Source organism: Eumetopias jubatus, unplaced genomic scaffold (assembly GCF_037043125.1).
Source record: "Eumetopias jubatus isolate StellerSeaLion01/CBP00866 unplaced genomic scaffold, mEumJub1_p1.0 scaffold_9, whole genome shotgun sequence".
NCBI lineage: Eukaryota > Metazoa > Chordata > Mammalia > Carnivora > Otariidae > Eumetopias > Eumetopias jubatus.
This window is the reverse complement of record NW_028274815.1, coordinates 45,408,602-45,480,690: the sequence shown is the minus strand read 5'-3', so window position 1 is coordinate 45,480,690 and position 72,089 is coordinate 45,408,602. Positions and strand designations below refer to the sequence as shown.

General features: G+C 39.0%; 2 protein-coding genes and 1 pseudogene across 3 annotated transcripts; 2 read left to right on the top strand and 1 right to left on the bottom strand.

Annotated features, from left to right (window-relative positions):
- The first annotated feature begins 6,902 nt into the window (after nt 1-6,902).
- LOC114218960 (lithostathine-like) lies at nt 6,903-9,091 on the top strand. 2 transcript variants are annotated; one of them, XM_028116328.2, is made up of 5 exons: nt 6,903-6,978; nt 7,537-7,655; nt 7,861-7,998; nt 8,613-8,739; nt 9,024-9,091. In XM_028116328.2, exons 1-5 carry the CDS (start codon nt 6,903-6,905, stop codon nt 9,089-9,091), a joined length of 528 nt encoding a protein of 175 aa, XP_027972129.2. The 2 variants fall into 2 exon arrangements, with proteins under 2 accessions (XP_027972129.2, XP_027972130.2); XM_028116329.2 differs by lacking the exon at nt 7,861-7,998.
- Nucleotides 9,092-35,625: 26,534 nt separating this feature from the next.
- Nucleotides 35,626-53,028, bottom strand: LOC114218968 (lithostathine-like). Its single transcript, XM_088026194.1, has 6 exons — nt 52,942-53,028; nt 38,429-38,516; nt 37,285-37,403; nt 36,941-37,078; nt 36,199-36,325; nt 35,626-35,914 (listed from the first exon to the last, which is right to left on the bottom strand). The coding sequence occupies exons 2-6, from the start codon at nt 38,502-38,504 to the stop codon at nt 35,847-35,849; spliced, it is 528 nt and encodes a 175-aa protein (XP_087882320.1). The 5' UTR covers nt 38,505-38,516; nt 52,942-53,028; the 3' UTR covers nt 35,626-35,846.
- Nucleotides 47,223-61,095, top strand: LOC114218871 (eukaryotic translation initiation factor 3 subunit L pseudogene; annotated as a pseudogene).
- Nucleotides 61,096-72,089: the final 10,994 nt, after the last annotated feature.

The following is a 72,089-nucleotide window of genomic DNA, read 5'->3' as shown; positions in this document are numbered from 1 at the left end:
AAAATTCTCTGTGATGGCTCCATTTCCAGACTGTTTTTGTGCTAGTGTATTTCTCATGAAGCTTGCTCAAAAATGATCCCTCTGATAGAATAAGAATGAAGATGGCCTTCCCAAGGACTATCTGAGATTTTAATATGGGAACAATAACTTTATTTTCCAGAGTTATCTCTTGACTCACACTCTTGATATTCCAGCCAACAATAGGAGAATTGTAGAATGTCCTTCAGAGACCTCTTTGTCCAACATCCTCATTGGAAAATTGAGAAACACAGATCCAAGGAGGGGAAGTTAAAGACATTTACTCAAAATAACATGTTAATGGAAGAAATAAAGTCTTCTAAACCTGTGAAGCATTATGAAATTAAATGCAGTTGCTGTAATTATCAAAATCATTATGAATTAATATATTGACTTATTTATTAAACATTACTGAATGCTTGATGTTCTAGGTGCTGGGGAATACAAATTCATGCTTGACCAATAGAGTATGAAAGAAATGGCATAACACCATTGCTCAACCTAGTCTAAGAGGTCTGGCACCTTCTGCTTTGCCTGCTGGAAGTGCTTACCAACAATGAAAGAAGTACTACTATCCTGATACCTCCATGCTGTAAGAAGTCCAGACCACACAGAAAGACCCTGTGTTGATATTCTAGTTAACATCCCCATCTGAGCTCTCAGCCAACAGTCAGCATCTACCACCCGTGTATGTGATCATATTTGAAGTCCAGTCCATATGATCCTCATAAGACTCCAGCTCCAGTGATTATCTGCATGAGAAAGTCCAAGGGAGAGCTTCATAAGTAAATTCACTCACAGAATCATAGGAAAAAATATAAGTTGTTGTTTAAACCCCTAACTTTGGGATGGTTGCTGTATAGTAAGTGAGGAAGAAATAATTTAAAGATTTTAAACAAGAGAATGATGATAAATTCAGTTTATACCTGAACATTTTGACTAGGTAGGGCCCTAAGGATCAGAATCTTTTGATGGTAGGAGATAAACACTCTATCCCCTGGTCTCACCACACATTCAAGTTTAGTTGGAATTTGAGGGCTGCTGGATGGAACTGAATGAAATCCCTCCTCTCATGTACAAATTTTATGTGTTACTTAGATTCAAAAGACTCTCCTAGGGAAAAAAAAGTACCAGGCCCCTTACACATGACTTTCAACCTGTGACTGATAAAATAACAGATTCCGATTCTGGTAACAGGCTATTAATGTAGCATCCAGTGGTCCCTGCTTCCTAGTATTCACACCCTTGTGTAATTCCATACCTTATTGGAGAGGGGTGACCCATTGAGCCAATACAATATTGCAGAAAGGACCATGTGCAATGTCTGAAGCTGTTTTGAATGACATTGAAACTTTTGACTTTGCCCTTCCTTGGGTCACTCATGCTGCAGGAAGCCAATGACCATGTTGTAAGGATCCTCCAAAAACTCCATGGAAGAACCTATGTGGTGAGGAACTGAACCCTCCTGCCAATGGCCAGCACAAATATAGCATGTTAGTGAGGCATCTTGGAAGTGGATATTTCAACCCTAGTGTAACCTCAGATGACTGTAGCTTGGCCAATGTCTTAATGAACCTTTATCTGAAGTTGAACAGTTATTTTAGGTTGGTTTCTGTTAGCTAACTCCAATTATTTAAAGACCATTTGAAATTATTTCTAGTCTTCCTATATTACTTAATTCAATGGAGATTAAGTAATTTTTCTTTAATTTCTAGTATATATTTTATGTGTAGAAGACAATATATATAACATGTATATGATTAAAGGAATATTTTTAAAAGTTCAAGTACATTTAAAATACATATAAGTATATATAACTACTAATTTAAAATATATATAATGACTGTTTAAAATATATGACTACTAATATATTTGAATTTTCCTTTGTCCATATTCCAATAATTTTCTTCTCCCTTCATTCAGATGCAACTATTTGGAATTCTGAATTTATCATTCCCCTCCTTTAATATAGTTTTATTATGTATATACATATACCTAAATGATATATTGTTCACTTTGTTTTTGATCTTTTAAATAATGAAATTGCACACTATATAATCTTCTTTATTTTGATCTTTTTTCCAGACATTATATCTTTGAGATTAGCCATACTGATGCTTTTAACTGTGATTCCCTCATTTTCACTGCTGTAATGTATCACCTTTCTTATGCAAGAAAGGTATGTAAATGTCTGTTAATGGACATTTGGCTTGTTTTTAGTTTTTTGCCATTGTAAATAAGGATGCTGTGAACATTCCTGTATATGCTACTTGCCATACATATGCAAGCTGTATATTCCTAGGAGTGGGATGATTCATTGAATCAGAGTATAAGATAAGGCCAGTTTTCCCAAGAAGTTATATCAATTTACACTACTACCAGCAAAAATACAGAGCACTCACTGCTTCAAATCCTCACCAAAATTTTGGGAAATCAAACTTTCTTTTTTTCTTAATTTGGAAAGTGATTATATTTTTTTCTATTTTAATTTTTTATTTAAATTCAAATTAGTTCACATATAGTGTATTATTAGTTTCAAGGGAAGAAGTTAATGATTCATCAGTTGCATATTATGTAGTGCTCATTACATCAAGTGTCCTCCTTAATACCCATAACCCAGTTACCTCATCCCCCCACCCGCTTCCCCTCCAGCAACCTTCAGTTTGTTTCATAGAGTTAAGTGTCTCTTATGGTTTGCCTCCCTCTCTGTTTTTATCTTATTTTTTCCCTCCCTTCCCCAATGTTCATCTGTTTTGTTTCTTAAATTCCACATGAAATATGGTATTTGTCTGTCTCTGACTGACTTATTTCACTTAGCATAATACCCTCTAATTCCATCCACGTCATTGCAAATGGCAAGATTTCATTCTTTTTTGATGACTGGGTAATATTTCATGGTGTGTGTGTGTGTGTGTGTGGTGTGTATACACACCACACCACATTTTATCTATTCATCTGTCAATGGACATCTGGGCTCTTCCCGTATTTTGGCTATTGTTGATAATGCTGCTCTAAACATCACGGTGTATGTGCCCCTTCAAATTACTATTTTTGTATCTTTTGGGTAAATATCTATGTTATTAATTGATTTATATATTTGTGTGCCCAAGTTGGAGGCATAAATAATTACAATCGTTTGATCTTCTTGTTGGAAAGACAACTTTATTATGATATAGTGCCCTTCTTCATCTCTCATTACAGTCTTTGATTTACTCTGGCTTTCTTTTAGCATGATGGATGGTTCTCCATCCCCTCACTTCCCATCTGCGGTTATCTTTAGGTCTAAAATCAGTCTCTTATAGGCAGCATATAGATAGTTGTTTTTTTTTTTTTTTATCCATTCTGCTACCCTATGTCTTTTGATTGGAGCATTTAGTCCATTTATATTCAGAGTGATTACTGATACATATGAATTTAGTGCCCAAGTGTGTTACCTATACAGCTGGTGTTTCTGGAGATGTTCTCTGTTCTGTTCTAGTCTTTGTTGCTTTTGGTCTTTCTTTTCCACTCAAAGAGTCCCCCTTAATATTTCTTGCACGGCTGGTTTAGTGGTCATGAACTCCTTTAGTTTTTGTGTCTGGGAAACTCTTTATCTCTTCTTCTATTCTGAATGATAACCTTGCTGGATAATGTATTCTTGGCTGCATATTTTTTCCCATTCAGCATGTTGACTATATCCTGCCACCGTCTTCTGGCCTGCCAAGTTTCTGTGGACAGATCTGTTGCAAACCTGATTTGTCTTCCCTTGTAGGTTAAGGACATTTTTCCCTTGCTGCTTTCAGGATTCTTTCCTTGTCTGTGTATTTTGTGAATTTGACCTTAATGCCTTGGCCATGGCCAGTTTTTGTTGAATTTGATGTGAGTTTTCTGTGTCTCTTGGATTTCAATGTCTTTCTCTCTCTCTCTCTCTCTTCTTCTGGGACAATATGAAGTTTGTTATGCTTTTCTGAGATGATATGAATGTTATTATGCTTCTATGACACGAATGTTATTATACTTCACAGAGCTGCTGAGTTCTCTAAGTGTGCATTTGTGATCCAATACTTTTCTTTCCCTCTTCTCTTCGGCTTCATTATTTTCCATATTTTTATCTTCTATATCACTCATTCATCCCTCTGCTTTGTTTGTCCTCATTGTCATTGCATTCAGTCAGTTTTGCATCATTCAGGTTATAGCATTTTTCGTTTCGGCCTTACTAGTTTTTGGGTCTTTTATCTCTGGTAAGGGACTCCTTGGTGTCCTCTATGCTTTTCTCAAGTCCAGCTAGTATCTTTATGATTATTGTTTTAAATTCTGGTTCACACATATCACTTGGCTGTCTTGATTAGATCTCTGGCCGTGACTTCCTCGTGTTCTTTTTTGGGTGGTGAATTCCTCCATCTTGGCATTTTGTCTAGGTCTCTGTCTTCTGTGTGTTAGGAAAGCCTATTGTGTTTCCTTCTCCTGAGAATAATGGCTATATTAAGAAGAGGTCGTACACTGTCCAGGGCCTGATGCTTCAGGAAATGTTTCTGATATATGCTGTGTGCACTCTGCTGTTGTGTTTTGGATACTCTTTCCCTTAGGTCAGTCCACTGCAGATTTTCTCCTTGCTGCAATGGGGAATGTTTGGATCTTGTCCACTGTGTGGCAAGTTTTAATTAGGTGTGTTTCGGTCTACTTGTTAGAAAAGGCTAGATCCTATTTCCTCTAGAGCTGAAGCTTTGCAGCACTCTATAATCAGTAGACTTGGTGCATGCAGGGGGTTTGTGCTGGTCTTCTGAGGGAAGGGCCTGCAGCTGCTCTGACACTCAGGCACACTCGCCCTAATTCTGAAGCACCTGCAGAGTGCAGGGTAACGGGGCTTAGTGTAAGCGGCTGAAGTCTCCACTATGGTTGCTGTGCTGCTCACTGAATCTGTCAGTGCTGATGGGTGGGGGTAAAAATGGTATCAGCCAGATCTCTCCTTCCCAGAGAGGGGCGTTCATGCCTATTGCTGTCAAGGAAGCCCTCACAGAAGAGAGAATAATCTCCCCTCATTTGTCCCAGGCATCCTTCAGATCCCTGCCTTCACCCTGTGTCTGAGCCATCTGCCCACCCAGAGGCAAAATGCTTCTGTGTTTTATCTCTGGCACACTGGCTGGGTTTCAAAACTTCAAATTTTAGGGACCTGACAGGGCATGGACCTGCACTGATCCTCTGGGGGAGAGTCTCCACATGCTGTGGTTGGTGCCGGCTTGTCCCAAAAGGGCAGTTGCACAAATGCACAGGGGCTTGGAGTTTATGGTAAAAGATGGCAAAAAGCCAGTGTTCAGGTTAGGTGCCCTCAGTAGTTGTCTCTGCTCATATGCTAATGAATGGGGCAGCCCAGTGATGCCTGCAGGCTGTTTTGTCCCAGGAGAGGCAGTGCTGCCTCTCCCAAATGCACTCCACGAGGGGAACTGTCTCTCCTCTTGTAACCCAGGGGATCCTCAGACCATGCGGTCCGCTCCTGGGCCTCTGTCCTCCTTCTCCACAGAAGCACCTCTACGCCTACCAGGTTCCACCCAGCAATGGTGAAGACTTCTAAAACTTCGGACTTTGAGCTCCACTGCTTGTAAAACCTTGGAATTATTAGCCCCTCTCATTTTCCCTGTCAGTGGTTTTGGGGAAGTGCTTTTCTGGTGCAGTGCCTTGCACCCTGCTACCCTTCTTTTTTTCTTTCTCTTTCTTTCTCCTCTCCCTCAGGGATCCCTCCCCTCCACAGCACCGGTGATTCTTTTCTCCCCCAAATCATGGCTCCACACCTCCTACCTTCCATGATGTGGCCTCTTTTCTCCCTCTAGTTGTGCAGTTTGTTCTCTCAGTCCTCAGATTGATTTCCTGGGTGTTCAGAATGATTTGATATTTATCTAGCTGTGTTCCAGGGACAAGGCAATCATAGGGTCCCCCTACTACTCCACCATCTTACCTCTGGTTCCCTGGCTTGCCTTTTAACTTACACTATCACTCCATGCTTCCTTCACACCTTGCCACAATATTGAAGCAGCAGCCCTGAACCATTGTTCCACTCTTTGTTTCAATTCTTTCTTTTACCTCAACTAGTACTTTGTACTCACCAGTACTTCAAATTTCTATGCCCACTGATTTTTACTTATTAATTTGTCTTTATTTACTCATACAACACAAAGTTTAAAGAAATTCATATATATGCTTATAGGGGTTAGTTCTTGACAGATTACTCAAAAATGTACTTTTGACATTTTCCTTGACAATCAATGCCACTATATTTTTTAAAATTATGTACATCAGCATTTCTGCCATAGGGCTGGCTTCCATGCCTTAAGTGTTTAGAACACAGTATCTGGCAAAAGGTGGGGAAAGTTGAAACTTCACCTGTTTCTCAGGAAAATGCTGGCCTCTTAACGGGAAAGAGGCAACATCTGTGGCAATTCCCAGCCTTGGATGAGAAATTGTCCTCCCGTGGCAAGAATCTCCTCAAATCCGTGCCAATTCCCATGACCCCTGTTCAGGCTCCACATTCCTGTTATTCATTTCAGTGCCCCTCCTTCAAATTTTCTTATAAAAGCCCAGTCTTCTCTGACCTGACAAACCATTGCAAATCCCTGCAAGACAGGTGAGTAGAAACTGAAAGATGAGACCCACGATAGAAATTATACTGTACATGCTTGGGGGAAGGTACAGGAGGATCCCTGTCAGAGACACAGGAGCTCTGGTCTCAGCACAGGCAAGCTTGTCCGTTCCCAGGGAGTAGGAGGGCCACAGATTTCCAGTTCTTTCCAGAGCTATACAAGGGGATAGATGTCAATGGAAAGACAAGGAAGAGGAGTGGCATCTCTGCATGCCCTCTCTCCAATCATGCTTTCCTTAGTGATCTCTGATTGCTTCCTCAGATCCTAGACACGATGCTGCCTCCCATGGCCCTCCCCAGCATGTCCTGGATGCTGCTTTCCTGCCTGATGTTCCTGGCTCGGGTCCAAGGTGAGCTTTCACTGTTCCTAGCACTGGGTCCTTGTGAATGCTCGGGGCCAAGAAGAAGAGGAAGGCCCCCGTGGTAATGTGGTGACACATATACTCACACAAAGAAACTGCCTATAACTTGTCCATCATCACTCCTTCCTTCAGGGTAACTAGGGGTGGCCAGCATCACAGTGGTCCACTAACACTGCAAGGAGGTCATTTCCATTTTGTCCCAGCACTCTAATTTAGGTTGGTAGGTGAAAGAGGAAAAGCGTGAAGGGTCAGTAATGAGATACTGGGAAGGAAAATGAGGACCCAGTGCAAGAGTGGTCAGCCTAGAGTGGGGAAGGGTTGGACTTTGAAGGGGAAGGATGAAAAGAAAAGAGAAGATTCCTCATTTAGTGAGGCTGGTCCAAGATCAAGAAATCATGAAAGTGTTGGCAATGGGGAGAGGCAGTCAGGACTTTGGCATCACTTCCCAAGCACTGGCCTCATACATATTCCCCTAGGTCACCTCCCTACCCTGATCCCCACTCTCCTATTTACTTCTTCCTTCTCTTTTATTTCCTCCTACCCTAGGTGAAGACTTCCAGAAGGATGTGCCCGCTCCACGGATCAGCTGTCCCAAAGGCTCCAAGGCTTATGCCGCCCACTGCTATGCCTTGTTTATGACACCAAAATCCTGGATGGATGCAGATGTGAGTACTTGGATTTCAGTTAGGGTTTTAAGGGAAAGTACATAAGAGACCTGAGGCGGGGGGTCAGTTCCATTCTCCAGAATTTCTTGGGAGCAAGACTGAGCATCCACATCTTTTGCATATATACCCCTTCTCCCCTACCTCTGCCTACCCTCCCCCCAATGATGTCTCAGGCTCCTCCTGAGTCTCTCCCTTCCCCACACAGATGGCCTGCCAGAAGAGGCCCTCGGGACACCTTGTGTCTGTGCTCAGTGGGTCTGAAGCATCCTTTGTGGCCTCCCTAGTCAAGAACAGTGTGAACACCTACTCAAATATCTGGATTGGGCTCCATGACCCCACAGAGGTATGAACTCATCTTCTCTTCATAACCTCTCAAGATGCTATTGCCCCCGCCAAGCCCACTCCCTGTCCCCTGTGCCTGCCCAGTAAATGCCTTAAAGAGCCCTGGAGCTCAGAGATCCAGGAGGACATGAGGGGGAAAGGGAGGGCTCTGTAGTGGCTCACGAGCTGAGTTGTGTGGAAGTCCCTTGTCTCCAGCTGAAGTTAATCTGCCTCCTGTCATGCTTGTACACAATTTGCACATGAGGCCTTGTAATTCAGTTCTCTGAGCTTCACAGAGTCTGCAAAAATTGTGCTGAGGGAATCCTAAGTGAAGATAGGATCCATTTTTGCTCTATAGAACAGACACTGTCTTTGAGGTTCAGGGGGTAATTACAAATGCACCACTAATTGCTGTTCAGTCAGTAACATGTTACTCTGGGTGGTTCTGTAGGTCTTTGTGTTTACTGGTTTGGGAATCTGCCAATAAGAGGAAGGAGCTGGGCATTTTCCCAGAGGAGAGCTCTGGCTCCAGGGAAGCATCGAGATGAGCAGAGCAAATTTGGTGATGCTGGGGAGGGGTTCATGCAAGGATAACTCTCATGGCTATTCAGCCTTACCACACTCCATCTTCTATAGGGCTATGAGCCCAGTGCAGGTGGATGGGAGTGGAGTAGCAATGATCTGCTGAATTACTTGGCCTGGGAAAGAGACCCCTCCACTGTCACAAACCCTGGCCATTGTGGGACTCTGTCAAGTAGCACAGGTAAGTAACAGAGGAGCTACTTTCTGCCCAGACTTTTCCATCCTCTTTTTCTCCATTTCTCGGCATGACCTTCAGAGAATCCTCCCGAGCTAGGAAGTATAGTGCTGGTTTGCCTTCCCCCATCCCCTCCCATCTCTCCTTTCTTTGAGTCTCCTTCCTCTGGAGCGGGACACTGGTGAGGATGAGGGAGAGGCTTTGGATCCTAAGCCAGAATCTGGGATACCTCTCCCTTGGGTTCAAGAGCTCCATCAGCCACATCTACCTGAGCTCCTTTGTCTCTCTAGGATATCTGAAATGGACAGATTACAACTGTGGTACGAAGCTACCCTATGTCTGCAAGTTCAAGGACTAGGTCTGGGGAGACATGAGGAACCTGAATTTTGCATGCAACTCATCATGGACATGGGACCAAGTGTGAAGACCCACCCTGGAAGGGAATAATTTCAAACCTCACCACTTCATTCTGACCTTTCTTCCTGCTTGCTCATTTATCTTCATGTTCTTTCGTATTACATGGCCTGAGATCTTAGAGTGCAATAATAAACATTTCACTCCATTTCATGTGCTTTTGTGCTCCTGTCTCATAGCTAGACTCTGAATAAGAACCAGGCGTGGGAGGAATTCTGGGTCTTGCCCCTGTCCTATGTTATCCATTCCCCCAGCGAAAACATTTAAATGTCCATCCGTCCATCCCTACCAGTGTGTCTGTGATTAGTATGTAGTCCAGGTTCATTTACATATGTGTTGTATACAGAAAGAGACAATACTCTCCCACACACTCTATTGCACATTCCCCCTGTTTGTGGCACAAAAAGCCTTAGTGGTGTCTGCTGTTTTTAGAACAGCACTTCTGAAATCATTTGCTATGAATGATCATTTTTTTTCTTTAATTTGTAATCTACTTTGGACCATGACTTTTATAAAATACAGTAAAAAATGAATTATCTGGATTCTGACTACCGTGCTTACATGTAGAGCATTGGAAGTTATCACTCTCTTCCTTAAAACAGTTCTGTTCTTAAGCAACCACCAGAAAAGTGTTTGAAGTTGCCATAACTGCCTTTGACCATTTGGGATTCATCTCCTGGGACTGTGCTTAATTGCTTTCCATACAAAATCAGGGTTTGTTGTTTTTTTTTTTTAGCAGAATTTAAAAATAATAACATCTATCAAGGCAGTCAGTATTGTCTACTACACTTAGGGCCATGCTTAAGTTCATATTGATCACAGAGGATAGTTTGCTAAATTCTCAGTCTTTATTCATAACCAGTTTGTGCACTGAACCATTATAAATTTATTTCCTCTGGTGAACTCTTAACAAACTTCCATCTAAAAGTCTAAAACAGAGGTAGGCAGGCAATTTTTATCTCTCCCTTTGTGTCTATTCTGTCCCACTAAACCCTCCATAATTTAATGCCTTCTGGGCAGTTGTGACACAGTTGATAAAAATGCTCCTCTCTCCTAAAAATAAATAATAATAATAAATAGTAATAAATCTCTTATTTTCCTCTCACTGAAAACTAGTCCCCCTAATTTTTTAATTTAAAATCAATTTATTGGGACGCCTGAGTGGCTCAGTCGTTAAGCGTCTGCCTTCGGCTCAGGTCACGATCCCAGGGTCCTGGGATCGAGCCCCGCATTGGGCTCCCTGCTCAGCGGGAAGCCTGCTTCTCCCTCTCCCACTCCCCCTGCTTGTGTTCCCTCTCTCGCCGTGTCTCTCTCTGTCAAATAAATAAATAAAATCTTTAAAACTAAATAAATAAAAATAAAATCAATTTATTAACATAGTATGTTATTAGTTTCAGAGGTAGATTTTAGTGATTCATCAGTTGCATATAACACCCAGTGCTCATTCTGTCAAGTGCCTCCTGAGTGTGTATCACCAGTTACCCCAACCTCCCACCCACCTCCCCTCCAGCAACCCTCCGTTTGTTTCCTATAGTTAAGAGTCTCTTATGGTTTGTCTCCCTCTGATTTCATCTTCTTTTATTTTTCCCTCCCTTCCCCTATATTCATCCGTTTTGTTTCTTAAATTCCACATGAGTGCAATCATATACTTGTCTTTCTCTGACTGACTTATTTTGCTTAGCATAATACCCTCTAGTTCCAACTGCGTCATTGCAAATGGCAAGATTTCTTTCTCTTTTGATGGCTGAGTAGTATTTCATTTTGTGTGTGTGTGTGTGTGTGTGTGTGTGTGTGTGTGTGTGTGTGTACACACACCACATCTTCTTTATCGATTCATCTGCCAATGGACATCTGGGCTCCTTCCACATCTTGGCTATTGTTGATCATGCTGCTATAAACTCAGGGTGCATGTGCCCCTTCAAATTAACTTTTTTTGTTTTTTGAATAAATGCCTAGTAGCGCAGTTGCTGGGTTATAGGGTAGTTCCATTTTTAACTTTTTGAAAAACTCCATACTGTTTTCCAGAGTGGGTGCACCAGTTTGCATTCCCACCAAAAGTGTAAGGGGGTTTGCCTTTCTCCACATCCTCGCCAACATCTGTTATTTCCTGACTTGTTAATTTTAGCCATTTCCTTAATGCCTAGTGATGTTGAAGATTTTTACATGTTTTTGTTATCCATTTGTATGTCTTCTTTGGAGAAATGTTTGTTCATGTCTTCGGCCCATTTCTTGACTGGATTTTTTGCTTTTTGGTTGTTGAGTTTGATAAGTTCTTCATAGATTTTGGATACTAGCCTTTTATCTGATATGTCGTTTGTGAATATTTTCTCCCATTCAGTAGGTTGCCTTTTAGTTTTGTTGATTGTTTCCTTTGCTGTGCAAAAGCTTTTTGTCCTGAGACGCCTGGGTGGCTCAGTCGTTAAGCGTCTGCCTTCAGCTCACGTCATGATCCCAGGGTCCTGGGATCGAGCCCCGCACTGGGCTCCCTGCTCGGTGGGAAGACTGTGTCTCTCTCTCCCGCCCACCCTCCTTGTGTTCCCTCTCTCACTGTCTCTTTCTCTGTCAAAATAAATAAATAAAATCTTAAAAAAAAAGTTTTTATTCTGATGAAGTTCCAATAGTTCATTTTTGCTTTTGTTTCCCTTACCTCTGGAGACGTGTCTAGCAAGAAGTTGCTATGGCCGAGCTCAGAGAGGTTGCTGCCTGTGTTCTCCTCTAGGATTTTGATGGATTCCTATCTCACATTTGGATCTTTCATCCATTTTGAATTTATTTTTGTGTATGCTGTAAGGAAGTGGTCCAGTTTCATTCTTCTGCATGTGACTGCCCAATTTTCCCAACGCCATTTGTTGAAGAGATTTTTTTTCCACTGGATATTCTTTCCTGCTTTGTCAAAGATTAGTTGACCATAGAATTGAGGGTCCATTTCTGGGTTTTCTATTCTGTTTCATTGATCTGTGTGTCCCTTTTTGTGCATGTACCATTCTGTCTTGATGATTACAGCTTTGTAATACAGGTTGAAATCTGGGATTGTGTTGCCTCCAGCTTTGGTTTTCTTTTTCAACATTCCTTTGGCTATTCGGGGTCTTTTGTGGTTCAATACAAATTTTAGGATTGTTTGTTCCAGCTCTGTGAAAAATGCTGGTGGTATTTTGATAGGGATTACATTGAATAGACATTTTAACAATATTTGTTCTTCCAATCCATGAGCATGGAATGTTTTTGGATTTCTTTGTGTCTTCTTCAATTTCTTTCATAAGTGTTGTGTAGTTTTTCAGAGTATAGATTTTACCTCTTTGGTTAGGTTTACTTCTATGTATCTTAATGATTTTTGGTGTAATTATAAATGGCATCAATTCCTTGATTTCTCTTTCTGCTGTTTCATTGTTAGTGTATAGAAATGCGCCAGATTTCTGTGCATTGGTTTTATATCCTGTGACTTTGCTAAATTCCTGTATCAGTTGTAGCAATTTTTTGGTGGAGTCTTTTGGGTTTTCTACATAGAGTATTATGTCTTCTGTGGAGAGTGAAAGTTTAACTTCTTTGCCAATTTGGATGCCTTTTATTTCTTTTTGTTGTCTGATTGCTGAGGCTAGAATTTCCAGTACAGTGTTGAGCAACAGTGTTAGTGTGGACATCCCTGTGGTATTCCTGATCTTAGAGGAAAAGCTCTTATATTTTCCCTGTTGAAAATGATATTCCCTGTGGATTTTCATATATGGCTTTTATGATATTAAGGTATGTTCCCTCTACCCCTACACTGTGGAGAGTTTTTATCAAGAAAGGATGCTGAAGGGTTGCCTGGGTGGCTCAGTTGGTTAAGCATCTGCCTTCAGCTCAGGTCATGATCCCAGGTTCCTGGGATCGAGTCCCACATCTGTCTCCTTGCTTGGTAGGGAGCCTTCTTCTCCCTCTCCCTCTGCCTGCAGCTCCCCCTGCTTATGCTCTCTTTCTCTTTCTTTGTCTCTCACAAATAAATAAATGAAATCTTAAGAAAAAAAGGATGCTGAATTTTGTCAAATGCTTTTTCTGCATCTATTGAGAGGATCATATGTTTCTTTTCTTTTATTAATGTTGTATATCACATTGATTGATTTGTGGATGTTGCACCACCTTTGCAACCCAGGAATAAATCCCACTTTGTCATGGTGAATAATCCTTTTAATGTACTGTTGGATCCTATTGGCTAGTATCTTTGTGAGAATTTTTGTGTCCATGTTCATCAGAGATATTGGTCTGTAATTCTCCTTTTTGTTGGGGTCATTGTCTGGATCAAGGTAATGCTGGCCTCATAGAAAGAGTTTGGAAGTTTTCCTTCCATTTCTATTTTTTGGAACAGCTTCAGAAGAATAGGTATGAATTCTTCTTTAAATGTTTGATAGAATTCTGATGGAAGGCCATCTGGACCTGTAGTCCCCCTCAATCTTAAAGGAAGCAGGTAGAGGTGCTCCAATTTGTGTGTGAGCCCCTGATGCCTAACATTTATATGAAAATTGTTGTGTTATATCCAATATCTGAATTACCCATAATTTCTTCTACCAGAGTCCAACTGGGTTGCTGACAGCTTGTAAGTACCTTGCCTGAGATAGATACAAGCTTCTTTTAGGCAGCCTCAGTTTGGGCTATTTGGATATAAGCTGCTGACTTGCATTCTAACTCGCTCAAGCAAAAAGGGGTGATTTTGGAAGGATGTGGTTTTATCTCCATGCACCAAGATTGAGGCATAGCTGAAAGCCTAGGGAAAAAAAAGAACAAAGGAAATGAGGTTAATCTCTTCTTCTTTTTTCTTCCTTCCCCCGCCCCCACTAGGTTTGATGTCTATTAGCCAATCAGTTTCCTTGCCCTTGGAATAACTCAAGGGAACATGGCTAACTCAGTAGAATTCTAGCAAACTTTTTACTCCAGGGATTCAAAACTTTAACCAAATTTTCAATAAACAAATTTGTTTTCAGGAGAATATCTGATTATTCTAGTTAAGACTGGGTGTTCACCTCAGTCCAGTCAGCTGAGGCAAAGAATTTGAGTCACATGGTATTATTATGGGAGCCACACTCACCTCTTAAGTAGGACGTGTGGATGAGACCCAGTTCTTAGAGAAGGGGAGCAGGAAGGCACCCCTACAGAAGTTTGCAGCAGCAAATGAGACTTAATTGTCTCATCCTTTTGTTCTGACCTTGACTTGTTTTCTGACCTAATCTCCTTCCTTGGGTACTGACATTATACCCCAGGTGCCATACCTGCTTCTGCTCTTGGACTATCCTCCAGACTTTCAGGAGTTGTCAGTTGCCTATTGTGCTCATACTCTCATTGTCTTTATCAAATTCTCGTTTGTTTTGAGAGCTGTGTATTTAACCTGTCATGATGTGGATTTCTGCCAATCACTGTAAGCCAATGAACTGGACAAAATCTTCTCCCCACTTGGATCAGCACATCACCACAGGCTCCTGGCCTCTGGTGGTGTGTCTGTCATTGACTTTACCCTCCATCTAGAGTTCAGGAGACAAAACAATTTGATAGCAATAGCAGCTGGGAAGAACATCTGGAAAAGAGTTAGGCGAACTGAGGCACCCTATTTCCTATTATCTCTGAATGTAACTTGGTGATTCATCCCTTTAGTTTTAACAGAGCTTGTCCCTTCCCACCTCCAAACCTCCTACAACTAACCACATTTGTCCATTCTTAAGTAGTTTTTCAAGTGCACCTCTGGGGGAACATAGCACATCAACTATGTAGATCTCTGCAATTTATGTGTATATTTAACACTTGGATTTATTTATAGATTTCTTCCTCATGTCTAAAACAGAATTGTCCAAAATCTCATTCCTTGGAATATTCATTTCATGAGCTACTCATAGATTTATCTAATTTTGTTGTATATATATATTTTGGAAATACTCCTTAGGAGTATATAAGTTAGGTAGGGTTCTTTACTACAGGGCTTTTCCAAATCTTTGTATGCAAATGAATGAAAATAAAAGAATATAATAGGATTTGCAGCTCATTAGGCATTTGGTCACAGGTTTCTGTATGCCTGTTTGTATATCTCTATTTGGGAGAAATACCTATTGACAGATCATAAGTTTAAATCAGTTTTAATAGTAGTCTAAAGCATTGTTTTTTCAAAGCATGGGTTGTGTCATACTGCCATTTGAACTCATTAAATCGATTTAGTGGGTAATAACTAGTACCTTTTCTTAAATGAGAGAATAATACAGAAAATTCCACAATATATTGCACGAAGACAGCTAATACTTTTTTGTGAAATTTTGATTTTAGTTTTATGTGTTTGTGTGTATGTACGTGTGTGTGCGTGTGTGTGTGTGTATGTGTGTGTGAATGTATGTGTGTGAAAAGTGTTGGAACATAAAATATACTTCGTATTGTAAATAGCGGTCACAATTTTGAATGTCACTAGTCTGAAGCATAGGCTTTTAGGTAACTGTGGGAGGATTAAATGAACTACCACTAGGGGGAGAGGTGGCCTAGCAGAGAGTAAAGTCCTGGGAATTTAGAAGCATGAGCTGACAGCTTCTAAAAACAGAGAGGGTTAGAAAAAAGGCATTAGGGAAAGGAAAAAATAAAAAAGTTTATTCCTACATCCTCTACGATGAAATGTCTGCTATACATCCCAGGTAACAGAAGGAGCAAATCTTGCAAAATCTTGCACATGAAAATGCACATTATGTAAATAGCAGAAGAATCAGAATTGGGTAGTTCAGCTGTGTTCCTAACTAGAGAGCTAGGGCTGTGTGTGCAGAATGCTGGACACCAGAATAAGTCAGAGAGGCCTAGGACCTGAGAGCTCCTTATGCCATCAGAAACTGTAAGTCGTGTGAATGCCTAGAGAGAGTCACTTGTGGGTTTTTTTGTTTTTGTTTTTTGTTTTTTGTTTTTTGTTTTTTGTCTTTTCCTGGCTACTAAGAATGAGAAAGCTTCCTATGTGTTGAAGGATGCCCCTTTGGTGTGGTTCATGGTGAGAGGCAACATCACAGCTCCCATTACAGAAGCAAAGGTGGCAGATATCTGAAGGCAGTAGATAGTTTTCTGAAGGCTCTGGGTATGGTCAAGGCAAGACAGTGGGATACCTCAGCCAGGTGGTGGTACAAAAAGAAACAATTAGAGGCCATTCACATTGGCTCTGGAGCTTGGGGTTCTGCAGCAGCGACAGTGAGAGTTCAATAGTTGTGGCTCACATAGAGTTTCATAATGAAATTGCTTTAACTATGTGGTCTGGCCTATAGTTTTAGCTAGCTGTCAGAGTTTCCTGGTTCCTTCTTGTCCGGATCTGGGGCTCCAGCTTCCCAAAGAATCTTTGATCTAATGAAAAACCTTTATATTTTGTTTGTTTTGATATTACAGCTTCACTGAGGCATATTTGAGGTACAATAAACTGTACATATTTAAAGTGTAATGGTGTTTTGACTTACATATACACCCACTAGATCATCAAAACAACCCAATAATAAACGTACCCATCACCACTAAAGATGTCCTCCCTCAACCCCACCTCTTACCCTGAACTTCTCCAGTCTCTCCAATCCAAGGCAACCACTGATGTTTTCGAATACTGTAGATAAGTTTAATTTGCATTTCCTAGAATTTTATATTCATAGAATGATACATTATATACTTTTCTCTCTGGTTTCTTATCTTTAGCATAATCATTTTGAGATTCATTCATATTATTGCATGTATCCATACTTCATTTAATTTCATTGCTAAGTGATATTCTATTGTGTGAATATGACACAACTTGTCTATTTTCCTGTTGATGAACATTTGAGTGGTTTTCAGTTCTTCCCATTATGAATAAAACTGCTGTGAACGTTAGTATACAAGTTTATGTAGAGACAAATCCTTTTCACTTATCTTGGGTAAATATCTAGGAATGGGTCCCTGCATTGCACACTAGGTATGCATTTAACTTTTTAAAAACTGCCACACATTCTCTAAAGTGATTATATCATTTACATCAATACCAACAGTGCATAAGATTTCTAGTTGTTTTGCATTCTCAGTATGGTCAGTCTTTCTAGTTTTAGTCATTTGGATAGGTGTATAATGGCATCTCATTGTGCTTTTAATCTGTCTTTCTTTAGGAGCGAAGTTGAGGAATTTTTCATGTGCTAATTTACCAGTCTTACAGTACAACTAAGTATCTTGATTGTGGTGATGGTTACAAAAAAAAACCACATGTGATAAAATTGTATACAGCCACACACACGCGCGTGCACTTAAGTGCATGTATGTAAATGGTAAAATTTGAATAAATTCTCTGGATTGTCTATCAGTTTCCTGGTATCAATTCTACAGTTATGCAAGATTTAACATTGGGGGAGACTGGTGAAGGGTTCTGGGACCATTGTACAATTCTTTGCACATTCTTATTAATCTGTAATTATTTCAAACTGAAAAAAAAAATGTTTTTAAATTAACTCTTTCTTAAATCTTTCATCTCCCCAAGCTCCTTTGCATTTAACTCCTTACCTTCTCATCTAATTTTTTAAAAGTGTTGCCTATACTAACCAGGTGCTACTTCATATCTCCATTTTACTCTTTATGTGTTACAAATTCACTGCTGCTGAACTGTACTGTGTTCTGATCTCCTGATACCACTAAGGTAATCAATGAGCCAGCAGGTGTCTAATTATTTTTGTCCCTCTCATGTAACCAGACTTAACCTCTGTGGTACTGTTAATCACTTTTTCCTTCCAGAAGATCTCTAACTTCCTTGACTTTCTTAACACCATACTTTTCTGGATCTCTTCACATCAGTGAGTCTCCAGTTCCTACATACACACTTACCTTCTACCTAATCCTTAAATTGTGTGTTAATTGAGATGCCAAATTAATTATTGTATGTGTTAATTGAGATGCCAAAATACAGATACAAAATATTAAACACAACATAAGTTTATTTGCCTTTCATATCGGATTTTGGATCCAAGCTTTTCATCTTGTTGCTGAGGCACCTCTAATTGAATTGTACTTGTCTACTTGACTGAAGTAGAGACAGAGCCCTATCTAAATTTCAGCCAGTGGAAGGGAAAAGAGTGGCATCCTGAGCCAATCACCTTATCTGTAAGTTAGAAATGACCCAGCAGTTGTACACATCACCTCTTCTCCTATCCCAGGGACTAAACTCAGTCAAAGGGCCATGTAGCTGAGATGCTGGAAAATGTGGTTTCTGGTATGATGAGCTTGAGAAAGCTAAAAGCTCATTACTGTGGAACAGTGGAAGAATGGATTAAGAAGAACCTCTAGCAATCTTTTATTGGCAGTATTCCTCAGGTTTTCATCCATAGTTACCTTATTCTTTTATTTTGTACATTTTCAAAAGGTAATTTCATCTGTTTTCTTGATTTGCACTTACTTTTAGTCCCAATCATGGATCTCCTTCTACTCACCTTCCCTATTCTTTGAAATCAACTATCTACTTGCCTGCTTGACTTCTGCAGGTACCTTACCCCATTTTTCTATCCCATCTAGATTGGTGGTTTTCGAAGGTAGCCATCTAGTGGGTCAAAGCTCAAGATGTTTCTAAACGTCCTCTTCTTTCTTTTCTGCTGGTGGCCACCCCAGGCAAGGATAAGCTCCTGCCTGAGAATTTATATTCCTCCGCTTGGTAAAACTGTAATATCATTTTAGCCTAAAATTTTCAGAAGAGGTAAAACTAAGAAAACCCTTACCTATAGCTCTGACCTTAAAAACATTTTGAGCTGGCTAGAAAACTCCTGAAGACCCAGGTCACCCCACCCCAGCTCAGTCTCATTAGGAAATCTTAACTGCTTGCTCTGCTTGCCTCTGGGATTCTCCATTCCTTAGGCCCGTGAAAGGAAACATCTCTAAAGTACTTTTTTGGTATGTAAAGACTTGTCATCTATCTTTTCCTTACTCAAGTTCGTACTCTGTTCCTCAGGAACTATTAAAAAAGTTTTTCCATTTGAAGAAGGATGGGAAGATATTTTCTATGAGAGATTGTTAAGGAATAATATGGCATAAATAGACAAAAAGTAATAATCTGTCCTGGGATATGCACAGCCTCAGAGAAGGGAAAGAAACAGAAATGCCTTTCTGAAGTTCTCTTCTTCTGCCTTCTGAACACCATCATTTATTCACTCAAGAGGCTGATTGGAAGAAAAGGAGATATTCTGTGCGAAGACATGCTGAGGTAACAGAAGAGAATTCAGAGACAGTATAAACAAAGGGATTTTATTCATTAGCAATTTTAGCTGTGTAAAGTGAATTACCAGAAAAGGGCAGTAAAGATTTTAGGGGGAAATCCCATTACATTAAAATTGATGTATATGAAATCATCCTACATTTTTTTTCTTTTAAAATGAGTGAATTTTATTTTTTAATTTATTTTTAGGTGTACAACATAATGATTTGTTATTTATATATATACATATATTACAAAATGATCAAGCTAATCCTGTTTTTACTTTTATCTTGTCACTGTGTTGTCTTTAAAGTTCTCAACTAACAAAGGCAAGTCAACAACTGCCGAGCCCCTATAATATTTAATATACTGGAAATTATACCCAAAAAATACCCTAGAATACTAGTGTTGGAAGGGACCTGTGATACTGACCATTTTAATACTTACACTTTATTTGTCCCTCAGAGTTCTGCCCTGAAGGGAAAAAGAATGTTAAGGGAGCAGTTACAGATAAAGATAGCTCATGTTAAGTGTTGTTTAGGTAATGATGAGATGAAGAGATCAGTTGAAATTCCTGAATTCTGATTCCTATTTTTTGAATTTGATCAATAGAACCAGAAAACATATTTTCAAAGCTTTGGTTAATATGGTTAGTGTCCACTGAGATGTCCTCCAATGATCCCTGCTTCCTGGTATTGACAGCCTTTGTGCTACCCTTTCTCCTGCATGTGGGGTGGCCCTAGTGACATGCTTTTTACCAATAGAATATGACAAAGATGATGGGATAAAGTGCCAATCAGGTAACAAGTAACTGTGACTTTTGTGTTACTTGCATTCTTTCTCTCTTGCCCTCTCAGTTAACCACTCTGAGGAAGAAACCTGCCATGTTGTGAGCTGCCTACATGGAGAGAAACTTGGAAACTACATGGTGAAAAACTGAGGGAAGCGTACAGCTTGAAACTAGCAAGGAACTGTGTCCTCAGTCCAGAAGCCCATGAGGAAAGAATCCTTCCAATAAGCATGTGAGTTTGAAATCTAATCTTTCTCCTGTCAAGTCTTCCATTGAGTCTGCAACCCTGAATGACATCTTGATGTTGGCTTGTGAGAAATTCAAACACTTATTATTTCATAGCTTCTATAGGTCAGAAATCTGGGCCTGACTTACAGAATGTATGAAATAATAAGTGTTTACTTTTAGGTTACTGTGTTTGGGGTACTTTATTATGTCGCAAAGGATAACTAACACAGTCAGTTTCTTAATATGATAAAAGGGCAAAGATGACAACTTTAAGGCATGTGGTTATTTTTCTAGAAGTACCAAATTGGGTATATACTTTATGCAAATTAAAGCAGCTAGCCATTGTTGAACTTGAATTCAAATATTTTAAACTGGAACCGAGTTTTCTGTTTGGCCATGTAAACTGAGTGTATGTCGTAGTGGCTATGTTTCTGGACCTTTTTTTTCCCGGTGGAGATTTGTATCCGTTATGGATTGTTGGTTTGATTATCCTATGCCCATTTGCTAATCTTGTCCATATGTAAAGGGATGGGGGTGGGAGGGTATATTGTTCAACAAGGTTGTCCAAGAATGTCATGAGCTGATCTTTATTCTAAGTTAGAAGTGAACAAAGACTAGCTTGATATTGCCTAAGCAGTCTGAATCAAGGAACGGATGTCTCATGTCTGCATAAGTTAATGAATAGTGCTGGAATATGTCATGATTTTGTATGCTATTCTACTGTGAATCTCCTTAAGGTAAGGATGAGGCAGCTGTTGTCAACTGTCCCAGGTTAAGGCTGGACCTAATAAAGGAAATAAGTGGTCAGGAACAGACCTTAGCCATAAGGGAGAAGAACTTCCTTCCCCTTCCTAGGTCTCTTACTATTTGACCTTAAATTTGAGCAAGAAGGGCATGCTCTAGGCCTTGCTATTCCAAATATGGTCTTCAGCATGACCTTGGAGCTTGGTAGAAATGTAGAACCTTAAGCCCCATCTCCCAATCAACTGAATCATAATGTGCATTTAAACAAGGTTCCCAGGTAACTTAAATGCACATTAAAATTTTAGAAGCATTGTTCTAAAATATATTTGAGTGAAATAAACTGGCCGCTAGCACAGGGCATCAGACTCCAGACCAGACAAGGAAGCATCCTTTGAGGATGGGCTATGATCTGGGCTTGTAGGATACAACCTTCAGTTGTTGACTTCCCTCATCTGCTAATAAAGAGTTTTAAACATAGCCTGCTCCCAGCTATTATTGAAGGCATTTAAGAAAAATTCTCTGCCTATAATTGCCATAAAGCCACACAGTAAATAACAATAGCAACCTGAAAGAAGCTTGTCCAGAAATTTGCTAGAGATGGTCCAAGGCAGAATAAACAGAAAATGTAAGTGACACAATGGAAATGGGTTGGCTGAGGATGCAAGCGATGCCCGTAGAGTTCTGTGGAACATGCAGGCAACCCCTGAGAATTCTCAGGATGACACAGAGAGGACATTATAAAAACTTGGGGTTCCACAGAGTCAAGCAGGATGAGAGCTTCAGTATCCGTGAACTAGGCAATGTTACCTCATTTGGTAGTCACATATTGGTGAGATCCTGACAGTCTGGGAGCACAGACAAGGAGCCTCTACTTCAGAAACTTTTCAATTCAGCATCAGGTTCAATTCTTGCTAGTTGTACCCCTGGTGTGTTCTCTGACTCTGCGTGGATTTGGCCCCCAGATTTTTCTAAGTCTTAGCTGTCCACTCCCATGTGAGCCTCTGGATTCCACTGCCTTTCTAATTGGAATTTAACAGGACATGTCCCTGATTCTGGATATGTGTTGGATTCTTTTGGTCCCAGAGCCTTCTCTGGCCCACTTCTCTATTCCATTTCCATAACAGAGCTCACAGCAGAATCTGCATCTACCTTTCCTTTGTATCTCCTCACAATGCCTATTTGTAGGATAGTGAGAGGCAGGGTGGTGGAGGGAGGGATAGGGTATGTGCAGGAAGGTCTGGGCATGACATATGGTGCTGAGTTTCTGATCATAAGCAAAACTCACTCAGAAGACATAAGATTTCACTAAAGAACATAATAGCTTACCATTAAAACAACAAGAAGTGACAAAGCATATGCTTGTGACTTACAAAAACTGCTAATTAAACAAAATATGCACATGCTGGCAGCTTACTAAATGTGGTATGTCACCACTTAGATTCCTGGCACCCTCAACAACCCTCCACCCCCATCTGCCAACGTAATCTGAGTTCTGCAGACCATATATTCCATCTGTTTTTCCATCTCTGCAGTGCAGATCTCCCTTGAGAAAAACTCAGGAATGCTCACCAAGAGTGGGAGATCTCTTCAGGAGATCCTAGCCACTCTCTGGATCTTGGTATGAGGTGAGAACAGCTGGTATCCAGATCTTGCTAGCCTCAAGCTGACAGCTCTCGACACCACCAGGCTCTAACTAACCTGTCCCCTGATGGGAAAGAAGGAATAATTGAAAGTATTTCAAATTTGACACAGGCTATTTATTCTCTCACAGACCTAAATACATCCACATCCAACTGCCAAGTTTCTAAGATGTATGTAAACCTATAGATTCTCTCAGGTAGAAGACTGGTTCCCTACTGAATGAACAAAAGCCATTGGGTTCTTTGCTTCTTCATATTTCTCTAAAGTTTCCAGTGTTTTCATGACATTCTTCTCTTTCCTTTACTTAATTCTGCTACCCCCACAATCAAAATCTTCAATTTAAACTTCCTCTCTTGATAAAAATTAAAAGATCCTATTTCTGACAAAAGGAGTCCAGGAATGAGGGAACAGGCCTGGAAGGAGATGGTGATAAGCACATCAATTGTAGTAGGATTAGGGAAAGCTTCCTAAAGAAAATTCCAGTAAATTCAGAGGATTCAAAGCACTGAGATCCAAAGGTAGTACTGTAACCCACCTTTTAGGTAAATGGCAACACCCAAAGGTAAACTTTTACTCTGGTTATTGAGTGACCCTCCAGCAGATCCTTCCCTTCAGAAGTTCTTTCAGAAACTATTTTTGATTGACTCTGAGGGGAAAAGAATCTAAGATCTTAAAACTCTCTTCTGGAAGGTTCCATAATCCAAGATGAACATTGGCTGTCCCCTAAATTCTGCTTTTCAGGACCAGAGTATATTAAATCACAAGAAGGAAAAAGCCTTGTAATATTGTAAATTGGTATTCTGTCTCCTCCTTCATTCTCCACATCCCTTATTCCCACCCCCTGCGTGACTACAGTTATTATTGAATTAATATTCCTAAAGGAAGTCACTCAAGTAATTATTCACACGCACAAAAATATCCTGAAGCCTTCTTCTATAGACAGAACAACAGGCATAATTTTTAAAGTTCTGCCGCAGTAGTCATCCTATTGATGATAAGCACACCCACACAATTGATGTGCTTATCCCTGGAACTGACTGTCGCATAGATTGCTTTAGGCTTTGGACACACCAGACTTATCATTTATGAAAGGGGATTCATTTGGATGTTACTTCAGAATGGACACTGCTCTTAACCAAATAATAACCAAAATTTATTAATGTTTTCCAAGAGCCTGACATTTTATATAGTTTCTACATTTATTGACTTATTTAATCATCAAACCATCCTTATGAAGCAAGTACTATTACTATCCCAATATTATATATACTATGCAGGAAGGGAATCCACTAGAGCATCTGGAGTGAGCATGGCCTTGCCAGCATCTTGATGTTTCCCAGGGATATTAATTTCAGATTTCTGGCCTCCAGAACTGTAAGAATAAATTTCTGTTGTTTTAAGCCACCAAGTTTGTGGAAATGTATTATAGCTGACATAAGACACTAATACAATATATAACAAGTGAAGAGGCAGAAGAAATTTTCCTCAGTCCAAAGTTCTCCTAGCTGGATTGAGAATTAAACTGACAAGAGACAGACTAACAAGAGAAAAAAAGAAGTTTTACTATGTGTGAACAGAGGCCCAATAGTGAAATTGAGACCTAAAGAAATGAATAAGACAGGCAGTTTTTTACACTTTTTAGACAAAGAGACAATAAATCTGTGAAGAATTGACAGGACAAAGAAAGCTTAGCTTTGGGAGCTTCAATTAGTAAGGAATTCTAAACAGAATTTGGGCTGGGGTAGTAAATTGGTAAAAAGTAACAAGGGTTGTTTATGCAGGTTTCTTGTTTTTGAATTTCCCATCTCTGGTGATAAGAATGTCTCTTTACCTCCTTCTACAGAGAGGGTACCTTTCACATGAAAGATTTATTTCCCACTTTCAGGGGACAGAGGATGTTCTGAATATCCTTCTTGCATAGATAATCTCTTATGTAAATTTTATTTAAAATATGTAATATGCCAAATGACACATTTTGTTGTAGCCTGCCCTTGGCACCTACACTACCTGAGAAGAATCATAGAAGGCCCTCAGTTTATGCCAGTTCTTTCCAAGATGTTGGACAAAATATCGGATATTAAGAAAACCTGAAGATTCCAGATATAAAATTCATCATCTGCTGAGTTAACTACTTCAGGCTTCTCTCTGCTAGAACTGCAGATATTTTGTATCCAAAATGCTTGAGGCATGGACAGGTGGAAATTTCTGTACCAATGAACTTATCTGTTCCTCTACAAAGACCATTTCACAGATAGATGGGAAAAGACTATCATGGAGAAATCATAGATATCATTCTTTAAGATGGTAACAGATCTTTAGAAAGTGTGAGAAAAAAAATGGCTTTCAAGCTTGTGGGTGAATTTTTAGGGGGATCTTTAGAAAACCTTTACCACTAACAGCATTTTCTGGTATAAACCATGCTTAGCTGGCAGGTGTAGTTTGAAAAAAAAAAAGTGGCTGAATCTTGATAAGGTGAGTCTATTGGGGAATAGTTGCTCATGATTCCGTGCATTGCTTATGACACAGTACATAGCTCCCTATACCCAGATGATGCTAATATTTCATTCAAAGGTATCTTCCTCCTCAATCCACCCTGCTTCTTCCAACAGCAGATTGGTAGATTTCCTTCTATTCCCTGTAACTGGGAAGTCCTTTCTTTGGTGTTAATCATGGTAGGAGTTGGGGGGGCGGGGAGGCTGGGTGAATCCAAATGACTAAGCATAATTTCTGGTGGCTTTAGGTGGTTTCTCCATTTCTTTTCCAGCTCAGAAACCTCTCAAGACCCACTTAAGAAAGCAAGAGTTAGTTTAACATTTAAACATGGCCATTAAGTTAAGCATAAGTAGATAGCATGATACAGGTGTTCTCAAAAGTATCAAGCAGGTGGGAACTCTAGGGAGCTGATGCCCAAGGAAATGCCGTGTAGCTGGATATAAGGATGGGTTTCTAGGTTCATCAGAGCTGTTGGTGTGAAGTCACTGCCTCTGAGAGGGTGCAGTGAAATTGAATACTTACAAGAATCACCAAGGTATATACATTTGAAACTGAGGGAACATAAGCAAATACAGAATGAACGTTTAGGGGGGAAACCACTAAATGTCCATAGAAAGAAGGATGGGAATATCAAGATAAATGGGTAAGTAAAATGTAATGGAATACTAAATAACATTTCAGTCAAATAAGCTAAATCTTGACATGACATTGAATGAAAAAAAGTCAGTTGCAAGAAGTTACACAGTACTTGATAAAATTTATATATGCTTTTAAAGGACATAGATTCATAGTATATATTATTTATTGATTAATTGACATGTGATTTAAAAAATTAAAAAAAAACAAAGTAGAAGATTATCCAGAAAAATTTATTGTGGTATTTGCCTGGAGAATTTACAATGAAGTTTTTTTTTTCTTCTTATAAAAATTAAGGATTTTGAACAAGGAGACATTTTTATTCTGACTGGCAGGTTCATATGTGTTTGGTTAATTAGTCTCCATTTACTAAAAATAGTTATACTTTCTAAAGAGCTTATAAACAAGGAAAAATAACATTTTTTTCCATTAAAGAATGGAGTTAGTGCTGTTCTTCAGAATTATGGAAGAATGCAGGTAAGAAGGGTTCAGTATGCTTGGTACCATGATAGGTTTCCCTTGCTAAAAATGAACAAGCAATTAATTAAAAAAAATAAAACAAACAGTACTTTGTGGCATATTTCTTTTCAATGTGAGAATTTTCATTACTTTAAGACTTCAAACAAGCAGTGAGTTTCCAGGTATAAAAGGCCTAATACTTAAAAATGCATGATAAAATATATTGTAGCTGGCAGGATATGGAGAGGGAACAGCTGCAAGATAAAAAAGGGGAGATTTAAAACAAGTAACAACTGACACAGATCTCTCACCAAAATCTTTATTGCCCCCAAGAGCTGTTTACTTATTGTAAGTTATCCTTATTGCTTACATATATGGCTGGCCAAATTCCTCATGCAAAGTAATAAAAATTGAGGACTTTTGCTGTGTCCCAAGTAATGCTTTTTTCAGGGAAGCCTTATTTCCCAGTCCTTTAATATTATCTCCTTATCCTCTCAAGCCTCAAAGTTCTGCCCTCTGACCTCACCTCACAAGGTTCACGAGAGCTCATTGCAGGCCTTCCCCATCATATATCCTCTGGAAGTCTTCTGATGGCTGGAAAGCGGTATCCTGGACATCTGGTGTTAATGTGTCTCCAAGTGAAGTAATGTCTTAGTAAGCCTCCAGTAAGGCTTAGGATGTTTCAAGGCTATGACTGATATGTGGTGCTCCTGGCCTCTTCCAGTAGCTATATACTACTTTCTACCCTTGCAGCAGGTATTTTTATAGAGATATTATCTCACTTTTGCTTTAATTCTTGGCAGTCATGTGGATAAGAGTCTGTCTACCAAACTTTAGACTGGGAAGAAAATGAGCTAAGGAAGTACAGGATGGACTGAGGTCTTTCTATGGGCTGCTTGTGTTATGCGGGTATAAGGAAACCTACTTATAACTTAGTCTTTTCTACTTTAAAGGAAAATTCTAATTGATTTAACACATACTTTGTGGGGTTTTTGGGGGGGTGTTTTTGTTTTTCTTCTGCTTAGCACTCTAACTTTTTAAAAAAAAATATTTAACATACACTTTTACTGCATGTTCTATGTGCCAGGTACCATCCTATATTCTTAACAAATAGCAACCTATTTAATTCCCATAACAATCTGATAATATAGGTGCTATTATTGAATGTTTTATTTAAAAGATGAAAGAACTGAAGATCAGAGAGGCTAAGTAACATAAGATCAAATCTCTACTAAGTATTGGAGCTGGATTCATTTGAATTCAAGAGGTTTTTTGGTTTTTGTTTTTAAGATTTTACTTATTTGAGAGAAAGAAAGAGCAAGAGAGCACAAGCAGGGGGAGGGGCAAAGGGAGAGGGAGAAGCAGGCTCCCCCCTGAGCAGGGAGCCCACCACGGGGCTTGATCCCAGGACCCTGGGATCATGACCTGGGCTGAAGGCAGGTGACCTGAACTCAAGAAGTTTTACTTCCAGGTCATTTTTTTTTTTTTATAGTAACAAAGCTTGCTGATCTCACTCTTATTAGTGTCTTTATAATCAACACATCCAGCTCTTTGAGGCTTGATTTCAGTAAAAAACCACCCATCATTGATCTTGGCCATAGCCATAAAGACCCCACAAGAAGAGCTCAAAAAGTGAATAAATGTGAAACAACAAGCACCTAATACTTTTTTTTTTTTATTGAAGTATAGTTGCCACACAGTGTTACTTCAGCTTCAGGTATACAACTTAGTGATTCCACAAGTCTGTATGTTATACAATGCTCACCACAGGTGTAGCTACATCTGTCACTATACAACCCTATTACAGTATAACTGAATATATTCCCTATGCTGTACCTTTCATCCCCATGACTTATTCATTCCATAATTGGAAGACTGTATCCCCCACTCCCCTTCACCTATTTTGTCCATCCCCCTATTCCCCTCCCCTCTGGCAACCATCAGTTTGTTCTCTGTATTTATGGGTTTGTTTCTGCTTTTTGTTTGTTTATTCATTTGTTTTATAGATTCCACATATAAGTGAAATTATATGGTTTTGTCTTTCTTTGTCTGACATATTTCACTTAGCATAGTACCCTCTAGGTCAGTCTGTTGTCACAAATGGGAAGATATCATAAAGCTGGCTTAGAAGGGATGTGCAATATTACATTGCATGTATATATCACATCTTCTTTATCCATCCATCTATCGATGGAAAGGATCCAATACTTTAACCCACAATTTGTTTACGTACCACAGCATCACAAACCTGTGTGTGTGTGTGTGTGTGTGTGTGTGTGTGTGTGTGTGTGTGTGTGTGTGTGTGTATTTGGGAGAGGCATATTGTTCTTCCCCTTCTCAGCATAAGTATAAGCAATTCCCACCCGTGGTCACAAACACATGGGGTCAGATAAATTGAAATCAGGATGGAGGCTTGGAAGGACAGAGAATAAGTCAGAACCCCGACCTCTCCTTTTTCCCATGTCTCAGCTTATGTCCAAGGAAATAAAGGACACAAAAGCATTAGGGAAAGAACTAGCTATTACAGAAAAACATCATGATCTCTCCCTCCTCTAAAGCTCAGATTCTTGAATAGTCAGAAATGCATACTCTATCAGGCTACAGGTATCTTATTTATTTAATTTGTGTATGGTGTCTCCAGAAAATTTGTAAATTCCTCAAATCCAGAAGCAGCTCTTTCCCTCTAGATTCTTCTTCTATATGACCTTGAATTTGATTTTGAGGGAAGGGCAAGGGTAGAATTTCAGAGGCCTTACAGAGGGCACTGACATAAGGAAATTGTGGCATCAGGAATAACCTCTTCCTGGTACAACCTGCAAATTGTCACAGGTGAGGTGTAGTTGCCCTTCCCACAGGTAGGTTGGCAAACTGTGCAAGTCAAAGGTGGCCTTGCCCTTCCCCAGCAGCAACCAGATGTGCAGTTCTCATGGCCTTGAGCAGTCCAGGAAGGAGCAGAGACCTTCCAGGAATAGTGACAGGTGGGGCTGGGGGATGACATGAGGAGGCAGAGAGTTTGTGAGCCTGCAGTAGGACAATATGTGGGACACAGGGACAAGGGAAGCAGAGAGACAAGATGAGCAGTGACTCCGTTTGGGACAGTGGAAAGGCAGTTTGAAATTCATGTAACTGACTTGTTCACTAACATACTGTGGAAGAAAAGGGGGTTAAAATTCAACTCTTCTCTTTTCCAGTCTGCTTTTCTTTTTTTTCTCTTCTTTTTAAGATCGTGCTGTTCTTTCTATTGTCCCTGAATACCCCCTACCTGCAGAGTCCTGCTGGGTCCTTGTTTTGTTGGCCCTCTCCTGCCATCTGTTTCCTGACTTGTCCTTTACCTGCATCATCCTGACATATCTCAGTGTGTTTACCAAAGGGCTCCTTTACTCCTGCCATCTCACAGGCAGGCTGGAAGCCCATGCTGCTCTTCCTCTACTGAGCACCCTCTAAGATCAATCAAGATCACACACCACCTTGTGCAACAGGCACTCCCAGGACCTTCTAAGCATCTCCCTGATGGGACCCTGCTGGCCTGCCCTCAGATCTTGCCATCTGGTGGAACTTTCTCTTGGTTCTTTTCAACATTGGTATTTTCCTAATTAGAGAATGCAACAGGGTTAGATCAGAGAATTTCTCTGTCATAATATTTTTCCTTAAGCAAGTCCTGATATAGGCTTAGGAAAATAGGTTAAGATCTGTTCATTATGACCTAGGAGGCACAAGGTCCTTGATTCTCAGAGAAGGTGATTATGACTCACCAGAGGGATTCCAGCCTAACCCCCACATATTTTATCCCATGGAAACTTGGTGTGTTAATTCACTTTTGCTGTGTAAAGTAAAAAAGTAAACCTCCATTCTCATTCAGGTTCTTGACAAAATTCAGTTCCTTGCAGTTGTAGGACTGAGGTCTCCATTTCCTTGTTGGCTTCCAGCTGAAGACCCACTCTCATCTCCATTTCTTGGCAGAAGGCCACCTCCATCTTCTAAGCTAGCAATGGCACAATGAATCTTTTCGGTGCTTTGAATTTCCTGACATGCCCTCATGCTGCCAATCAGAGAAATCTGCTTTTAAAGGGCTCATGGAATTAGATAGGACCCACTTCAGTAATCTCCCAGAAATCTCCTTTTTTAATGATTTATAATCAACTGATTAGAGACCTTAATTGCCTCTTCAAGGCTTTTTTGTCATGTAACATAATATAACTCGAGTTGATATCATATTTACAGGCTATGCTCACACTGAAGGGGGGATATTATCATAAGATCAAGGGTCATTGGGGTCATTAGAATTCTGCCTGACTTTTCTGCCATTCTTGCTTTCTTGAGATGGACCTCACTCAAACTTGTATAATGGGAATAATTTCTCTATTTCTTATATGAAAGCACCTGAAGGACATGAGACCTGAGAAATTTCTTCTCTGACTTCACATGTACTTACCTGTGGCCATTCTCCCAACCAGCTCCCACTTAAACAGAACATTAACTTGTAATTGTTTCCCTCCACTCCTTTAGAGAAAATTTAGATTGCTCAAGTTATGGCTTCTAATCCTCAATAACAGTTCCTTTATTCTTGATAGTAGCTGAACTTCAACACACCTTCCCATGGTAAAGTCCCATAAAACATTCCACCCTCTTGCTCCAAGTCAGAATGTTCCTTGGAGCTTTATCAGGCCAGGCATTCTCAAATAAACATGTTTGGCTTAATTTTCTTCCAGTATTTGGTTCATTGACTTGGATAGCCATTTCCAGAAATACCTTCATGTGCCTCCACCCTTGAGTCTCACAGAATGGCCAATTGTGGAAGGCCCCTCCTGAGCAGCACTACACTCTTTACATTGAAGCATGGTCTATGTCTTTATTCTCTCTCTCTTCTTTGCCCTTAGTATAAGCCTCTTGATTTGATTTGTTTTGCTACTCAGTGTTATCAGGACAAGGTGGGATTGCAGTGCTAAGGAGATCAGGGTTTTTTGTTTCTTTTATACTTTTATCATTTGAATATGAACAACTACAAGTCATATAATGAACTTCAGAGTCATTGTCTGCCTTTTAATATGACAAGGATTATGGTGCCAATAGCACTAAACATTGAAATTCTGGTAGGATTTTATGAAAGACAAGTTAGAATGTCAGTGGCCACTCAGGGGAATTTGTGATATGAATAAGACAGTCTTATATTCGTGTGGTACCTTATAATCAAAAGGTTCAAAGATTCCAAATATTTAATCATTAACATCTTTAAAACTATTGTGAAGATAGCTTTAGAAACAAAGAAAAACTCTAAAAAGCAGTAGTATTTGGACTTACTGTCAAGATGACTTGGACTATCCGAATCCAGAAACTTCTGAGTTCCAAAAAAAGAAAAAGTCACTGATACTGGCAGAAGGCAAAAGACTTGATGACTTGAGCTGCATGAGCCCCACATACTCACTATAGTCCCCCTTACACAAGTCCCAAGTCCCATGGGTGGGGGGACATAAATGGGCTGGCACAGATGTCTTCATATGTACTGGGTTATATTATAAGGGAGGAATATTTCTATCATTATGCTAGAGGACCTTAGGAAACCTGAGTCTTTATAATGGGCAGTAAGTAAGCATAGCTTTTATTTCAGAGAGAGATATCTTTGTTATATTGGAGAGTAAGTATACCTTTCTTCCTTTATTCTGGATGGAAACACTATCTCTATTTTCTAAAACAATAAGTAAGCCTGTCCTTTGCTTTGGAGGAAAATGCCATGCCTTTTTTTTTTTTTTAATTCCAGTATAGTTAACATACAGTGTTAGTTTCAGGTATACAATATAGTGATTCAGTACTTCCATATATCATCACCCAGCGCTCAACATGATAAATGTACTCTTAATCTCCTTCACCTATTTTACCCATTCCCCTATCTACCTCCCCTCTGGTAACCACCAGTTCATTCTCTATATTTGAATCTGTTTCTTTGGTTTGTCTCTTTTTCTCTTTATTTGTTTTGTTTCTTAAATTCCACACATGAGTGAAATCATATGGTATTTGCCTCTCTCTGGCTGACCTATTTCACTTAGCATTATACTCTAGATCCCATGTTGTTGCAAATGACAAGATTTCATTCTTTTTTATTGCTGAGTAATATTCCATTACACACACACACACACACACACACACACACACCACCTCTTCTTTATCCATTCATCTATCATTGGACACTTGGGTTGCATCCATATTTTGGCTATTGTAAATAATGCTGCATTGAACATAGTGGCGTATATATCTTTTTGAATTAGTGTTTTTGTATTTTTAAGTAAATACCCAGTAGAGGAATTACTGGGTCATATGGTAATTCTATTTTTAATTTTTTAAGGAACCTCCATACTGTCTTCCAAAGTGTCTGTACCAGTTTGCATTCCCACAAATAGTGCACAAGAGTTCCTTTTTCTCCATATACTCATCAAAACTTGTTGTTTCTTATGTTTTTGATTTAGCCATTCTGACAGGTGTGCAGTGTGCCTTTTCTGTTTTTAAAGGTTTTATTTGTTTATTTATTTATTTATTTATCTAGAGAGATAGAGGAAGTGTTGTAGAGTGGGGGGTGGCAGAGGGAGAGGGAGAGAGAGAATCCTAAGCAAGCTCCACACCCAGCACAGAGCCCAACACAGGGCTTGATGCAGAGCTCAATCTCATGACCCCAAGATCTTGACCGGAGCTGAAATCAAGAGTTGGCTGCTTAACCAGCTGAGCCACCCAGGCACCCCTTTTCTGTTTTTAAAGATTCTTAACTATACAGACATCCTTCAGGACAGTCCAGGCCAGTGTCTCTCTTGTAGGAAGTATAAAAAATGTCAGGGACACATGGACAATTATCTCTCAACTCCTCTTTGAACATTCTTTTCTTCCCCAATAAAACAAGAGGGTTCAGGGTGCCTGGGTGGCTAAGTTGGTTAAGTGACCGCCTTCGGCTCAGGTTATGATCCTGGAGTCCCGGGATCGAGTCCCGCATCAGGCTCCCTGCTCAGCAGGGAGTCTGCTTCTCCCTCTGACCTTATTCCCTCTCATGCTCTCTCTCTACCATTCTCTCTCTCTCTCAATAAATAAATAAAAATCTTTAAAAAAACACAAGAGGGTTCTTCCACTTGTGATAGTCAATGATTTTTTAGAAAGAGATGATTTGTATGGGCTTAAGAATCTGGGGAAGGGTCTATAGGAAGTTAGCAATGAGAGATGCTGAGGATTCGACAGTTTTTAAAAAAGATGAAATTGAAGAATGAATGTATATAAAGCATTATACAACTAGAAAACGTTTATCATCCCTATGACAAATTCACAGTAACACCTAAGTTATTATAGGCATGTCCTGCAGACAGCATCTCTGGTTAACATTCCCTTAATAGAATACCTCTTGGGTTTTAGTTAACCAAATTCCAACCACATATACAATGAGCATATCTACCAGCACAATGTTTTTAGCCAAAGTTTATGTAAGAAAATTTTATATATGTATTTCCAAATCTCAATATAAATCTTTAATAAAATTTCAAGTGGGCTAAATCTTAGGTTACATTCCAAACACAATGGATAAAGATCAGTTCAGTCTAACCCTGATTTGAGAGAAAAGTTTTCAAAATATTTAGTAAGTCACAATATCACAAATATTTCCAAGTGTCCTCTTATCTATTTTTACATTGCTCTGAGAAGAGGGCAGTATTTTGATTATATCTTCACCAGATGACTTAATTCACTTTTTAATAGTATCACCAGCCTAGATTTGAAAAATCATGTCATCTAAACTTTAAGTACCAGTGTGTCAAAGGGAGGCTAAGTATAACCATAGCATATGTACATAATTATTTGGTCAAAGGGAAAGTACAAAGAAGAATGCACAATGTAAGTTGGCAAAAGAACTGAAAACTACAACCAAAGGTGTGATAAAAATTGGAAGAGTGATGTTTTATGATGAGAATGCCCCCAGAGAAATGACAATTGGCCCTGAATGAACTGGGCTCAAAGCCTACCTTGCTTTTAGATATTTCAGTTAGGTGATCCAATACATACCTTTATTTTTTGAGCCAAAGTATGCTGGGATCTTTCTTACCTACAGCTACAAATGTCCTATCTTATACCATGGGATTCTCCAACTGGAAGAACAGATTCTCGTCCTCACAGTTCCTTTCCAAAGGAGGAGGTCAAACTAAAATAGGAATTGGCACAAGCACTGTAACTGTGAACTGTTCCAACCCATTTTTATTACTTTAACCAGGGCAGAAAATCAAGATCCATGGGGTTTTACATAACAAATTCATTTAAACTGATAGAAAAGTGTTCCTACCAAAAATGCTAAATGGGTATTTAGTCAAGGCAGTCTATCTTTGAAAGAGCAAAAAGAATTTAACAAATATTAATTTTTAAAAAGGGACAATGTCCATTCAATCATCTATTTATTCAAAAAGTATATTCTTTGCTCATATGGCAAATTTTGTCAGTGGTCTCATATGACAACTTCTTTTCCAGATCAGGGAACTAGCCAAATACAGTTTTTTTCACAATAGAAACATGTGGTTAGGGAGGGGTGGTGATAAGATGGAAGACAGATTAGTGGTCTTGATATACACAAATACATGAAAGTCTGGGTCTTGCCTTCAGTCAAAGGGAATTTCTTCAAAAGAGCATCATTTTTTTTCACTCAAAAAATATTAACAAAAATCCTATCAGATGTTAAAGTCATCCCAACTCCAGTCCTGACTGAGGTCAGAATCTTTTAAGGACAAAAGAAAGAGGACCCAGGAGAGTCTGTTCTCACAAATGCCCCCTGGGGACAGGGCAATGCATAGTTCAGTGGACCAGTGCCAACTGACCATGGCAAGGAAAGTAACAGAATTTGAAAGATATTAGAAAATTGTACAGTAATTTGACAAATCACGTATATGTCTGTCAAAACTAATAACAAAAAAATTAGGTCTGCATTTTGTTTATGTTTTATCCACTTAATTTTTAGATTTATTTGTAGTCTATTTTTCAAAAATTGATGAAACCTATTCATTTTCCTTCACTCTGATAGTTTAGGAAGTACTGTTCTAAACATTATCTGAACCTCTAGACTGGTTGTATCATTCCATCAGAGACCTGGAGGAATTTGTGTGCAGCAAAATGTGTGGGAGAACAAGGTACACAACCCAAATCCTACACGAACAGTACTAAAACACCTCATCACAAACTTGCTGGTAGTGATACATATTTAGTTACTCTTCCAGAAACCAGGGTGAAAATGGGCAAAAAGAAGACCCACAGAATCTCCTCCCCCAACCACTTCCTCCTCAGAGTTTCTCTATGAGACAGAAGCACACAAGAGAGGCAATTACAGACTAAATTTATTTATTTTTTATTTTGCCATTTGAAACTTAAATTATGGAAGACACAGAGGAGTTTGAAATGAGGCTGAGAAGAAGGGAAGGTCATAATGAGGTGGTCAAGTTTAGAGGTATAGGAGAATGTTTCTTTCAGGGGTATTCTTTACACTTGGTCCCATGTCCATGATGAGTGGCATGCAAAACTCAGGTTCCTCACGTCTCCCCAGATCTAGTCCTTGAACTTGCAGACATAGGGTAGCCTCATACCACAGTTGTAATCTTTCCATTTCAGATATCCTAGAGAGACAAAGGAGCTCAGGTAGATGTGGCTGATGGAGCTCTTGAACCCAAGGGAGAGGCATCCCAGATCCTGCCCTAGGATCCAAAACCTCTCCCTTATCCTCATCAATGTCCTGCTCCAGAGGAAGGAGACTCAAAGAAAGGAGAGATGAGAGGGGATGGAGGAAGACAAACCAACACTACATTTCCTAGCTCAGGAGGATTCTCTGAAGGTCATGTCGAGAAATGGAGAAAAAGAGGATGGAAAATTCTGGGCAGAAAGCAGCTCCTCTGTTACTTACCTGTGCTACTTGACAGACTCCTACAATGGCCAGGGTTTGCGATAGTGGGGGGGTCTCTCTCCCAGGCCAAGTAATTCAGCAGATCATTGCTACTCCACTCCCAACCACCTGCACTGGGCTCATAGCCCTATAGAAGATGGAGTGTGGTGAGGCTGAATAGCCATGAGAGTTATCCTTGCATGAACCCCTCCCCAGCATCATCAAATTTGCTCTGCTCATCTCGATGCTTCCCTGGAGCCAGAGCTCTCCTCTGGGAAAATGCCCAGCTCCTTCCTCTTATTGGCAGATTCCCAAACCAGTAATCACAAAGACCTACAGAACCACCCAGAGTAACATGTTACTGACTGAACAGCAATTAGTGGTGCATTTGTAATTACCCCCTGAACCTCAAAGACAGTGTCTGTTCTATAGAGCAAAAATGGATCCTATCTTCACTTAGGATTCCCTCAGCACAATTTTTGCAGACTCTGTGAAGCTCAGAGAACTGAATTAACAAGGCCTCATGTGCAAATTGTGTACAAGCATGACAGGAGGCAGATTAACTTCAGCTGGAGACAAGGGACTTCCACACAACTCAGCTGGTGAGCCACTACAGAGCCCTCCCTTTCCCCCTCATGTCCTCCTGGATCTCTGAGCTCCAGGGCTCTTTAAGGCATTTACTGGGCAGGCACAGGGGACAGGGAGTGGGCTTGGTGGGGGCAATAGCATCTTGAAAGGTTATGAAGAGAAGATGAGTTCATACCTCTGTGGGGTCATGGAGCCCAATCCAGATATTTGAGTAGGTGTTCACACTGTTCTTGACTAGGGAGGCCACAAAGGATGCTTCAGACCCACTGAGCACAGACAAAAGGTGTCCCGAAGACATTTTCTGGCAGGCCATCTGTGTGGGGAAGGGAGAGACTCAGGAGGAGCCTGAGACATCATTGGGGGGAGGGTAGGCAGAGGTAGGGGAGAAGGGGTATATATGCAAAAGATGTGGATACTCGGTCTTGCCCCCAAGAAATTCTGGAGAATGGAACTGACCCCCCCTCCTCAGGTCTCTTATGTACTTTCCCTTAAAACCCTAACTGAAATCCAAGTACTCACATCTGCATCCATCCAGGATTTTGGTGTCATAAACAAGGCATAGCAGTGGGCGGCATAAGCCTTGGAGCCTTTGGGACAGCTGATCCGTGGAGCGGGCACATCCTTCTGGAAGTCTTCACCTAGGGTAGGAGGAAATAAAAGAGAAGGAAGAAGTAAATAGGAGAGTGGGGATCAGGGTAGGGAGGTGACCTAGGGGAATATGTATGAGGCCAGTGCTTGGGAAGTGATGCCAAAGTCCTGACTGCCTCTCCCCATTGCCAACACTTTCAAGATTTCTTGATCTCAGGAAACAAACTAAGGGTTGCTGGAGTGGTGGGGGGTGGGTGGGATGGGGTGGCTGGGTGATAGACATTGGGTAGGGTATGTGCTGTGGTGAGTGCTGTGAATTGTGCAAGACTGTTGAATCACAGATCTGTACTTCTGAAACAAATAATGCAACAAATTTTAATAAAAAAGAAAAAGAAGAAGATAGCAGGAGGGGAAGAATGAATGGGAGTAAGTCGGAGGGGGAGAGGAACCATGAGAGACGATGGACTCTGAAAAACAAACTGAGGGTTCTAGAGGGGAGGAGGGTGGGGGGATGGGTTAGCCTGGTGATGGGTATTAAAGAGGGCACATTCTACGTGGAGCGCTGGGTGTTATGCACAAACAATGAATCATGGAACACTACATCAAGAACTAATGATGTAATGTACGGTGATTAACATAACAATAAAAAAGTAAAAAACAAAAAAAAAGATTTCTTGATCTTGGACCAGCCCCACTAAATGAGGAATCTTCTCTTTTCTTTTCATCCTTCCCCTTCAAAGTCCAACCCTTCCCCACTCTAGGCTGACCACTCTTGCACTGGGTCCTCATTTTCCTTCCCAGTATCTCATTACTGACCCTTCACGCTTTTCCTCTTTCACCTACCAACCTAAATTAGAGTGCTGGGACAAAATGGAAATGACCTCCTTGCAGTGTTAGTGGACCACTGTGATGCTGGCCACCCCTAGTTACCCTGAAGGAAGGAGTGATGATGGACAAGTTATAGGCAGTTTCTTTGTGTGAGTATATGTGTCACCACATTACCACGGGGGCCTTCCTCTTCTTCTTGGCCCCGAGCATTCACAAGGACCCAGTGCTAGGAACAGTGAAAGCTCACCTTGGACCCGAGCCAGGAACATCAGGCAGGAAAGCAGCATCCAGGACATGCTGGGGAGGGCCATGGGAGGCAGCATCGTGTCTAGGATCTGAGGAAGCAATCAGAGATCACTAAGGAAAGCATGATTGGAGAGAGGGCATGCAGAGATGCCACTCCTCTTCCTTGTCTTTCCGTTGACATCTATCCCCTTGTATAGCTCTGGAAAGAACTGGAAATCTGTGGCCCTCCTACTCCCTGGGAACGGACAAGCTTGCCTGTGCTGAGACCAGAGCTCCTGTGTCTCTGACAGGGATCCTCCTGTACCTTCCCCCAAGTATGTACAGTATAATTCCTGTCATGGGTCTCATCTTCTCTCAGCTTCTACTCACCTGTCTTGCAGGGATTTGCAATGGTTTGTCAGGTCAGAGAAGATTGGGCTTTTATAAGAAAATTTGAAGGAGGGGCACTGAAATGAATTACAGGATTGTGGAGGGGACAGGTGTCATGGGAGGTGCTTGGCATTGGTTCAAGGAGATTGCCACCACAGGGAGGAGTCTCTTCCCAGCAAAGTCTGGGAATTTCCACAAATTTTTCCTCTTTCCTGTTCGCAGGTCAGCACTTTCCCAAGGAACAGGTGAAGTTTGTTCTTTCCCTGCCTCTTCTGTGTTAGGGGCTGTTGGCACAAATTGTAGTATTAAAAAAGGGGAACATCTAATGGAGTAATTCTTCTGGTTGATATTTCAAGAACTCCCTTCTGTAGGCATACATATGTATTTCTTTCTGTCTTGTGCAGTTAAATTAAATAATTTGGGATGATAAGTGGAGGCAAGTATGGCAATTACAAGTATCACAGGTCTCATAAGTGAGAGCATAGAAGGAACTAAAGCCAAGAATGGAGATGATATTTCAGGGTTGCCTCTTAAACATGGTGGTTAATTTTAAAGAAAACTCAGAATCATCTGATGATTCAATAGTTGAGCCAAGATATTATGGAAAATCAGATGCTTAAACTTGGCCTTGCTAGTCTCCTGAGAGATGGAGCTTACCTGATGGATAATTACAATGGGATAAGATAAGAGGCAATGGAAATTAGAGCATAAGGAGAATTAGAGTCAAATGATGCAGAGCCAAAGGAAAAAAAATGAGGGTTAAAAAAGGGTCAGAGCAGGAATTGGATGAAATTGTAGATATCATCCCATATTACATTTAAGTTAGAGGTGCAACGTCAAGATGTTCACTACCCTGGACTGCTAACAACCTCCCTTGCAAAGACTATCATTTGGCTCTAGATGAAAAGACATTTATTTCGGTTACATTCTTACTGGGAGGGGGTCCAGTTTCATCTATGGATACTGAGAAAAGTTCCTAGGTCAGGTTTACTTCTGAGTTGGCAATTCTGGCAATAGCAAGAAACACGTGGCTCATACTATGTGTTTCAGGTTTGGTTTGGCCAGTCCTGGACAAAGATATGCTGGGATTTTCTACATACCCTGACTTTCACAATAGGTTTTTAGACCAGCCTGTGTGTAAATGTCTACGGTAGGGATTTGTGATGAGGTCATGCAGTTAAGCTCATAATTGATTCATGTCCTCAGAATCCAATATCAGTAGAATCCACAAATAATCTAATAAGAAATATAGCTAACAGATTCTTTTGTTAAAAAGGAAAAAGAAAGTATTATGTAACAAAATATATACAAAAATATGTAAATCCAAAGCCATAACTATAGTGAGAACTCAGTAGAAATTAAAGTTTAAAAGAACTGGAGGAGATTATGCTAAGTGAAATAAGTCAAACAGAGAAAGACAATCATCATATGGTTTCACTTATCTGTGGAACATAAGGAACAGCATGGAGGACATTAGGAGAAGGAAGGGAAAAATGGGGGGGGAATTGGAGGGAGAGACGAACCATGAGAGACTATGGACTCTGAGAAACAAACACAGTTTTAGAGGGGAGGGGGAGGGGGGAGGGGTGAGCCCGGTGATGGGTATTAAGGAGGGCATGTACCGCATGGAGCACTGGGTGTTATACGAAAACATTGAATCATGGATCACTACCTCAAAAACTAATGATGTAAAAGCCAAGATGTCCATCGACAGATGAATGGATAAAGAAGATGTGGTATAGATATATACAATGGAATATTATGCAGCCATCAAAAGGAATGACATCTTGCCATTTGCAATGACATGGATGGAACTGGAGGGTATTATGCTGAGTGAAATAAGTCAATCAGAGAAAGACATGTATCATATGACCTCCCTGATATGAGGAATTCTTTTTTTTTTAAAGATTTTATTTATTTGTTTGACAGAGAGAGACACAGCAAGCTAGGGAACACAAGCAGGGAAGTGGGAGAGGGAGAAGCAAGCTTCCCTCTGAGAAGGGAGCCCGATGCAGGGCTCGATTCCAGGACCCCGGGATCATGACCTGAGCCGAAGGCAGATGCTTAACAACTGAACCACCCAGGTGCCCCTGATATGAGGAATTCTTAATCTCAGGAAACAAACTGAGGGTTGCTAGAGTGGTGGGGGGTGGGAGGGATGGGGTGGCTGGGTGATAGACATTGTGGAGGGTATGTGCTATGGTGAGCACTGTGAATTGTGTAAGACTGTTGAATCACAGACCTGTACCTCTGAAACAAATAATATATTATATGTTAAAAAGAAGGAGAAGAAGAAGATAGCAGGAAGGAAAGAATGAAGGGGGGGGAAGTTGGAGGGGGAGACGAACCATGAGACTATGGACTCTGAGAAACAAACTGAGGGTTCTAGAGGGGAAGGGGTGAGGGGATGGGTTAGCCTGGTGATGGGTATTAAAGAGGGCATGTTCTGCATGGAGCACTGGGTGTTATATGCAATGAATCATGGAACACTACATCAAAAACTAATGATGTATGGCAATTAACTAACATAATAAAAAAACTAATGTTGTACTATATGGTGGCTAACATAATAATTAAAAAAAGAACAAAGGAAGCTAAAAACAAAAAAGGAAGAAAAAGAAGAAAAACAACAAAAAACAAAATATGTGTTATTGGCTTTGGAAATAGGCTGAGGATGGAATAAGTATTATTGGAGGTCAGAAAAATGGACACCTACATTGTGCAGTGTTGAAACATTTGAAAAACTGTGATTTGCTGTAATTTGGAGGACAGCTAATATATCTAATGAATTTGAAAATTTTAAAAAAATGAAAAAATAAAATAAAAAATAATGTTATCATGCAAATGATAATTAAGATGATTGAGAAATAATCTTGCTACATTAAAAAAATTACTTGAGAAAAAGTGAGTAATAGCAATTACAAATCTAGAATGGAGTATGTTCTCGAATTCTTGAAAACTCAGTGAAATGGAGCAAAGAATCCATTTTAGATTAATATAACCTAAGGAGATATAGTAACCTAATCAAGTGAGTAAATTTTAATTGGGTCTTGATTATAATAAAGTAAGTTATTTCAGAGACAACTGTGAAATATAAATATGGGCTTATATTTGATAGTCCCAGAATTTTAATTTTTTTCTTGTGATAATGTTATTATAGTTAGTGAATTATCCTTATACTTCTGATACTTATAGTGAAGTATTTAGAGGTAAAATGTCGTGATATATACAACTTATTTTCAAATTATTCAAGAAAATGTCTGTGTGTAGAGGGAGGAGAGGTCAAGGAATAGGAAATAAAGCAAATATATTACAATCTGGTAACAATTACTGAATCTAAGTGTAAGATGTAAGAACATTATACTATTCTTCCAATTTTTTATATGTTTAAAATTTTCCAGATAGAAAGTTATAGTTTAACTTACATGTTCACTATCAATAATAACATATATGTATTTTCTCATCATTACCATAAAATAGAAATATCATAATATAGAACAATATTCATGTTGAGTCATATATAAAAATATACATTAAAAATAAATTTTACAAACTCAAATAAAATATTAAAGTATTATAAATAAATATTTAACACTTAGATATGTAAACAGTTAACAAGGAAAAACAATGCGGTAATTGATTTTCTGTGTCCAACCAGAAAAAAATTATATCTTCAGAGTTAAAAAGAGTGATCATCAGACTGCACCTTTCAAAGCAGAGCTTAAATAGTTTTGAAGATGGAAAGCCTCTGAGTCCTTCATTTGTTTGTAAGAGGTGGACTTATGGGCAATCCAAAATTTCTCTTCTCCTTTTCAAGCTGTACTTGGTTTCCTGTCCTTCTGAATCTTCCCCATTGCTAGGTAGAAGGCATTTAAACTCAGATCCTCCTATTAGAAGTTATTAAAACTCAGTTTTGTTTCTATTTTAATTGAAATAAGGTTATACTTATAATAAACATTAAGGTTATAATATCCTTAACTGCAATGTAAGACTTTTGTTTTGGGTGACTGGGTGGCTCAGTTGGTTAAGATGTGTAATTTGTCATATTTTAAAATCTCTAAAATCTGAGGGCACCTGGGTGACTCAGTCGGTTAAGTGTCAGCCTTCAGCTCAGGTCAAGATCCCAGGGTTCCCTGCTCAGTGGGGAGCCTGCTAGCCTGCTTCTCCCTCTCCTGCTACCCTCTCCCTCCTTCCACTCGCGCTCCCTCTCTCTTTCAAAATAAATAAATAAAATCTTTAAAATAATAAATAAATAGGGATGCCTGGGTGGCTTAGTCAGTTGAGTTGAGCGTCTGCCTTCCCCCCAGGTCATGATCCCCGGGCTCTGGGATCAAGCTCAGCATGGGGCTCCCTGCTCAGAGGGGAGTCTGCCTGTCCCTCTTCCTGTGCCCCCCCAACTCATGTGCTCTCTCTCTCTCTCAAATAAACAAAATCTTTTAAATAAATATATAGATAAATATAAATAAGTAAATAAATAAATAAAATCTCTAAAATCTGAAAGTCCTAATAATGACAAAAATGGTTTTCATCTTTGCTGTGTAGGACAAGGGTCAGCAAACTTTTGTAAAGGGCCAGATAGTAAATAGTTTGGGCTCTGTGGGCCATACTGTCTCTCAATTCTGCCATTGTAGCATGAAAGCAGCCAAAAACAATATGCAAATGATAAACACATTTGTATTCTAGTTGAACATTAATTATGAGCACTGAAATCTGAATTTCACATCATTTTTATGTGTCACAAAATATTCTTTCTTACTGAAATATGATTAACATACAATGTTATTAGTTTCAGGTGTACAACATATTGATTCAACAATTCTACACATTACTCATTGCTCGTCATAAGTGTGGTTACCATCTGTCCACCATACAACATTTTTACAATATCAAAATAGTCTTCTTTTGATTATTTTCTAACCATTTAAAAATGTAAAAAAAATTCTTAGCTTATCGGCCATATAAACACAGGCAGTGAACCAGATTTTGGACCACTGAGTATAATTTGCTGACAACTGGTAGATACAAAATAGAAAGAAATTATCCAAACAGTAATATAATTAATTATTTAATTATAATATGGTAAGAGCACTGAAGAATAAGTATAGGATTTTGAGAGCATAAAACAGGAGTGGTGTGACCTGATCTTAGCAGGCAGTTAACAAGTTGGTCTGATTCCAAAGGGCATTCATTTTCATAATTTTTGTTCCAATTGGAACTAAGAAATAGATGTTTAGTAGTAAGCCCAGACTAACCAAAAGAGCTCAGAAAAGCACATTCATTTCAAATGTGATTTTTTCAAATAGTTGTAACAAGTTAAGATGAGTTAAAGCATCATTTATTGAAAAAAGCAGTATAAGAAGAAAGAAGGTCAGTCTCAGACACTCTTCTCCAAAGTAACTTATTGCCTGTTCAAAAAAATATAAATTCCAACTGAAGGTTGTGTTTAAGAAACTAGAATATACAGGTCCAGGTTCTCCATCCAAAATCTACTTCCAGGTCAGAGGTCCACAGTCAGCATCTATGACCAAGGTGAAGTCTAGGTCCAGGTGCAAAGGCTGGTCCAAAGTTCATATCTATACAAGGATAAGGACCATGTCCAAGGTTGCATTCCTAGGTATATTTCCACTCTGGATCTTGTCCAGACTCAAGATCCAGGTCTAATACCAGGTCTAAGATATAGGTCAAATTAACTTCTGATTTACAGATTGGATGTCCAGGTCAAGGTAAAGTTCCAAGATCATGGTAAATTTCTCAAGTCCAATTTCACATCTATGTTTAGAACTGAAGTCCAAGTTCTATGTCCAGGTCCAGACTAAGTCCCAAGTCTAAGATTAGATGTCTAGGTCAATGTCAGGGGAAAACACCCAAGTTCATGACCATGGAGCATAATTAAGGTCAGATTCCACGTTCTAGACAAATTCAGATCCAAGTTTTGGGTGTTATATCCCATTCCAATGTCTAAGTATAGATGATATGTTTACATTAAGCTCCAATATGTGAGATCCAGGTCTTGGCCTAATGTCTAAGTTTGAAATTGTGAAAAGTGCAGGTAAAAGGTCCAATGTCCAATTCCAGTGTCCATACTCAGTACAGATTTATGGTCCATGTCTATAGTCCAGATCCAATGTACATATCCTAGGTCAGTCTCATGTTCATGACTGGAGTCTTTGTCCAAGGTCCAGGGCCACCTGCACATTTAATGTCGATCTCAAATTCCAAACATTCCAGGTTCCAAGATTTTCCTCCCTCTCCTCCCCCATAGTATCTTCTTTTTTTAACATCCGTCAATTCCCCTAGATTTTATTCCCCCTTTTCCTCCTTCCATTCAAATCTAAAATTTGTTGATCCTTCAGAATTTTTCCTCGTTCTCTTCTACTCTTTTGTTCTTCTCTTGTGACACCTGTTAATTCTCCCCCAATATTTTCTTCCATTCTTTTCCATCTCCTGTCTTATGACACTTGCTGATTCTCTAATATTTTCATAAGCTTTATAAGAACAAGAAAGCTCAGAAATATACATTCCTCTCAATTTCACTTTCCTGTTATGGGTGCTTTTTGTCTCTCTGTGCTAACTACTTAGGAAAAGATTAAAAATTATACCTGGAACAAAAGATCTTATCTGAGCAAGGTCCCTGTATTCTGACAAAGACTCATCCTTTAAGTGAAGAGCACGTTGATAGTTGCATGCCTATGATGTAAACAAATACCATCTATGTTCAGGACTTTAATACTTAATGAAGCCTCGTATGTTGGTCCTATGTATAATTAGTGAACATGTTTCCCTTGCTATTCTCATCCATCTTGCTATAGGGTTTATGAAAATGCACCTTACAAAACCTTAATATATTAATGCATGTAGTATATAAAAGCCTTTACTGGAATGTAGCCAGCTTTTGTATGTTGTTTTTGATAAAGTATATGAAGAATTAGATAAAGTATGTAAGATTAGATACTATTTATTATATATATATTAGATATTAGATATTAGATAAAATATATATAAAGTATATGTTATATACTTTATATATACTTTATATATAAGTATATATACTTATATACTTTATATATATTTATAATATATATACTATATATTAAAGTATATAATATATTAGATATTAGATAAAGTATATAAAGAATTAGAACTTGGATTCCTAATTCATATATATAAGCAATCTACAGAAAGCAATTCTTAGTATGATAAAAACCAATAAACTATAGAAGGGTATATTAATAACATTTTACATAAAAGTAAAACACTTCTGTAATGAAAAATGTCTAATAAAGTAAGCAGTCAAAAGACAAATCTGGGAACAACCGTTTTTAACTTAAACCAAAAATGTACCCAATATATAATGATTTTCTATAAATCAATTTAAAAATATCAATAATTCAATAAAAAATTGTAGGCAATACAAACAAATATTTCACAGTAAAGGAATTACAGTATTCTTCATACTACAGTATGATCAATCTATTAAAAGTATGCTCACATAACAAAATAATTGCAAATTAAAACTGCACTGAATCATATAGGAACTCTGTGCATTCTGCTCAGTTTTTCTGTAAAATTAAAACTTCTCAAACAGTAAAGTCCCTTAATTAAAGTAAAACTGTACTGAATCTATCATAGTGGCAAAGATCTGCAAGTTTGATTATAAACTGTATGAGCAGGACTGTGAGGAAGCAGAATCTTCACACATGAAGTGAGGGAAGATAAAGTAAAGTGATGCCTCCCTTTGCATAGGGCAATTTGGCCATATATATCAAAAATAAGAAAATGCATATATCCTTTGATCCCCAAGTTTTACTTCTTGGTATTTATTATACAAATACATTTACATACAATGCAAAATTAACTATGTTCAAGGTTTCTTGTTACAAGACTAGTAATAAGAGGAGAAGAATAGAAATAAGCTAAATATATATGAGGAGAGCAGAATAGACTACAATGCTTCTATTCAATGAAAGATCAGTTCACAGTGCCTGAACCAGATGTGTTTCAGAATTCAGAATTTTTGGATTAAAAGGTACTATGGTAATTGTCTATTATATGACACTCCCAGGAGAGACTAGGACAGTACGTCTTTATCCACCACATTAACATGCTGCAGCAATATGTTCGAAAAATCACATTAAATGGTATATAAAGACCATACATTTTGAAGTACCTTCACTTCAGGTCCGCTCAGACAGGGTGAGATTGCATCACCGGATGGGGCAGAATAGTGGTCCCTCAAGGTGTCCGTGCCCTGATCCCTGGAACCTATGAGTTCTAGGGTTACGGGACATTACATTAGGTTGCATATATTTGGTTACATGACAAAAAGAACTTCACAAATGTAATTAACATTAGGGACATGGAGATGGGGAGATTATCATGTATTTTCTGGGTGAATCCAATATAATTACATGAGACATTAAAAGTAGATGACCATCTCTGGCTGGAAGAAGAGGAAGCCAGAAGAGAAGAGGAAGAGAGATGTGATAGAAAGGAAAGTCACAGAGAAGGACTGTATGCACCACTGCTGGTTTAAGGTGGAGGGGGCAAAACGAATACAGATGTCCTTAAGGATTAACAGAGACCTAAAGCCAACAAAGAAATGGAGAACTCAGACTGACAGACGCAAGGAACTGAATTCTGCTAAAAACATGAGTGAGTTTGAAAGCAGATTCTCCCCTAGAGCCTCCACAAAGGAAGACACTTAGATTTTAGCCTTCTGAGACCTGGAGCAGAGAACCACAGCCTGTGTTGCAGAAACTACAGAATTGCAGATAATAAATTTGTGCTATTTAAAGAATCTAAATTTGTGGTGATCTGCTCAGGCAATAATAGAAAATCAATATAATTATCAAGTGAATGGTAAACATACTTGTGTGGGGTTTTTTTTGTAAGATTTGATTTACTTATGAGAGAAGGAGCAGGGGGAGGAGCAGAGGGAGAGGGACAAGCAGACTCCATGCTGAGTGTAGACCTACACGTGGGGCTCAATCCCAGAACCCCGAGATCATGACCTGAGTCGAAACCAACAGTCGGGAGCTTAACCAACTAAGCCGCCCAGGTGCCCCCAAAATACTTGATTTTTAATGCCTTTTTTCCTCTTCCTTTTTCTTTAAACTTTTTATCATATATAAAAATTCACAAATGGTAAATGCATAGTTTAATGAGTTTTCAATAACAATACATTAGTGCATCCAGAGCCCAGATCAGAAAATAGTAATTACCAGCATCCCAGGAGATCCACCCCTGCTTGCTTCCACAGATCCCTGGCTTCAAATACATAAACGTATTTGGCTTGGCATCTTTCGGTTCTTGACATAAATGGAATCATAAACTATGTACTATCTAGTGTCTGGCTTCTCTCAATTAACTTTGTGTTTGTGAGATATGTTCAAATTATTTTGTGTAATTATAGATTGTTCATTCTAATTTCTGTGTAGTGTTTCATTACATGGATATACTGCAATTTATTTATCTTTTCTTCTACTGATGGACATTTGGGTAATTTTCACTGTCTTTAAGAATAGTGCTGCGAGGAACATCACATGTCTTATAGTATGTCTATGTACACTCTATTCTTAGATATATATCTAGGAATGAAATACCAAGCAAGTCAAAGTTTTATTTTGTTTTTCTGAAATGCGATGAGGAATTGAGGACCTATACTGTGTAGCTATAAAAAAGAATGTAGAAGCTGTTTATGTACTGATGAGAAAAATTTCTAAGGTATGATTATGAGTGAGAAAAAGGTACAGACCTGAGTATATTGTATTTTGTGTACAAAGGAGATAAGGCAATATATTAATACTTGCTTTTATATGCATGAAAAAACTCTTAAAGGATAAAGAAGACAGTAATAAAGATAGCTCCCTTCAAAAACAAGGAGTGATGGTAGGAATCCAAGAAGATGGGGCCAGAAGTAGGAGCAAACCTCACACACAGATGTACACACATGTGTATGTGTATGTATACACACATATTTTGTATACATGCGTATATGTGTATATATATGTACCTAGTTTTTTTCAACAGTGGGAAAGTACTCCTACTCAAAAATGAAAATAAAATTAATGGTTCACCTTTGTAGAGGTGATATTCCCTTTTTTATACATGGTTACATTTGGCCGTAGAGTTTCTCAGGAAATTACCCACTTTCTAGCCACCCCAGTTTCCTAGACAGTAGATCAGCTCCAGCTTTTAGCAGTGCAGTTCTTCCCCCAAGGCTGCTGCTGCCTTCCCTGGCACTGTTCCAACTCTCACTCTAAGAAGGTGGCTAGAGGCATTGATTGCCCTGTTTTATAATGAAAACAAACAGGCAAACCTAAACATTTTAAATTATTAAATTAAGTAATTGTTTTTTAAAATAAAATATCTTCATTTTGTTTAAGGCTCTAAAGGGAAGATCCTGCACCCAATTTTCCCTGATTTAAAACCATGGCATGTGTTCCTAAGCGAAACTTCATAAAAGAGAAGTTAACAAGCTATCTGTTCACCCTGATGAAGACCTGCTGCATATTATCCAAATAGGAAAAAATATAAACCTGAAAAATCAAGAAGTGTTTTTCAAATGGCCAAAATGATGAGCATCTTTGTTTCTTCCATCTATAATAAAAATTCCAATGGCAGCCTGGCCTCCTGAAATGAGCAGCCTCATGGCAAGGCTTGGCTAGCTGAGCCTGCTGGGCCTCCTTACCTCCTCACCTCCTTTGGCTCTGCCTTGGGGGGAAAACACAGGAAGGACAAGAAACCTACTCTGCTGACATATAAAGCCAAAAGACATGATTATAATAATGACTCACCAATTTCTGGCCCCAAGTCAAAGCTCAGTAAAGGCTTATACCCCTCCTCCGCCAAATAATCATAAATCTGGTTTCTTCTGCATAAGAGGCCTTTATATTGATGGTTACATTTCAAAGGCAAAATAGTCAATATACTGGGCAAGTTTCCCTATCCATTTCTTGTAAGCCATACGTGAAATTTATAACCCTTCTAACTGATCATCACTCCAGGAATGTATTGATTTTTTTTAAAACACATAGTCGACATCTGTGATTGCTGGCTCCAAATAGAACTGATATTTAAACAGCAAAATCATTCTAGTCTTTACATTTGTATGGGATTAACAGTTCCCATCATTTCACCCCATTTTCTGCAAACTTCCAGCCCTGGAAGAATCTGTGATATATGGTTTTTGTATTGAAGGAACAAACCAGCATTTTTTCAGTGCAGGAGCTCTGTTGAGAATTGGGGTTGGCAAAATTTTAAAGATGTTCCCCACCCCACCCCCAATATTCCTGCCCCTGGTTGTTCAAACACTAAGCTAGGTATTGTGGTAAAAGAACTTTGCACATATAATAAAGCTACTAGGAAGCTAACTTTAAAATAAGAAGATACTCTTGGATTATCTGGGTGGGTATAATTTAATCACATACACCCTTAAAAGGAGAAGAAGAAGGCAGAAAAGTCAGATGCAGTAGAAATCAGGAAAGATGAGGCAGGAGGGGAGGACAGAGAGATCTTAAGTGTGAGAAGAATTTGACTCATCACTGCTGTCTTTGAAAATGGAAGAGGGACATGAGCTAAGGAATGTAGTTACTCTCCAGAATCTGAAAACAGCCTCTAGCTGACAGCCAGCAGGACAACAGGGACCTCAGTCCCAAATCACAAGGAACTGAATATTGCCAATAAGCTGAATGAGCTGGGAAACAGATTCATCCTAGAGCCTCTAGAAAAGGAATACAGCCCTACTGCCATGTTGGTTTCAGCCTTATGAAACCTGGGGTAGAAAACCAGCTGAGGGATGCCTGGGTGGCTCAGTTGGTTCAGCCTTCAGCTCTTGGTCATGATCCCAGGTCCTGCATCAGGCTCCCTGCTCAGCAGGGAGTCTGCTTTTCCCTCTGCTCTTCACCCTGCTGTGCTCTCTCTAACTCTCTCTCTCTCTCCCTCCCTCTCTCAAATAAATAAATTTTAAAAAATCTTAAAAAGGAAAACAGCTGAACCATGCTCTGCCCAGATCTCTCACCCACAGAACTGTGAGATGATAAAATGTATTGCTTTAAGTTGCCAAATTTGTGGTCATTTTTTATGGAAACTATAAAAAAAACCCTAAACATTAGTTTTTATATAAGAAGTAAAATGTTCCTCTAGTCCATGACATGGTGTGGGCCTCACACGAAGCTTCCTATCCCCTCGCCAGCATAGTCATCAGCATTCGTACTTGCATCTGCCTCATGGTGTCATCCTTCCCACCGTGCTCTCCTTGTGAGGAAAAACTGTGACTCTATCACTCATGAGTAAATGTGTCTCAAAGGTTTTTGTCAAGAACTGAGTCTTAGTCATTGTTTTATTTTTCATAGCACCTGGGGTAGAACCTGGCACATAGTTAAGTCTTCCGTAACCACTTGTTGACTTGAAGTCAATGATTTATGTTTTTCCCATAAATACCATCTGAACACTGTTTATTTTCTGAGTTGTTCTTTCCCACCTCTATACCAATTGAGGAACCCTCACTGAGTTGTAGCTGCCCAGAAATGGGACTAGGCAACGTTGACACAACTACAACTTGTGACCAGCACTGATAGCAATTTCTGCTTATGTTCAGGGCAGAGTTCTACATTTTCTTTGGAAATTTACTTTACTCTTCAAATTATTTCCAAGGCTTCTTCCACACATTTACTCTGTGTAAAAATAACAAATCCCTCCTAACGAACCAGCTGAGCACCTTCAGGAAAACATTTACACATCCTTAGTCCCAGAATTGGGAGGGAGACTTTGTGAAAATTGTGGCAGCCACCACTGATAATAATGCTATTGCTGTGGGAAATTGCCTTGATATAATGGTAGCTTCCAAGTCAGAGGTCACAGAACAGAAAGGCTCACTAATGAATTAAAATGCTCAAACCATGCAGTTTATTGAAATCAATTCAAAACATTAGGTGAAAATGCAAAGAGAATAGATATAGTAAATTAATACTTAGGAAAAGTGCAAGCAGAATGGAAAAACCACACTACCTAATTTGGGGCTACACAATTATAATTAGTAGTTTACCTATTGCTATGTAACAAAATGCCCCAAAACTAGCAGCTTAAAGCAACAAATACTTACTATATTATAGTTTTGTGAGTCAGGAATGCAGGAGAATCTTGGAATAGAAAAAAATAGGAAAATTCTGAAGAAATTTGAATAGAATATGAACTTTAGTTAATTAAAGAAAAAGTGACTGCCTTATTTATTTAAATGGTTTTTTTTAAAGAGTTTGTGAGTGCTACAAATATTGAGCCTTTACTTCCCATTATTTAAATCTAAAAATGATATCTTGGCTGGTTATGAAATTCTATTAGAATAGACCTTCCCCTTAGCTTTTTATGCAAATGGTCTCTTCTTCTGGAATCTAATGTTTTGTGGAGAAGAGTGAGAGTAATGTAATTTTTCCCTCCTTTGTAGAACATAAGATCTTTCTACCTGGGTTCAGATATTTATTTGTTTGTTTCTTTGTTTATACTAAATTATTTTTTTAGTCTCCCATTACATTTTCACCATTTCTCAAGCCTGTCCTCAAAGTTACTGATATGCTTCTTTTTCATCTTAGGTCTAGCCCTTAGTGCTTCCTTACTTTCAGATCTATGATAAATTTTATTTTTTGTTTTTCTTCTAAATCTTAATAAAAAGATGATATATATAGAACACATGCCATAGAGACCAAAAGATTTCTAACTTGTCCAATTGAAGAAGAAAAACAGAACAAAAAGAACAGAAAAATTAGTCAAGGAAAAAATAAAACTTTGCAATAAAGGACTATCTGAATCCAGAATCTTCTGAGTTCCAGAAAAAAAAAGAAAGAATACTTACTGTCAAGATGACGTGGAGCTAGATGAAGGAAGTTCAAGAATAAGAAAAAATATTACCATCATAACTTTCTCCACGTCGTTGTATCTTCCATCTTCAGTACTCGTCATTGATAGCTTCTAGTTCTTTTGAGAGTACAAAGACAATTTTGCAAAAGTTTTCTTCTGTTTTTTTGTTTTGTTTTGTTTTTGGATTTCAACATGTATTCTGTATTTGAACTTCACTTCTAATGTCTATGTCCTTCTTTTTGTTTGACACAGTGTATTTACAGAGATCCAAGGCCAGATTGTCTTTTTACATACCTTTGAGTAGAAGTTCTATCTGTGTCGTTATTTTGCCTTAGAAAAAATATTGGAGGATTCCACTCAGCTCCTTTCTTTGCTTCCCTGGATACTTTTCATTTTTCACTTAGTGACTGAATTGGTGGTTTGTAATCGCGGTTAGATCTTGTGTTTTTTGAGCGTGGGAGGTGGCAGTGGTATCTGGAGTGAACTGACAGTTGGCTGCTGGTAATTTTAATTCGGGTAAGCTCTCTCTTAGCGCTTGCCAAATTTGCAATACCATCTGCCAGAGGGCTGTATGTGCTCCCTTGATTAGAAGTGTGAGGCTACCTCAGAGTTAATCCTTTACCTTGCTTTGAGGAGAGCAAGTTTCATGTTGGCAAGTGAGTGACTGTGAAATCCCCTTGGTCCCCAAACTTTTGGTTGCATTGTTATTAACTTATCTCAATTGATTTTCACCTGAAACTGCAAACCTGAATCTCAGCTCATTGTTGCCCAGTATTCTCTGCCCTGCTTCATCTCATATCATTTAGGACTCTTTCTGAATGAAGAAACCTAATGGCTTTAGCAGTAGGGTTTTTGTTTGGTTGTTTGTATAAATAAAAATATAGAAGCTGAGCTAATTTTATGTAGGAGACTGATCTACCCCCAGAGACCCAGTGTATCTCCAAATCTGTTCTGCCTGCTTCATTTATAATTGAATATTGTTAAATCTGAGTAATGGACACATGTGGTTTATTACATTATTTTCTCTGCTGTTGTCTGTACTTGAAATTTTCAATATAAAGAGTAAAATGAAATTACCAAAGTGGGGAACGCCTATATCTCTCCTTCTGTTTTCATCATTTCAAAAAAGGGTTGTTTTCAGGGACTTTTCTTGCCTTTCATCTATATTCAGACCTCTGCACTGTGATCAACATGTAAAGTGTTCTCTGTAGCTTCTTTCTTTTATTTGATCCAGATTTTGTGTTTCTGGTAAGTTTGTCATGTGGACTTGTGGCAGGTTGATTGAAGATATATTTTACCGTACTATTTTAGACTTTTATTCGTTCATATGGGTTCTTTGGAAAAGGGAGTTAAATAAACAAGAAATTTTCCTTGACAAGAGAGTCTACTGAGAAGGATATTTATTAATTTGAGCAGAGGTGTCAATACTGCTCTAAGTTTTTTTAGATTTTATTTATTTGTCAGAGAGAGAGAGAGCAAGAGAGCACAAGCAGGAGGAGAGGCAGAGGGAGAGGGAGAAGCAGACTCTTGGCTGAGCAGGGAGCCTCACATGGGGCTCGATCCCAGGACCCTGAGATGATGACGGGAGCGGAAGGCAGACGCTTAACCGGCTGAGCCACCCAGGCGCCCCCGAATCACCCTCACTTTTATCTTGGAGTGAATTTACTAGTTCCAACTCAGTTCTATGCATCCTTTACCATCATTTTCTCTTCTTTGAAATTGTAAAACTGCCCAATCCTTTCACTCGGATTCAAGGAGAGTGAATGACAACACTTAGAACTGTGGTGTCTTATCTGTCATACTCTTGCTTGTCCATGTGAGCTGCTGCATAGAGAGGTAGTCTACACTATTGTAGATACTTTCATATCCTACTGTTTTCTTGTCCCTTGTTTAGCATAGCATGCTACTGTGGTTCATATCAACTGCACGGAGTCAGTGGTGACAGTTGTGTTAAAACCCAGAATTGCCAACCTAAAAACAGTGGTTCTTGGGAAAGCATTTAATTCAGTGGCTGCTTTACAGGTAAAATAGTGGGATCTGTTTTTGAAAGAGAAGAGGGGAAACTGATACAAAGGCAGAAATTTGTGAGAGAGTCCCTGAGGAACATAATAAGCATCTGTTTTGTCTGGAACATGTGGAGCCTTCTTCCCAAATGAACACACAGCCCGTAGATGTCACTGCCATATCTTCATTATAGGCATTTTTTTTCAGTGTAAGAGAAATTCAGCATAACAGCTGTCACATTATGTCTTTTAATATCTCATCTTTTTGTGATGAAGGAAGCCATAGCCAACCAAGTAAGAAAGAAGTGACTACTGGTGTTCTGACTTAAATCAGTGAAGGTCTTCTTTTCACTTCTGCGAATCTTGAGTGTTCTGTAACAGCAGCTCTGAACTGCTTATACTATGTTCTTCAGGGAAGAATAAAGAATTTGGTGAGATAAAGCTAGCTCAATTAAAATTTTCCCCTGTGATTATGTTTTTAACATATTTGGAAATATTAGAATATCTTCTATTTATAAATAATGATGAGGATAGATGGTAAGTTCTGTTTTATTCTTTGTTTTTTTTTTTAAAGATTTGTTTATTTTAGAGAGACAGAGAGGTGGGGGAGGAGCCAAAGGGAGAGAATCTCAGACTCCCCACTGAGCACAGAGCCAATGCAGGACTTGATCCCATGACCCATGAGATCATGACTTGAGTCAAAACCAAGAGTCAGACACTTAATCGACTGAGGAACCCAGGCATCCCTATTTTACTTTGTTTTTAATAAAATACAGAATTAGCAACACTACTATACCATCCCATATCTAATTCATGACATTAGAAACCTTGATAAGTACTTCTATAATTCTTGAGTACTCCAAATACAAGATAATATCTATAATGGCACAATGTCTGACACAGAAGAGCATTTAATGAAGTGTTTGTTACCATACATCTCTTTATAGCTTTAATACGGTTAACCCCTAGACAATATGGATTTGAACTGCATGGGTCCACTTATATACATATTTTTTTGCAGTACGGTACTCTAAATGTATTTTCTCTTACGATTTTATTAACATTTTCTCTTCTCTAGCTTACTTTATTATAAAAATACAGTGTATAATGTGTATAACATAAAAAATATGTTAATAGACTATTCATGTTACTGATAAGGCTTCCAGTCAACATTAAGCTATTAGTAGTTTCCAGGGAGTCGAAAGTTAATACACAAATTTCCTACTGTGCAGGGCATCAGTACCCCTAATCCTCATGCTGTTCAAGGGTTAGCAGTACATGTATCCCTAAACACCATTTGGTACTATTCATACAATTTTACATTATATATAAACATTATCATATATTCTTCTGCAACTTGATTTTTTCCTTTCAATATTATTTTTGTGAGATTTATCCATGTGTATGATACTCCATTCCTTAGTTATACTTCAATTCATTCATTCTTCTTTGGGTGGAAGTTTCAGTGTTTTTTCCAGTCTGTTACTAGACAGTGCCTTTTATAGTTGCCCTTCACCTTCCATTTTAGGGCTCTCATTTCCAATAGGTCATCTCGAGTCACTCTTGAGGAAATTAATTGGTTAAATGTAGCCTCAAGAAACAAAGAGATTTCACTCTAAAATCAATGTGAACATACCCTAAACATGAGATATGGCCTATTGGTAGGAATTTTCTACTCTTCCATTAAAAGGTATGTCACACATTGATAGAAATTGTATTACATTCCTCAATTTTCTCATCTGCCAAAAGGAAGAATAATGGTATCCACTTTAAAACTATCCACTTTGTTGTGAGGTTTAAATGAGTTAATACACATAAATGCTTATAACAATGTCTAGCACATGGTACATGCTATCTGACTGTTAGCAGCTGTCATTATCATGGTAATACTGCAGGTAACACTTTGCTGTTCTCATATGTATATAGTAACTTTATAGGTATTGTTTTTCTACATCAAATATACTATTGCTCAGGCTTGGCTTGGATGCTATATATTCAGAGACATGAACAGAAATTATCTATGAAAATTTCTGTCCCTTACAAGGCTACATTCAAAACATGACTTGATATCTTTGGTGTTTGTTCAGTTGGTATTTCTAAGTACAGATGAAAAAAGATGGAAAGGACCTTTGAGTTACTGTGAGGAAAACTGTTGTTGGTGAAGAGCAAGCTAGGTTAGTAGGAGAGCTGGAATGTGGGAATGCAACAGAGTCAAGGGACTGCAAGAAGGTGCCTCTAGTTCAAGCCTCTTCGTATCTTAAGGAGGCAGGGGACTGGAAGAATCTTGGGAATGTCATTTCATGTCATCTCACTTCAGGCTACCTTAGATGAATACAGCTTTTGGTGGTCCCTGAGGACCCAGATCCAGTAGGCTTATCCTAGGCTTTCAGTCTTTTCTCTGACTGACACATCCAGCCCTCTACATGGGGTCAGTGGGTAGGCTTCAGGATACTTTATTGTAAATTTTGGTTCCTAGAGCAAATCTGTAGCCATAGTGTTATGATGTTAGTGTTTTCTCTGTAGTTTAGTACTAACCTCCAGACAGGTGTCCAACATTTCAGGTCAGTAAGATTAAGACCCAGCACAGGTAGAGCGGCTTGCCTTGTGTATATGCAAGCTTTATCTCCTTTAGCCATCACTAGGTCCCCATGCTGCCTCTACTTAGCACCTTCAGAGAAATTAAAAGTCTCTGAAAAAAGTGCCCAATTTACTTAAAAATCACAACGATTTCAGAGATACCTGAGGATGACGTTTTGCAGTGGAATCTGAAATGTTATTTTTGTTGTTGTTTCATGATTTCTCAGAGGATGTAGTTGCCATTCTGCCAACAAATTGCCAACATTTTATGAACTCCCTGTTCTCTAGGATTCTTTCAACAACCCTGCTTAGAGAATAAAACTAACATGGCCCTTTGGAACTGCCACCATGTGGAAGGAACTATGAGTTTGTAGGCATGAGAATTCAGGTTGCTCTCTTCAAAGCACTCACAACGCACTTCTGAGAAGTCTTTAATGCCCAATGACCCCCTCTTCGAGTGACTACTGCTTTCTTATCAATGATATCTCTAGATCCATTTGCTATTCCTATCTATTACCAGGGACACCCAACTGGTAATCCTCCCTCACATCATGATAGCACTGAATCACTAGTTAATTGCTGCTTCTCCTAACCCTACCTCAGAAATAGCACCCAATACAGAAATGGGACCCTTCTCAGAATCTTTCATTAGGAACGCAATTTTTACAAATATTTACAATTTTTACAACTATTTGGATAGCAGCAAATAGTTCCTTTGGGGTACCCTCCGTCGCTGACTTGGGTTGTTATGTCTGATTTTGCCCATGTAAAACCTCGTCTCTGATGGTCTTCGGTGGATAGGGCTTTTGCAGAAACAAAGCGTTTATGACCTGTATCACTTACCCTCCCACCATGGGTAGTACCAACTCCTCTCAATTTTTGTCCTGCTAATCTGAAGAGCCTTCATTTTACCCAGCCTTTCTGTACTGCTTGCTTCAGAACCAGGAAACAAACAGTTATACCCCAGGGATTTCGGTATGTTTATACCTGCCACCAACTTTTTTTGCCACACAAGTCTGAGACATAGAGGGGTGGGTAATATCATCTGAGGAAGAAATAAATTTTGACATCTCTGAATTCATAGCAGAGAGAGAGAGAGCAAGGCCCCACATATGGAGGTGATTCATTCAATATTGCTGAAGGAAAGTCCTAGGACCTAAAATATAAAAGATAAATAATAAACTTGGGGTAGAGATGTCAGGGTGGGGTGGAAGTGTGGGAGTGGACTCTGTTTTATGTATCTAGAGTTTGGCATGTAGCCCTTTTCAGCCTTTTAAGTGACACATACAAATCTGTAGTACTTAGGTAGTTCCAACTATTTTCACAGGGTCACTCCAAATTGAGCAGCTCTGACATGGACTCAAGCCATCCTCTTGTGATTCAGTGCCTTTTCAGGAGTGATTTTATTTCTGCCTCTATTAACCCTGTGAATTTCTCTCTGGTAGAGTTAAATAAAGAAACTGTTTCTTTATTTCAGTAGAAAACTATGCACCATCTACAGCATACCCTTTGGATCATGAGTCTACCCCTGCTCATTGTCATTGTCTTTGAGCTATTTTGCAACTCTTTATATAAATTGTAGGTAATGTATATGTTCCCATCTGGTAGTGATGTGATCCCACCCCCACCCTCCCGTGGGCAAAACAGTCCCATTTGCAATTCATTTTGTCCCATTTGCAATTCATTTTGACATTTCTTTTACCCATATAAATAAATCTGTGCTGTTTTGACTTTTCTTTTGAACTGCTTATAATTTCTGCCTGCTTCCCTCATATGAGTAAAATAAAATTTTTAACATGTGTTCAATCAGTATGAGAGTCTGATTTTACCTTTTTCTATAAATTATCTTTGAACAGTATCTATTTCACAGGATTGCCTGTGAATTCCTCATACTTAATCACCATTTTACTTTGGTCCATGAGTAAAGAATTGAGTAATATTAGGGATTTTTGCGGTTTCTCTGAAATTTGTCAAAATGTTTATTTTAGGTACCAACTTATTTCACAAAGGAAATTCATTACACTTTAGGGAAGTGGAAATTTTGCCATCTCAGCAAAAACTGCAGTGCAGTTTACTTGTAGAGATGGCTTGGGGTCAGGGGTTTGTATGCTCAGCTATTTTTTTGTTGTTGTTATTGCAGGATTCTTGTTTAGGGATGCATACTCCTTTATCTCTTCTCAGCATCTCTTGTGGTTCTAATTTAAATATATGTATATATAATATATTATATGTATATATATATATTTAAAGATTTTATTCATTTATGTGGAGAGAGAGCGCATGAGAGCATGAGGTGTGGGGGAGGGGCAGTTAGCGAGGGAGAAGCCGACTCCCTGCTGAACTAGGAGCCAGTTACCAGATATAAGGCTCCATCCCAGGACCTTGAGATCATGACCTGAGCTGAAGTCAGACGCTCAACCAACTGAGCCACTCTGGCGCCCAGGTTCTAATTTATATTTTTAGAACAAGAGAGTGAGGTGGTTCAATTGACCTTGGTGTTGTGATACTTCTCTAGATTGTTTCCCACATCATTGCAAGATTAGCTTCCTTTCTCTGATCTGTTTCCTCATCCATTTGTGAATACCAGTCCCCAGGAGAAACTTTTTTGATCATTCTTCCACATCTTGAAGCATGCAAAGTGCTGGAAATCACATTATCTCCGCTTCCTGTGTTTTCTCACCCAGAGATATGCACTATGTGGAAATAAACAAAGACCACCATATTAGAACAAATAGACTATTTATTCAGAGCTTGCTATAACAAGAGTTAGCTGCCATCACTTGCATTGAGCTGAGACAATACCAAAATCTGGAATGTTCACAGTGTCCTCAACGTCCTTCACTCCCTGGTAGACAAGTCCAATAATAACCAGCAGCTGGAGGTGTATACAAGTGGAGGCGACTCCCAGAGTGTGGCTGGCAGGAGTATGGATGGCACACCCTTTACAAGATGCTTGGGTATTTCAGCCTGGTGGGGCTTCTGCGTCTGCACTCCCTGTTGGGGGATTACTACCAGGCCATCAAGGTACTGGAGAATACTGAACTGAATAAGAAGAGCATGTATTCTCAGGTGCCTGAGTGCCAGGTCACCACAAATACTATGTCAGTTTTGCATATTTGATGATGTGTCACTACCAGGATGCCATCCGGGTCTTTGCCAACATATTCCTCTACATCCAGAGGGCCAAGAGCATGTTCCAGAGGACCACATAAAGTAGGAGATGATTAACAAGCAGAATGAGCAGATGCACGTGCTGCTGGCCATCGCCCTCACCATGTGCCCCATGTGAATCAACGAGAGGCTTCCTGCAGCTGCAGTAGAAATATGGGGACAAGATGCTACGCATGCAGAAGGGTGACCCACAGGTCTATGAGGAAATTTACAGCTACTCGTGCCCCAAATTCCTGTTGCCTGTGGTCCCCAATTATGACAACGTGCACCCCAACTACCACAAGGAGCCCTTCCTGCAGCAGCTGAAGGTGTTTTCCAAGGAAGTGCAGCAGCAGGCCCAGCTCTCTACCAACCACAGCTTCCGCAAACTCTACACAACTATGTCTGTGGCCAAGCTGGCCAGCTTCCTGGACCTCACAGAGCAGGAGTTCCGGATCCAGCTCCTTGTCTTCAAGCATAAGGTGAGGAACCTGGTGTGGACCAGTGGCATCTCTGCCCTTGATGACGAATTTCAGTCGGGCTCTGAGGCTGACTTCTACATCGATAAGGACATGATCCACATCGCAGACACCAAGGTCGCCAGGCACTATGGGGATTTCTTTATTCAGCAGATTCACAAATTTGAGGAGCTCAATCAAACCCTGAAGAAGATGGGACAGACACCCTGAGTACATTCACACTCTCGTTAGGAACTTATTTTGAGGTCTGTGTAGGTGGAGCATATTTTTGTCACCATGAAGCCTTTACCTAGATCAGCCATCAGCCATTCAGCTGAGTTGAAGTTTATTTGAATTAAGGACTGAAATGCTTCAAATAGGTCTCAGTAAAAGATATTTGGAGCCAAAAAAGAAAAAAAAAAAAAAAGATCATCTGGGTTACGGGCTATTTCTTGGGTCAATGCTGTTTAAGGAGATCGAAAAATAACGAGCTTAAATGTCAGTGGCCTCCATTTTCTTATCTGTAAAAAGACTGACCAACATTAGGAGTCCCGGTTTTTTCCCTCAAAAAAATTTGAAGCTTTTCAAGCAGAGTAAAAACTCGTTCAAAGCACTGGTTGGAGTTTCTAAGAGCATGGCCCTCGTGAGCATAGTTCTGGAGGCTGCTTGTCCTGACTTTCACTGTGACCTTGACAAAGCACCAGAAATAACCAACAAATTTTGTATGCCAGGAAAATAGGCTCCAAGTAGGATGCCTGCCCAACCTATGAAATGCTGTGAACCCAAATGGATCTTTACTCTGGATCTTACCCACCTCACAATTTTAGTCTCCAATATTGAAATGTAGTATTACCACTAAAAGAAAAAAAATGGATTGGAATGGCATGGAATATAACATCCCCTTACTTCACCCCCTGGCATTCTATGATTGCAAAGCTTTAAGTGCTATCATTTATTACCAAACCTTTGAGATAATAGAAAAAGGTCTACTGAAGCATGGCAAACTTAGACCAACATGGTTTACCAGTAGACTTGAGCATCTTTAAAGTTTTTTAATTCCCTCTTCCATGTAGAATTTTTCCTTTGTCTTTCTCCTCTGCCATCTTTTCCTGCCCCACTCTACTCTTCACCTCCCTCCTCTCTCCAGCCTCGTAGGTTGCCACATTTGTTGGCTCTCGCACTTCTTCCCACCACTCTGTGGTTGCTTGATTGTCTTCTCCTTTTCTAAACCTGCCAGTCCCCAAACTCCAAAATCCTGTTCACTGCTAATGGAGAGCAGTTTTGGTCTCTCTCTAATCACTATTTTAAACTAAGCCCAGGTCCAACTTTATGTTAAAAGATAATTTTAGAAAATGGCAAAATCATAACTCTCCTACAGATGTAAAAATGAACACATTTTTAAGATTTTTAGTTAATTCATGTAATATAGGGGAACTAGTTCAGGAGAAACGTCAAAAAGCACAAACATATAAAGGAATTGAATGGCAAATGGAGGCAAAATGGATTTTCCAAAATGGAAAAGTCAATGGAGACTCTACTGGACAAGACAGAGTTTGCATATCCATCAGTTACCTGCAACTTAAAAAGAGGTGCAAAACAGCTCAAAGATAGTAAAAAGGCTTGGAACCAGACTTCCCAGAAGGGTGTGCTATGGACAGTGCACTTCAATGAAATACGATTTTTTCCCTATATTTATCATATCCAAAAATTCATTAAGAGGTATGCACTGCTGAACAAAAAGTTGCCAAGGCTTGGAATCCTCCCTTTGAGAATGGAAGCCCTCACCAATGCTCTTAAAATTACACTAATGAGTGCTCTTAAATTATACTTTTTCTTTACTATGATCAAACTGGGAGGTAGTATCTGAGCATCAAAGAAAGCAATATGTTTTTGGCTACTTATCTTCAGTGAAGCCTCGCAGGGGTTATTTCTTCTTTTATGTCTCATTTGAATTATATAAAATGTGGCAGTTATCTCTTCTCATTGTCACCTGAGTGAGTTGTCTGTTGACATCCTAGCTATTTCACCAGTAGTGATTCATCTCAACTTATTAAATGTTGACATAGATATTAATATCCAAGTGTCAAGACTTAATTTCTGTCCTATTAAGAGGCTGTTTCAGCATCTAAATAATGGGATTGCATGATGTCAGAACCAGAAGGAACTGGATAAAGTATCTGATTCAATATTGTATTTTACAAATGAGGAAGGGGGCCTGAGAGGGGAAGTGATTTGCCAGTCAAGGGCCAGAGGCACAACGGGAGCTGGCACCACCCAGGAATGCCATGCTGACATTGTTTGTTTTGCCTTTTGGCAGCTGCATCTGAACCAGCCGCCCAGTGGTCCCTTTGGTATCCTCCTGTAATCCTCTGTTTTCCCCACCACAGGAACGTTTTCCCTACTCCTAACGTTCCTGATGCTTAATTCTCATGGGTTTGTATGCTAATTCCTAGTTAAATAAGGAAAGGATAATGGATGAAGGTCTAATTCCAGAGACTATTTTGCCTTGGATATGAGAGTCTTGAAAAGCCCATCAGAATTAAAAATAATAATAATGAATTTCTTATGGTGAAATACAGTCTTTGTGATGAATTTAAAACATGTCTGCAATTCTTTGATATTCCAGTCACCAAGAGGTGGAGTTTAATTTCTCTTTCTTGAATATGCTTTCAATGATTCAGATTTTCTGAAGATTAAAATGTACTCAGAGTGACTCTGCTGACTTCTGCTGGGTCCTCAAAAGTCATAAGACTTCATCAAAAACTAATGATGTAATGTATGGTGATTAACATAACATAAAAAAAAAATAAAAATGAGGAAAACTCCAATGGAAAAAAAAAAAGTCATGAGACTTCTGCCTGGCTTTCTCTTGGGACATGTGCTTGTGCAGGTCACAGCTTCCATGGAAGAAGTCAGCTACCCTGACTGTCTGGAAAGACCATCTGGAGAGACCACACAGAGAGATATTTCTGAGGCACTGCAGCTCCTCCTGCCTACAGACATTTGAATCTTCCAAAGGACATGAGCGAAAAAAATCTTCAAAATGACACAGATTCCAAGCAAGAACTGCATGACTAAGCCCGGTCAACACCTAGAACTGTGAAAAGTAGCAATAATAAATAACCATTGTAGTTCAGTTTGTGATGGTTTGTTACACATCATTTAGATCACCAGAGCAGCCCCTTTGAGAAGCAAGGAATATTTGGGTCCTGAAAACTTCAGTCTAGTCATAAAGAAGATTGTTAAGGTACAGAGGAGTCTCTAGTTAACCAGCATGCTGTTCCCATTTCTTCAGCTTGACTGCATATATAAGAGCTCATTACAGTAATTCACTTGTCAACAGGAAAGATTGAAGTGATGATAAGACCCAGACACTCACTAAGCATAGGTCCCTGTTTCCCATGGCAGCCTTCATTGACAGTGAAGCCATTTTCCTCATTGCTTGTTGAAGCATGATACAGGAGCAGTATAATGAAATAGAGCATACTTGCCCATGAAACCTTTGCCCAACACAATTCCATGCACCTTAAAAAGCCAAAGATGATCTAATTTTTGACATAAAAACACATTGATCATTTTGCAGATGTAAACTGGTTCAGGGAGATGAAATGATTTGTCTGAGGCCTTGCCATATTTCTGCTGCACATGGTTTTGAATGCCTGGACCTTCCTTGTTTTTCTCTCGTTGGACTTCAAAGGTTCAGTTCTCTGCCTTTTAAGGATCTCAAGAATCTAAAACCAGTAGAAAGCTTCAAATCTCCTTTCAAAAATGGACTTTAGATTGTAAAAACATCAATGACAGTCGAGTTTCCTCTATCGATCTTTCTTCTTTTTTTTCCATTCATTCACCAGATGTTTATTTTATAGACATTTCCAAGCAAGCACTTCAGTGTTGGATCTCCCCCCTACAGAAAGTGCCAAGACCTGTGTTAGGACCTGAAGAGCACCCAGTGCTGAGTGAGAATTCAGCAAATAAGGGAAAACATTCCTTATAGTAATGTTTCAATAAGAAAAAAACCCTGACAAATGCCTTTAAATATAAGGAGAAGCAGGGCTCCAATCTGAAGCAACATGACCAATATATTTCATTGCAACTATGTCCCATAACCAGATGATAAATAGTGCCAGTCCTCGACAAAATTGTGAATTCTCTTTTTGTCAGTCTCAATAACCTCTTTACATACCTTTTTGTTCTTTTACTTTCTTCTCTTACCTTTCAAGCCTCCCAAACTTTCCTGTTGTTCTCACCTACCTTCTCTGCCATTCTGATTGTCTCCTGAATATCCATTTCTTCCTTTTCTTTGTATAACAACTTTGTTATATGAGTGACAATGATATATCCTCAGCTTCAGGAGGATCCTATTTGCTACAGCTAAACCTAATCAGCTTCAGGATGACCTTAAACTAGCTAACATCACCGAATCTTTGAGACACAGGTGTTTGTTGGAAGAAGCCCTCCTTTCCCCATAACTATGAGCAAGGAAGATGTAATACAGTTACTTTTAGCGCTCCTTTCACAAAACCAGCTGGTAGATAAGGCCAACACACTGAAAAGAACAGAGTCAAGAAAATCATGGAGAAACCAAGATAGAGTCCTGATAAGACAACTCCAGAAGGCCACCTTAATTTCAGTTATATGATCAGTTATTACATAAGCTAGTACGAGTTTTGTTTTCTCTTCCCAGCAACTGAAGGTATCCTTAAAATCAATGATAGTATCACATCTCTTCCCTTGCAAGGGCCATTGGAGCTTCCATTTTTGGTAATATGGTAGAGTGCATTGTTTGGACCAAACTTTTGAGGGAAATCAACTCAAAATACCAAATAACCTATTAGAAACATCTTCTTAAAAGCATCAAACAGATGATAAAGTGTTAAGAAATTATTAGGACAAAATTTCAGTGAAATCTATAACCTGAGCATTCAAGATGCTTTTATCCTAAGGACATTGCAAAGAAGGCAAAACTGAGCATGCATTATGAACACTTCTTTGGACAGGACTATAGAATTCATGAATGCTGAATATGAAATTCAAAGCCCAGGTCTCCCTTACGGTGAATGTAAGACATTCTCTTTAAACATGGAATCCCCTACACCTATCACTTAAAGTAAGGGAGAGCCAGAAGTACACTCCCATCCACTTTTTATCTTGAGGAAATTGTAAGAAAATTTGCCTTGGCATTGAACAGAATGGGAATATGATTGTCACTGAGAAGTTGGGACCATAGCAGGGCCTCATTTGTACCTGTAGCCCAAATTACCATCATTTGGATTATCCCCTCCCCCCCAAAAAAAAAACAAAAAGAAATTTTTGCAGATTTCTAGATAGAATGGAACAATATGACAGACAGCATGAACATTTGCGAAGAAAGTGGTTTCTGACCTGAGCATGAAGAAAAAGTTGTGGTGGTGGAGGGCTTTTCATAGAGAAGTGGCTCCATGCAGGCTCACCTCATGTGGCCAATCAGGAGATGCATCTAGTCTGTGATGAAAATCTCCTTTGTCAAATTTGCTGTCCATTGCCTATTTCTTAAGACTCAATGAGGATGAATGAGAACATCAGAAGAGGTTGGGGAAGGCATAGTAAGAACATGATGTCCCCAGCAGGGCACCAAAGAACTGCCGTGTTTTGAGAGCTTTTCTTTTGGAATTTGGGAGAGAGCAAAAGACTTGAGTTTTGATGGTGTTGAACTTTACCTCAGCCTTGTGCCCCCAGAAACAGTGATAGTTAAATTCTCCCACCTTCTGTGTTCTGGGAAATGTTTGACCAAAAAGGATTAGTTTGCCCTCACGTATTTTAAGATGAGACCAGTCTCCATTTTCTCCTGACTCCCATAGACTTACAGATGACATGGATGACTCCTGTCTACCCGCCTCTGGAAATCTTCAGGGCCCTTTGTTGTGTTTAAAGTGTTCATCATTTAAATGTTCATTAATGATGAACATTTCTCCTATTGCAGTAACCTGAATAAAATCATCTTTTAATTATTTGGTTAATTTTTTCTTTCACAAGTGATAGACTGTCTCTACAATTGATGTGAAGGAATAATATTTGGTGTTTTGAAATATTTCAAGATTTTCCAAGAATAGGCTCAAGGCTGGGAACAAAGTCCATCTTGCCTAGATAAGAAAGGATATGTTTGCTAGAGGTAGGCCGATCTAATCAGGAGGACAAATCTTTCATCAAAACTTATATTTCTGTTAGTACGGAGGGTATTAAGGAAAAACAAATGAGAAGAAAAAGAATATAAGACATAGATTGGAAAGTGCAAGTACTTGGAATTAGGCCAGCATTTGAATGCCAGGCTCTGTGGCTAACTAGCTGTGTGATTTGGGGTGAGCTTGGTGTAATTGCTGTTCCCAGTGGATACTTCTTTTACTCTTCCAGCTAAATCTTGGCCATCACTCAAGCCACACATCTTGTTTTAGGCTTTTTGTGTGTTAGTGGGTATATCTGGTTCTAGTCCAGGACCGTCTCCATTTCTCCCTCCCAGTGATCGCTGTAAGCTGTCCTGATTTGCCATTGAAACCTGTGCTATCACAAGAAATTAAGTTTAATTTGTGAATGCAGAGAAGTGGAAGCAGGGGCTTATCGGGAACGACCTTATAGTAACTTCATTTTTTTCTTTGACAGAGACTAGATGGGTAAGTCAGAGATATGTGGTAGAAACAGGGCTCCGCCCTCGTCAAGGCATTTGGCAATGATATTCATTATGGATGAGAGGAAGATGTAAGATGGATCATAATAAACTCAGGTGGATGCGAGCTAATAATAAAAATCCTGAAAGGATGCCAATGTAGAAAAATCTGTTTCAATGGAAAACTATGCATTGTCCACAAATAGCACATCTGTATTCTCTACAAATGATATAGCCCTTCTGAGTTATCAGATTCTAGTCTTTTATTGTCTTTCAGCTATTTTATGACTCTTTAATTTGTTAGCCATGCAAATTCTGTCTTGTCCAGTAGAGTTTTGAGTGCCTTCCTTCTGGTGGAAACATCAGTTTTGCCTCCATTACAATTCAGTAACTTTACTCTCAATATGTATTTGTCCTCTTAATCTTTTCCTTTGAGTTGTTTATAACATCTGCCTGATTCTCTCATTAAATGAGTAAAATATAATCTTTTAATACATGTTCATTTTTTATCATTTGTAGAGTCTTAATTTTACCTTGTTTCAGAAAAAAATGAGAACTGAGAGCATTGATACTATATTATACAATGCTGGGACCAGGAATACTTTCTTGTGTCTGTAGTCAACTAGCTATGCCAGAAAACAGCCTGCTCCTGGAAGATAATTAAAGTTGCTTACTTGGCCAGGTGAACAGATTTGCTTTTCAAGCCTCCCTTGAAGACCCTTAATCCATTAGCCCACCGATTGAAAGTTATTAACATCACAAACTATCCAACTACATCAGTTCCCTGCCATGGTGGACTTTAAATAATCCAGCCCCCCGGCACTAAAAATACCAGAGGCACCCTTCCCTACATTCCTCCTTTTGACCAACCACTGGTTCTGTTAGAAAAGCAGCTTAGCCTTGGTATGGTAAGTTTAAAATCTCTCTTTTGCCTAATTAACAGATATTCTTGGTAGTCTGTGTGGGTGTGTATGGTAAAATGAATGATAGTGGGAATTGTAATTATCAGCTGCTTCTACCAGATGACATATACTAGGTGCTCAATTTGGGATTATGTAATCAAATTGTCTTTTTTTTTTTTTTTTTTAAGCAAAAGTCAGGTCAGGTCTGCACTCCATGCTAGGGATCCAGATCAGGATCTGCCAACAAGTAGCAAAGTGTTACATATATACATATATTAGGTGCCCAAAAAAGTATTTGAAAGTATTTGCCAATGGTAAGAGATCGTTTTTTCCTAAAAACCCAGTTACTTGAGAAAAAAGTCTAAGTAAAATAAAACATCAGATGTAGGTACAGGTTTGTATGAATGAAAAGGGTATGTATTACACCTGCAAATATTCACTACATTTAAATATGCAGAGAAAATACAGTATAGTTCATTTATTTCTAACTAAAATGATCTGATCTTTCTCTTGAATGCCCCCAAATTCTCTTCCTTCCAATACTAATCCCAGTGTTTCTATGTCCCCCTTCGCCCCTCTAAGGGTCCCAGCTACAGAGGAGGGAAACTGAGGCATCTGTGGCTTTACCTCCTCAAGCTCTTTCTTTCCACAGTTACCAGAGCTCAAAAGTCTTTGCTTCTACTTCTTATCTACCCAGTATTTCCATAATGTAAAATCCAGAAACAAATTCAAAACAAAGGGTGTGCAAGGACTTTTCTAGAGTACACATGCACAAAATACTTGAGAAAATAAATTTCCAGGTCCTCCATTTCTTTTAGATACTCTTTTCAAATTTGATTGGCCTGAGGAAGTGCCGTGATTTTGTTTCCATCTCATCTCTCACAGTCTCCCCTCTCATTTTAGCAAAGCAAACTGTTCATTTCCCCAGCAGTAACCTCTCCATGGCCTCTGGGTGTGAAACACTGCAGCACACTGAATTAAGAGGATTACAACTGATTGAAGCAGGACAAACTGACACCTACAGCTACACAGAAATTAAATATAGCCTATCTCCTAGCCAGATAATATAAAGTCTCCCGCCAGCTCAAAATATTTGATGAAAGGAGGAAAAAAAGAGGATTATTTGTTGATTAATGAGCATCTGCCTAATGAATATTTATATTATTACAATAACAACTAAATAACCTAATAACAACTAATAACTAAATAACCTAATAACAACTAAATAACAACTAAATAATAACAACTAAACAACTAATAACAACTAAAAAACCTAAATTCCTTCCGTGATTCAGGCACTTTGCTTAAATTATTATGATTCCACAAGAATTCTCCTTGTAGCCCTCATTTTACAAATCAGAAAAGTGAAGCCGGAAAGCTGAAGGCATAAGGTCAGAAGTTGGTAGGGCTCTGAGCTGAGACAGGCCGGCCGGACCCACCTGAGCAAGCTGCCTCCAGTGCCCAGAGCTTTACTCACCCTGCCTTCAGGTGGGAAGTGGAGGGAAGAAGCAAATGAACCCAGGAAAGTCTGAGCTTCCTTTCATAAACCAGATACTGGAGTCTTCATGAATTTCAACCAGTGTTTGAAAGAGCCAGTGAGAAAATAATGTATTTAGTTAAGGAATAGCAATAGGGACACAGAGGAGACCTTCATTTGGAACATTTCTGAACATGTAAAATGTTTTACTGATTTGCTTCCTAATGAATGAATGAATGTAACACTGGGCTCAGGTGTTAAACAGGTGCAGCACTAGAGGGAGAATCTGGAGACCACTCAACTGCCCTAGTAGGCCTCAGTGACATGGTACAAATTATAGATTTACAAACTGCCCTGGTGACAAAAAGTATGCAGATAGTTTATGCATATGAGTATTTATAGGCATGTACAAAACTTTATATGAGTAAAAAACTTTAAAGTTTTTTTTAAAAAGTGAAGTACCAGAATCTTCCAAAACTCATTTTAGCTTTTGCTCAAGTCCTAAAAGCTCTACCTTATTTTTATAGTTTCTTCTGTTACTAATATTTTTTTCTTAATCTTGGAAAAAGATTGAAAATAAGGTAAAGTTCAAAGAAGAAAATAAGATCCTTGATAACCCACAGCTAATCACCAATAATATTATGATCTTTCTGTGTAAATGTACGTATATATAGTATAAAATTGCCAAATTTATATCATATATTCATTTATGTGGATACATGTATTTATAAATATATGTACATATTTTTACTTCCTCTTTTTTGTCCTTAAAATTATATCACGAGTATTCCCCATATTCTAAGAAGATACTATTTTTAATGGCTATGTAATATGTTGGCATGCACTTATACCACAATTCAGATGACCAAAATTCTATTGCTGGACATTTAAAGTTCTTCCATTTGTTAGGTTATAAATAATGGGAAGAATCAGCACTCTTTAAAGCCTCCCCCATTTTTTTTAAAGATTTTATTTATTTATTTGAGAGAGAGAATTAGAGAGAGAGAGAGCACATGAGAGGGGGGAGGGTCAGAGGGAGAAGCAGACTCCCTGCCAAGCAGGGAGCCCGATGCGGGACTCGATCCCGGGACTCCAGGATCATGACCTGAGCCGAAGGCAGTCGCTTAACCAACTGAGCCACCCAGGCGCCCCAAAGCCTCCCCCATTTTTTAATTTAAAAAAAATTTTATAAAAAATCAATAGAATATTTTGCAATTATGGAAGTGTTTTATTCTGCCTTGTTCAGCAACCACTAACCACATGTGGCTGTTGAGTTTATGCTTTGTGGTTAGTGCAGCTGAGGAACTGAATTTCTCATTTATTCAATTTTAATACATTTAAATTTAATTACTCACATGTGACCTTATTGGTCAAAGCCCAGCTTGAGTTTAGTGCACTACTTTAGGTTATTTGCTTGTATGCAGGAATACCCCCATCTTGTGGCCTTCTAAAATATTGCCTTTAAAATTGTTTTGAAACCCAGGTGTATTTGCAACTGTAAGCACAATTTGTAGTTGTAACTTCATGATGTTCCTGGATCACAAGAGTATACCTAATAGCTTATATAAAGTAACTGCAAATTTAAAGATTGACATTGCTAAAATACAGTAGGTTCTCAGGGTGAATGAAGTCACATTGGTACAGTTAGTGCCTTGACAAACCCTAAGAATAGGCGAATTTGCTTTGCCATTTGGGATAGTCACTCTTTTGGTTGATCTTTTAATGAACAGCTGAAATCTCTAAGAGTTACTGACACATAAAATTAGGCCCTTTATTTGTTTTGCTATTTAGAAGTCTTCTTTGTTTTAAAATATTATTTAAAATTTTATTCTCCTAGCAGCTTTTCCTGTTTGTCTTCACATAATGTCTACTGATATTCCTGTTCTACAGATCCACTCAGGATTTTTGTTATAAAGTCCATATTGTAAATTCTAGTCTATTTGTCCTATATCTGCAGCTGATTCAACTCTTAATCCTTCCTGTAAATCTAGTACACAGTTCTCAAAATTGGCCTGATATATGTGTATGTGGGTATATATATATATATATATACACACATCTATACGTATGTGTATATTTATGTGTCTTTTGAATATATGAATTATTGGTGATTTAAAGAGGAGCAAAATTAAGATCCACCTTAACCCCAACTAAGTTTCTAACTAATTAGAGATAGACAATGGTGGAAAACAGGTGAAGACAAAAACATCAGCTTCACTACTGATAATTTTTTTAAGT

Coding starts and splice junctions, on each gene's coding strand:
- LOC114218960 (XM_028116328.2), top strand. CDS start 6,903: ATGCTGCCTCCCATGGCCCTCCCCAGCATGTCCTGGATGCTGCTTTCC. Junction 6,979..7,536: donor GTTCCTGGCTCGGGTCCAAG/GTGAGCTTTCAC, acceptor CTCCTACCCTAG/GTGAAGACTTCCAGAAGGAT. Junction 8,740..9,023: donor GACTCTGTCAAGTAGCACAG/GTAAGTAACAGA, acceptor TTGTCTCTCTAG/GATATCTGAAATGGACAGAT.
- LOC114218968 (XM_088026194.1), bottom strand. CDS start 38,504: ATGCTGCCTCCCATGGCCCTCCCCAGCATGTCCTGGATGCTGCTTTCC. Junction 36,326..36,940: donor GGCTCCATGACCCCACAGAG/GTATGAACTCAT, acceptor CATCTTCTATAG/GGCTATGAGCCCAGTGCAGG. Junction 35,915..36,198: donor GAGTCTGTCAAGTAGCACAG/GTAAGTAACAGA, acceptor TTGTCTCTCTAG/GATATCTGAAATGGAAAGAT.